This window comes from Chlorocebus sabaeus, chromosome 21 (genome assembly GCF_047675955.1).
Source record: "Chlorocebus sabaeus isolate Y175 chromosome 21, mChlSab1.0.hap1, whole genome shotgun sequence".
Classification (NCBI taxonomy): domain Eukaryota; kingdom Metazoa; phylum Chordata; class Mammalia; order Primates; family Cercopithecidae; genus Chlorocebus; species Chlorocebus sabaeus.
Window position 1 is genome coordinate 39,068,616 of NC_132924.1, and position 72,089 is coordinate 39,140,704.

The 72,089-nt window shown below is 39.2% G+C and overlaps 1 long non-coding RNA gene across 4 annotated transcripts; it reads left to right on the forward strand.

Annotated features, from left to right (window-relative positions):
- The first annotated feature begins 3,766 nt into the window (after nt 1-3,766).
- On the forward strand, nt 3,767-48,047 carry LOC119626267 (uncharacterized). 4 transcript variants are annotated; one of them, XR_012090346.1, is made up of 5 exons: nt 3,767-3,876; nt 26,308-26,411; nt 28,376-28,512; nt 30,025-30,145; nt 47,055-48,047. It is a non-coding gene; the product is annotated as an uncharacterized lncRNA (long non-coding RNA). The 4 variants fall into 4 exon arrangements; XR_012090347.1 differs by lacking the exon at nt 47,055-48,047 and adding an exon at nt 30,396-47,047 and having other exon boundaries at nt 26,308-26,430; XR_012090345.1 differs by lacking the exon at nt 47,055-48,047 and adding an exon at nt 30,396-47,047.
- Nucleotides 48,048-72,089: the final 24,042 nt, after the last annotated feature.

Here is a 72,089-nt window from a genome sequence, read left to right on the forward strand (position 1 = left end):
TGTCCCAAGACTTATTTTCCTTTCACACTTGCAAAACTGTGGTCAGCATCAGGATATTGACATTGATGAAGTCAAGAAAGAACATCTGTCACCACAAGGATCCCTTGTGTGGTGGGATATAGTCAACCTTTCTCCTCTTACCCTGCCCCTACCCCTAACCCCTGGCAACCAGGAAATCTGTTGACTACTTTTATAACTTTTTCATGTCAAGCAAGTTATATAAATGGAATCAGACAGCTTTTGGGTTTGGCTTTTTTCAGTCAGCATAATTCTCTGTAGATTTATCAAAATAGTTTCTTTTTATTGCTGAGTAGTATTCCACGGAATGGATGTACAAGGATGACATCTGGGCTCCCAATTTTTAGCTGTTAAGAGCAAAGCTGCTATGAGCATTCATGTACAGGTTTTTGTTTGATTAATCTGTGATTTAACAAATCACAGGTGCTTCTGATGCAAGTCAGGTTTGAGAACTTCCCCAGACTTGCAGAAGCCTTCTTGCTCTCACCTATGTATTACAGTGTGCTCTCAATGGAACATCCAGAGTGATCCTTTTAAAAATAAGATCACATCACATCCTGATCAAAGTTTTCCAGTGATTTCCCATATCACTGGGAATGAAATCCCAAGTACTTACTTTCCAAGACCCTATATCATCTGACCTTCTGCACCTTTGGTCTCTTTGTTGCCTATGATTCATCACCCACATTTGCTTGCACTCTTGCTGTTTTGTTCCTATCCAGAGAAAGGCCAAGTATAGTCTCACCTTGTAGTCTGTACTACCTATTCCCTGCTGGAACTCTCTCCTCCCAGATATCTATATGGTTAGCTTCCTCTATTCCAGTCTGCCTAAGTGTCATCTTGTTAGAGGGCTTCCCTGATCCTTTAAAATAGAAGACCCTAAACCTGTGTTGTGGATGCAGAATTTTTGTTCCTTAGCTAAATCCAGGTTCTTGTATCATGACCAGGAGAAATCAGGCACGCAGACACACTGAAGGGTGAGGAGAGCTGAATTTATTGGGTGAGAAGGAAAAAAGGAAAAAAAACTCTCAGCAAAGTGAGAGGGGTTCCTGCTAACAGAGGGAACCCCCTACCACCTCCCAGATTGAATAGCAGGCCACCACACACATTGGCTGAAGAGACCAGGCTCCTCCCCACTGCACAGGGTGAGAACTTCCCATGGCTCCACCCCGTTCCCCCAGTGTGCATGTGGGCATTATTCAGAAAGAGTCAGTTGGGAAAGGGCGGGCAAATGGGCAGTTGTCCCTGAGGGTGGAGGAATTCATCTGGGACCAGCAGTCCAGTCCCTCAGACTTCGGGCTGTTTTAGGCTTGACGGTGGGGTTTGCCAGGGACTGTTGACTGTCTCCTGTCTCTATCGTTCTCTTCTCTAAAGAAGTACATCTAATTGCCATTAGATAAGGATAAGGATGAGGACAAAGATAAATCTTAACTGCTTCCTTCTGGCAGGGGGCGCTGTTTTGGGAAGACAGCAGTCAGAACTGCAGAGGCCTATCTAAGGGTCTCTGGCAAAAGGGGCCATTGTCTGAGGCTCTGGTTGTATGACCATTTAAAGTTTGATGTCCTGAAGGCAAGAAGAGACAAACTAGGTTATTAGAACACATGTATCAAAACAAAACAAGGGGAGTATAAGGACTGCTCAAAAATCCTGAGGCCTTTTATCAGTTTGCATAGGGATAGGGAAGTCAAAATCTGGCTGGTTAAAAAGACAAACAAACAAAAAAACTTTACCCTTTTGCTGGCATGTGAGGCTTCTGGGTTCCCTTCCCCAAGCCCAATCCTAAGTCAACCAGTTTAAGGTTTGGGAAATTAACTCTTCACAGTTTAGAGGATGTATCTAAGGGAAGCATCCCATAGTATGGTGACAAAATTACGTATCTCTGAAGTAAGAAGAGAGGAGGAAAAAGGAAAAAAAGTGTTTTTTTCAAAGGAGTCCCAGGGGTTCAGTATGCATTTGAAAGGGGTACAGACTGAAGATGAATGGCTACTCATTTAGAAAGGAGGGACCGAGGCATCCCAGGTTCCCTTCTCTTCCTAGCAAATACCCATGGTACGTGAGGGAGAGAAAGTGAGGTGTTCCTCTCCTCTTCCTTTCCTCCAACCTTGTATCCCCGAGTCCCGGTGACTGTGACAGTGTGTTGCCCATGGGTGCTAAAATGGCTTTTACTCATGTTAACAGGGGGGCCTAGGGTCTGGGAATATTCACTCTTACCCATGTATGCCCTATCTCCTGTGCTGTCAGTAGCCTTTGAATTCCTTAGACGTCATTTATGCCATGGATACTAGCATGAACTTTATCCATGAAATGGGAAGCTTGGCTTAATTGGCAGGAATCAGTCACGCTAACCTGCATTGTGTCTTTTAACTTTTGTTGTCTGCCTCTGGATCCCTCAGATCCAGTTTTCTTTCTTAGGACATTGACCTGAAGCTTGGAATTATATTTGGGATAAAAATGTGTCTTAGGGGCATTGCATGGACTCCTTATCATAAGCTAAATACTAAGGTGAAGCTGTGGAATTGAGTCCTCCTCTAATGAGGGAGAGAAAAGGATGTATTGTGACATACCCAGATAACTGGTGGCTGTAGTTATGCTTGCTAAGATTTGGGTGCATGTGGCTTGTCTTTGGTTAGCTCCCTTGGTCTTTCTCCAAAAGGAAACCTCCGGGTGATGGGCACCCTATTTATTCCCGTCACCTGGCAGGGTCTGCAGGATAATTGCTCAGTGTTAAAATATTGATCCAGATTTTTACATTATCCATCCCATTTTGTTCCTTCTGAGCTATAGTTGGAGATCGCTGGATGATTCACAGGAATTAGCAGGGTCAGTCTAAAATGTAGGCAAAAACTTAAAAACAACTAATGAATCTAGAACTTAATGACAAATGTATGATAAGTTTTGAAACATAATTTCTCTCTTTCCCATACTCATTTCTGTTAAAAAAAAAAACCATGATAAGACTGAGTTGTTTGCAGAATAGACTAGTCTTATACTTGGCTTGATTGTTTGCATAAAGTACAGCAAGAATAGTTATTTTTACATAGGCCTTGTAGATTGCCTTTGATGGAACTCTGATCCACAGTAAATCTCAGGACTTTCTAAAACCGAGCCTAGCCATTAGTTTGTACCATCAAATACCTGTAAGTTGGGTGATCCTCTCCTCTTAAGGTCCTGAGATAAAGTTGGAGCCCTTGGGCCTGTCAGAAAGTGACATTCTTTACTTATCACAGGTTAGGAACTCTGTACAGGGACTGTGTAGACAAGGTGTGAGGCCAGTTTTCCCAAGGCGCTTTTATTGGCTCTACAAGTTGAGCTTGACTCCTTAAAGGGAAGCACACCCTTCCAGTCAAAACCTTGGTAAGACAACCAGTTTCTACAATTGTGTCATGTTGCAAAAGAAAATGGATTCTTACTGCACTGATGCAAATAACTATATTGCCATTTCAAGTTAAGAATACACACAACTAGTTTCCAAATTCTGGAGAAGCCAGGCAGAAAGAGAGAGAAATATGCTCCAAATTTTGTTCACAGGAGTTTACCTTACTCAATTATTAAAGGCTGTAAATAGTTCAAAATAAGCTTCCTTGAGTCTGAAAAACAAAACAAGAATCAGCAGTGTTCCAAGCAAAAGTAAAAAGGATTACTTCAGTTTTCTATTAGTTCAGTCCTTTCCATTAATTCTTGTTTTGCTTGATATTCATGAATATGTCAGCTCTTCATGAGTCCTGTATGTTTTTCCTTTATTCCAGTGTCACAATCTTCAAAGGTATCAGAAACCTGCATTTGAGAGCACCTGTTAAAGTTCTATAGCTGATTAAACACCATCTTCTGAAGAAGATCAAAACAAGACAACAATTGTCTGTAAGTAACAAAATGTTCAGGGTAGTTACAGTCAGAAACATGATTGGCAAAGAAATTTGGTTTATTTCTGTGGTTTACAATAACTTAACCACCTTAATTGTGATTGATAGCATATACTCAGGCATTAGAATTTTAGAAATCCCATATAATTTTGGAACATATATTAATATTCACTAAACCCATATTAATATAGGTAATTAATATTAAGAAGCTATTAATTACCTATATTAATATAGGCAATACAGGTTAGTGAATATTAAAATTAATGTTAATAAATATAAATATTAATCAATATTGATATCAATAATATTGATATCAGTAATATAATATCAACATTAACATATAACATCATAATATCAACATTAACATTAACATTGTAATATCAACATTAATATATTAATATATCATTAATATATTAACATAATATGAACATTAATATATTAACATAATATCAACATTAATATATTAATATTAATAATATCAACAATATATTAATAGTAATATCAACATTAATATATAATATTAATACTATCAACATTAATATATCAATATTCACTAACCGAAAGAAGATTAAACAACATTTTGGCAATCCCGTGTACCTAGACATGTCTGGTAATTCTGTTTACCTCTCTTCTGGATGTTCCAGGGGCCCTCTATAGCATCCAAAAGCCAGGTGTCAGGAAAGACAATTTTGAAATAGAAGTTTGATTTTGGGAAGCCTGTTAAATGTTAGAGGTTTAAAACACTCGATGCTATGAAATAGAATTCCAGATTACCATAAGTTATTTATTTTGCCAAAATGATGACTCAGAAATGTAAAAGCAGGGAAGACATGGTGGCTGAAGCCTGTAATTTCAGCATTTTGGGAGGCCAAGGCAGGTGGATCCCTTGAGGTCAGGAGATCGAGACCAGCCTGGCCAACATGATGAGACCCCTGTCTCTACTAAAAATACAAAATTAGCCAGGCGTGGTGGTGGGTGCCTATAATCCCAGCTACTCAGGAGGCTGAGGCAGGAGAATTGCTTGAACGCAGGAGGCAGAGGCTGCAGTGAGCCGAGATTGTGCCACTGTACTCCAGCCTGAGTGACAGAGTGAGACTCCATCTCAAAAAGAAAAAAAAAAGCAAGGAATTTGAAAGCAGAAACCTTTTGTAACTTTTTACAAATTTTGCTAAAGAGCAGATTGGTGCTGAGTACCTTGTGCTTTTATTTCAGTGTTTAATTTACAGAAAAGCCATATTTGAATTTAGCCAATATGTTCACACACAGAATTTCTTTTGCAAGATTAATTTTTACATTCCTTTCACAACTTATTTGAACTTTTAGCTTTATTTTATCTAATTCAAAACAATCCTTTAACCTTAGGCAAGAATTTTACATTTCCACACCTTCCTATAATCTTTTATTAAAAACACATTTTACTGTTCTTGTGCAACTCACATGTATTTCTCACAAATCTGTTTCCAGTAGTCTCAATTACATGTTACAATGGTAACTCCTAGCATTTTTTAACTTTAATGTAAAACCTGGTAAGTTGTTGTTGTTGTTTTGAGACAGAGTCTTACTCTGTCGCCCAGGCTGGAGTGCAGTGGCATGATCTCGGCTCACTGCAAGCCCTGCAGTGAGCTTCTGTCTCAGCCTCCCGAGTAGCTGGGACTACAGGCGCCGGCCACCACACCCAGCTAATTTTTTGTATTTTTAGTAGAGTTGGGGTTTCACCATGTTAGCCAGGATGGTCTCGATCTCCTGACCTCGTGATCCGCCCATCTTGGCCTCCCAAAGTGCTGGGATTACAGGCGTGAGCCACTGTGCCTGGCAAGTTGTTTTAATTATGTACTAGGAACAGCCAAGTTTTGACTTCTGGCATAATTAAGGGTGTGGTTAATTCCACATGTCCCCAGACCTTACCAGTTTTGAAGCAGGCAAGTCAAACAGTTCTCAAAAACCACAAAGCAGTTTGTAGCCTTAAAGCATTTTGTAAACCTAGTATCTGATCTGGATGATTTTGTCCACCTATTTACATTTTGATGGCATTTGCATTTTACCAATAATCTTTAAGGCTATTTTTATTTCTCAGAGACTAAAGTCATGTGAACTAAAAGTTACCACAGCTTTTATCTTCCCTTTAAAAAATATTTGATCTAAGCACTAATCCTTCTTTCAGTCAATTAATTAGAGCTCTTTTTAATAGACATCACACACAACATATATAACTACATAGACAGGCAAAGAAAACCCAGTGCCCGTAAGACTTTTCATTTGCAACCTCCTAATTGGATTATTTGCCTCTGGGTGGAGCCCTTCAAGAGCAAGGCTGGGAAAACATGCAGTTTTTAGGATCTAATAAACAGGTACAGCTGGAAGGCAAAAACAGGTTTTGAGAGGGATCCATGAGGAAAACAGAGGTCTCTCTCTTCGTGTGTATTAAGAGTGGCAAGGCAAAATAGAAATAATTCAGTCGGCTGAGATAAAACCCTAAAACCCCTTTTGAGCAAAACAAGAACCAAGAAGAGAAAAATATAAAGGCCTTTTTAATATACCTATAACTTGGATATCCACTTTTAATTAAGCTGAATGCTCTTTAAGAAAATCCTTTTAAATCCCTTGTTACCCAATTTTAGCTGGGCCAAGTGGCCAATATTTCTGGCTTTCAAACTTTACTAAAGGTGACCTCCCAGGTGCTCAGAGAAAGGAAAATCCAAGGTGATTCATGGAGAGAAAGAGAATCAACAAATGATAAAGGTAATGCAGATATCAAACTAGAAAAGACTCATTCCCTCAGCCAGGATTGAACCTGGGCCACCACTGTAAAATGGCAAAAGCTAAAACAAAGCAATGCCATGTGGTTACAGGTCACACTTCCAAGGATGTAAAACAAGATGGAGGTCTGCAGCAAAGTTTGCTACTGACCATATAGAAAGACATGCAAAGCACACCAGATTGGATACAGCTTAAGACCAACCTCACAAATCCTTTTTCATAATTAAAACTTTACAGATAATATAAACTGTTAGTTAGGGGCTTGGCCTAGTAAAATGTCTTCTAAAAAGAAGAAAAGCCTCTTGCATTAAAGTTAACTCCTGACCTCATGGAGAAAAGAAAAAAAAAAAACAGCTTAAATGCAGAGCTGTGTTAACTGCTGACAGGGTGGAGAAAAGAAAAAAGAAGTATGGAGAAGAACCTCTTATGCAAATAGGTTCCTCCAACAGGGAGATTACCTTAATTGCTGTCTGACAGAGCTGGACCCCCTGGTCAGAGGAGGGGAAGACACTGTGGATGTGTGATGACGAATGCTGGCCAGTCTGCCTCCTGGCACCCTTGGGCCATGTGCCTCAGCCCCAGCCTGTCTCCTGGTACCCTTGGGCCATGTGCCTCAGCCCCAGCGGGGAGGAGGAGAAGGGGGCTGGGGAGCTGCCATTTGCCCATCCATCTCATGCATGCCTGTGGCTATTGAAGGGCGGGTGGAATGCAGTTTCCTCTACCCTCAGAGGTCCTAGGATGAAAAGGCTTAGAAGCGAAAGGGAAAAATATTTTTTTGTTCACATCTTACTCTCCCTTCCTTGATCCCCAGATGGGCCACCAGAATGATGCAGAAGTTTTGCTCCTTAGTTTAGCTAAATCCAGGTTTTTGTGTCACGACTAGGAGAAATTAGGCACATGAACACATTGAAGGGAGAGGAGGGCTGGATTCATTGGTGAAAAGGAAAAAAGAAAAAAAAAAAAAAGCTCAGCAAAGTGACAGGGCATCCTGCTAATAGGCCCCTACCTCCCAGGTTGAATACCAGGCCACCACACACAGAAGCCGAAAAGACCAGCCTCCTCCCCTGGCATAAGGCGTGAACTTCCCATGGCCCCGCCCCATTTTCCCAGTGTGCATGTAGGCATTATTCCGAAAGAACCAGTCAGGAAAGGGCAGGCAAACGAGCAGTTTTCCCTTAGGTTCGTGAGTTTCATCTGGGACCCTCAGTCCGATCCCTCAGCCTTCAGGCTGTTTTAGACTTGAAGGTGCGGTTTTGCCGGGGACCCTTGACTGTCTCCTGTCTCTATCATTGCCTCCCCATCATTCTCTCCTTTAATCTCATTTTTTCTTCAAAGAAGTTTTACTCACCTGATATATACATGTAAAGTTATAATTTAACATATGTATATGTGTGTATATGTATATATACATATATATATATTTCTTGTCTCCTGCCTGTAGAATGTAAGCACCATAAATACAGGACAGTGTCTTCTGCTGTAATTTTGGAGCCTAGCACAGGTCCTGGCACATGGTAGGTGTTCAATGAAAATGAACGAATGGATTATAGAATTATACATATTAAGTATAAAATGCTTTGTGAACTGGATACTGGCATAATGTGCATCATAAAGGGCCAATATTTTTCACTATGTTAGTCATAATGGGTAATTGCAGTCCTGGCCAAGGACTTGACATCAAAGGATGCTGGGAGGAGGTGACATGGGAGAGAGAATGTTTACTGTGACTTGGCAGTTTGTTCATTTAGTCCCCACAACAACCCTGGGCATTATCTCTGTTTTGCAAATGAAACAGCCATGGGTAATTTTCTCCAAAGCACAGGAAAAACGGATTTGGACCCAGTCTCCTAACCAGATGCTTATGGTCCTATTACTGGTATGTGCTACTTTTCAAAATAATTTATACAATGGATGAAGTCTGGGTGCAGTGGCTTGGGCCTGTAATCCCAGCACTTTAGGAGGGCAAGGCGGGTGGATCACTTGAGCCCAGGAGTTTGAGACCAGCCTGGCCAACATGGTGAAACCCTGTCTCTAAAAAATACAAAAATTAGCTGTGTGTGGTGGCAGTCGCCTTTAATCCCAGCTACTCAGGAGGCTGAGGCAGAAGAATTGCTTGAACCTGGCAGGCAGAGGTTGCAGTGAACTGAGATTACCTGCACTCCAGCCTGGGTGACAGAGCAACACTCTGGCTCAAAAAAAAAAAAAAAAAAAAAAAAAAAAAAAAAAAAAACTTATACAATGGATTAAATGGTATACAGACAATTACAAAAACTAAATTTCAAGTTTCATAGAGAGGGCCCATGTACCTTACCCAATAGTCAGTGCCTTACATTATACACATAGAATAGTCAAATTTGTATCATAAATTTAACTTCTTTCTCTCTCTCTTTTTTTTGAGACAGGGTCTTACTCTGTCACCTAGGCTGGAGTGTGGTGGCATGAACATGGCTCAGTGCAGCCTCGACCTTCTGGGCTCAGGTGATCTGTCCACCTAAGCATCCCGGGTATGCTACCCATGCCTAGCTAATTTTTTGTATTTTTTGTAGAGACCGAGTTTCACCATGTTGCCCAGGCTGATCTTGAACTCCTGAACTAAGTGATCTACCCGCCTCAGCCTCCCAACATTTTGGGATTTCTGGTGTGAGCCACTGTGCCTGGCTGTAAATTTAACTTCTTTGATATTAATGTGTTAATAGTAAACACTAAACATTTATTTTTCTGATCTTTCCTTAAATAACCTACATTTTTATTGTGTCTATTACATGCAAAACAATGAACAGATCTTTTTTTGTTTTTTGAGATGGAGTCTCACTCTGTCGTCCAGGTTGGAGTGCAATGGAGTGATCTCAGCTCACTGCAACCTCCACCTCCCGGGTTCAAGTGTTTCTCTTGCCTCAGCCTCCTGAGTAGCTGGGATTACAGGTGTCCACCATCACGCCCAGCTAATTTTTGTATTTTTAGTAGAGACAGGGTTTCACCATGTTGCTCAGGCTGGTCTCAAACTCCTGACCTCAGATGATCCACCCACCTTAGCCTCCCAAAGTGCTGAGATTATAGGCATGAGCCACCGTACTCAGCCACAATGAACAGATCTTAAATGCACATGCAATTTATTGAGTGTTGCCAATTGAGTATATCCTGTAACCACCACACCAAGATGGGGACCAGGATCTTCTTGAACCTTGTATCCTTAGTGTACCATACATGGTAGATGCTCAATAAATGTGTGATTTTGGTTTTTCTCTGCTGAACAGTCCAGGGGGATTTTTAAATTAAATATTAAAAATGTTGATGTTGACATAGATAAACTAATATGGGAAATTTTAGCTGATGCTCTCCTTTTCTGTCAGAAGCAAAGTTATAAGGATATTAAAAGGTGAATAATAATCTTAGAGTTTTACTCAAAACTGAATTAAAAAAAAGCGCACAGCAGCACTTTCTCTTCTTTTTCCTCCTGCCTCAAAGATAGCCCAGATGAGAAAATAAGGAAAGGGGCATGGAAACAGGGTGAGAAAAAACACTTTTCTTCTCAAGAAAACTTAGACTTGCACCATTAATATGGTTTGTCTGTGTCCCCACCCAAATCCTATCTTTAATTGTAACTCCTACAATTCCCGTGTGTCATGGGAGGAACTCAGTGGGAGGTGGTTGAATTATGGGAGTGGCTCTTTTATGCACTCTTCTCATGATAGTGAATGAGTCTCATGAGTACTGATGGTTTTAAAAACGGGAGATTCTCTACACAAATTCTCTCTCTCTCTCTCTTTTTTTTTTTTTTTTTTTGAGATGGAGTTTCAGTCTGTTGCCTAGGCTGGAGTGCAGTGGCACCATCTTGGCTCACTGCAACCTCTACCTCCTGAGTTCACGCGATTCTCCTGTCTCAGCCTCCAAGTAGCTGGGATTACAGGCATGCATCATCATGCCCAGCTAATATTTTGTATTTTTAGTAGAGATGGGGTTTCACCATGTTGGCCAGGCCGATTTCAAACTACTAACCACTTTGGCCTCCCAAAGTGCTGGAGTTACAGGCATGAGACACCGTGCCGGTCCACAAGCTCTCTTTTTGCCTGCTGCCATCTATGTAAGACATGACTTGCTGCTCCTTGCCTTCCACCATGATTTTGAGGCTTCCCCAGCCATGTGGAACTGTAATTCCAATTAAACTTCTATCTTTTGTAAATTGCCCAGTCTCAGGTATGTCTTCATCAGTAGCGTAAAAACAGACACATACAGTAAATTGGTACCAGTGGAGTAGGGCACTGCTGAAAAAATACCCCAAAATGTGGACGTGACTCTAGAACTGGTTAACAGGCAGAGGCTGGAACAATTTGGAGGGTTCAGAAGAAGACAGGAAGATGTGGGAAAGTTTGGAAGTTCCTAGAGACTTGTTGAATGTCTTTGACCAAAACGCAGATAATGATATGGACAATAACGTCCAGACTGAGGTGGTCTCAGAGGGAAATGAGAAACTTGTTGGGAACTAGAGCAAAGGTGACTCTTGTTATGTTTTAGCAAAGAGACTGGTGGTATTCTGCCCCTGCCCTAGAGATTTGTGGAACTTTGAACTTGAGAGAGATGATTTAGCATATCTGGCAGAAGAAATCTCTAAGCAGCAAAGCATTCAAGATGTGACTTGGGTGCTGTTAAAGGCATTCAGTTTTAAAAGGGAAACAGCGTAAAAATTCAAAAAATTTGTAGCCTGACAAGGCAATAGAAAGAAAATCCCGTTTTCTGAGAACAAATTCAAGCTGGCTGCAGAAATTTGCATAAGCAGCGAGGAGCCAAATATTAATCACCAAGACAATGGGGAAAATGTCTCCAGGGCATGTCAGAGACCTTTGCTGCAGCCCCTCCCATCATAGGCCCAGAGGCCTAGGAGAAAAAAGTGGTTTCATGGGCTGGGCCCAGGGTCCCCGTGCTGTGTGCAGCCTAGGGACTTGGTGCCCTGTATTCCATCTGCTCCAGCCATGGCTGAAATGGGCCAACATAGAGCTCAGGCCATGGCTTGAGAGGGTGGAAGCCTCAAGCCTTGGCAGCTTTCATGTGGCGTTGATCCTGTGAGCGCACGTAAGTTAAGAACTGAGGTTTAAGAACCTCTGCCTAGATTTCAGAAGATCTATGGAAATGCCTGGATGCCCAGGCAGAAGTTTGTTGTATGGGTGGGATCCTCATGGAGAACCCCTGCTAGGGCAGTGCAGAAGGGAAATGTGGGGTGGGAGCCCCCACACAGAGTCCCTACTGGGGCACCATCCTCCACACCCCAGAATGATAGATCCACTGGCAGCTTGTACCACGTACCTGGAAAAGCCACAGACACTCAATGCCAGTACATGAAAGCAGTCGGGAGGGAGGCTGTATCCTGCAAAGCCACAGAGGCGGAGCTACCCAAGACCATGGGAACCCACCTCTTGCATCAGCATAACCTGGATGTGAGACATGGAGTCAAAGGAGATCATTTTGGACCTTTAAGATTTGACTGCCCTGCTGGATTTCAGACTTGTGTGGGGCCTGTAGCCCGTTTGTTTCAGCCAATCTCTCCCACTTGGAATGACTATATTTACCCAATGCCTGTACCCCTATTATATCTAGGAAGTAACTAACTTGCTTGTGATTTTACAGGCTCATAGGCGAAAGGGACTTGCCTTGTCTCGGATGAGACTTTGGACTGTGGACTTTTGAGTTAATGCTGAAATGGGTTAAGACTTTCAGGGACTATTGGAAAGGCATGATTGGTTTTCAAATGTGAGGACATGAGATTTGTGACAGGCCAGGGGTGGAATGACATGGTTTGGCTCTGTCCCCACCCAAATCTCATCTTGAATTGTAACTCCCACAATTCCCATGTGTTGTGGGAGGAACCCGGTGAGAGGTGATTGAATTATGGGGTCAGGTCTATCATGCGCTGTTCTCATAATAGTGAATGAGTCTCATGAGATTGATGGTTTTAAAAATGGGAGTTTCCCTATACAAGTTCTCTTTCTGCCTTCTGCCATTCATGTAAGACATGACTTGCTCCTCCTTGCCTTCTACCATGATTATGAGGCCTCCCCAGTCATGTCTCACTGTAAGTCCAGTTAAACCTCTTTCTTTTGTAAATTGCCCAGTCTCAGGTATGTCTTTATCAGCAGTGTGAAAACCAACGAATACAACCACTAATAAAGAGTGAGCTATGGAAGGTCAGCAGCTCCCTGGCACTCCCTAATGCCTATTTAAGATGAGGCCGCATAAGATAGTGGACAAGAAACAACCTCAGAGAGCAAAAGTAGAAGCCTCCAAAGGAGTTTCCCAGAGAGCACAACTGAAGTCCCCAGGTACTGCCTGGGAAGGAAGTCACTCTTCCTGCCCTATAAGATTTAATATTGCTGCAGATCAGTGACTATAGCAGGCTTTCCTTTCTCCCCTTTCCTGGTGGGCAGTTTCAATGTTTTACTTTTTTTTTTTTTTTTTTTTTCCTGAGACAGAGTTTTGCTCTTGTTGCCCAGGCTGGAGTGCAATGGCTCGATCTCGGCTCACTGCAGCCTCTGCCTCCCAGGTTTAAGTGATTCTCCTGCCTCAGCCTCCCGAGTAGCTGGGATTACAGGCATGTGCTACTGCACTCAGCTAATTTTGTATTTTTAGTAGAGACGAGGTTTCTCCATGTTGGTCAGGCTGGTCTGGAACTCCTGACCTCAGCTGATCCACCTGTCTTGGCCTCCCAAAATGCTGGGATTACAGGCGTGAGCCACCGTGCCTGGCCTCAATGTTTTAATCTTGCTCCTACTCCACCTTTGTATGTTGGGTAATTTGGGAGCAGTTAACTCATTTTTAAGTTTTTTGATTGCTGGACCATGAGGTGCTGTCTGTACCACATGGAAGGTACACATTTCCCAGAGTTCCTGAACTTTGACCTAGATGCAGTATCTGGATGAAATTTGAGAACTGTATCCCTGGGAGAGATTCATTGTGTTCTGTATATGAGAAAGTGTGTATCAATATTTGGCAATCAAAGAAGTAGATATGGCAGAGAGTGTTAATTGCTAAATCCATTTCTGTTGCTCTCTTGCAAAGTGTCACTTTTAGCTGGTTATGTGGCAACCAAGCTACAAGGTTCCCAGGCTTGCTGTTAGATATAGCTCTATGACTAATATTTGATAATTGAGATGTAAGCAGTTTTGTGGTACTTCGGGTAAGTCTTCCTGAAAGGGAAGTATGTTTATTGAAATGGATGTGAAATGACTAGGTGATAGCTGTCTTGGATCAGGAGGAGAAAGGGCAGACTCTAGGAATGGCAGAGTGATGTATGTTTGCGAGTGTAGATCTCTGAAAACTCTAGTGAGAGCCCCTTTTATCCATACCTTTGCAGACTCATGTGTTATCAAACTTAATGGTCATTCCAAACTGATGAAATATGGTGTTTTATAGATTTAGTTGCTATTTTTCTTTGAGTGAGATGGATAATCTTTTCATATATTTGAGAACCATTGTGTTTCCTTTATTGCATTTTCTGTTGGCATGTTGGCCTTTTTCATATTGATGTATAGGTCCTTTTATTTATTTATTTTTTAAATAATAGAGATAGGGTCTTACCATGTTGCTCAGGCTGATCTTGAACTGCTGGACTCTGGCAATCCTCCCACCTCAGCCTCCCAAAGTTCTGGGATTACAGGTGTGAGCCACCACACCCAGCATGTAGATCCTTTTATATTTTACAGAAATTATACCTGATATGAGTGGTCGGTATTTTTCCAGTTTGTCTTTTGACTTTGATTAGAGAAAATTTTTTTCCCAAGGTTCTCTTGGTATATTTTGTTTTAAATTTTTATTTTATTTTATTTTTAAGACAGAGTCTTACTCTATTGCCCAGGCTAGAATGCCCAGGCTCAAGGAATCCTCTCATTTCAGCCTCCTGAGTAACTAGGATTACAGGCACATGCCACTTCACACAACTAAATTTTTGTGTTTTTTGTAGAGATGAAGTTTCCCTATGTTGCCCAGGCTGGTCTTGAATTCCTGGGCTCAAGGGATTCTCCCACCTTGGCCTTCCAAAGTATTAGGATTACAGGTGTGAGCAACTGTGCCCAACCAAGTTTTTTTTTTTTTTTCCCCAAACAGAGTTTCGGTTTTGTTGCCCAGGCTGGAGTGCAATGGCGTGATCTTAGCTCACTACAACCTCCACCTCCCATGTTCAAGTGATTCTCCTGCCTCAGCCTCCCAAGTAGCTGGGATAACAGGCATGTGCCACCATGCCCAGCTAATTTTTTTGTATTTTTAGTAGAGATGGAGTTTCTCCATGTTGGTCAGGCTGGTCTCGAACTCCTGACCTCAGGTGATCTGCCCACCTTGGCCTCCCAAAGTGCTGGGATTACAGGCATGAGCCACCATGCCCGGCCATAGCCAAGTATTATTTTACATCCCACTCCTACCTACTTTTTCTTATTAGAAAAAATAAGTTGCCTGGGAGAAAGGAGAATAAAAAGAGAAGTGAATGAGGGGAGTATCTCCCAAATAATATATTTAAGGTGACTGTTATTTTTTCTCTCTGTGTTTTATTTTGGATATATTCCTTTGACCTGTCTTCAAATTAATTAATCTTGTTTTCTTTTGTACTGTGAATCCAGCTGATCAATTCTTAATTTCTGATATTGTATTTTACAAGTATTGAATGTCTACTTAATTCTCTTAAAAAAGATTCTAATTCTCTGATTTTATACTTCATCTTTTCATTTTCATTGTCAATCTTTACTCCTCTTTAACATATTAATTATAGTTATTTTGAAGTCTTTCTAGCTAACTTCAATATCTGGATCATTTCTACCTGCTTCCATCTCTTGGCTACTAGTCACTTAAAAAAATAAAATTAAATTTTTTTTTTTTTTTTTAGAGATAGGGTCTTGCTCTGTGATCCAGGCTGGAGTACAGTGGCACAATCATAGCTCACTGCAGCCTTGAACTCCCAGCTCAAGTGATCCTCCTGCCTCAGCCTCCTGGGTAGCTGGGACTACAGGTGTGTGCCACCATGCCGGCTAATTTTTTTATTTTTGTTTTTTGTAAAGGTAGGGACTTGCTATGTTGCCCAGGCTGCTCTGAAACTCTTGTCCCCAAGCAATGCTCCATCTCAGCCTCCCAAAGCACTGGGATTACATGTATGAGCCACTGTGCCTGGCTGGCTATTAGTAACTTTAACCAATTTCTTGCCTGGTAAACTTTTCATGCTAGATATTATGAATGATATTTTATAGAAACTCTGGATTATGTTAACTTCCTCCAAAGAATGTTGAATTTTGTTCTGGCTGGCAATTAAGTTATTGACAGATAATTTTGATTCTGATGAAAATTGGATTTAGGCTTTGTTATGGTGGATTTACTTCAGTTTTGACCTTACTCCTCAGGTGTAATCTTTACTCTTAGAGGGTAATTTATATTCTTAGGACATGACCTTTTTCACTTTGTGACTCATCTGGAAGTCTGGGAATTCACCAATATCTCTTTACCCTGGCTGGATTAGAACTCCACTACATTCCCAGCAGACTTCTGAGCTATGTTTAGCTCTCCAACTTCCTAGCAGCAGCTATTCTCTGCTGGACCCTATGTGTCTTACCCTACAGTCAGGTCATATGGTCTGGGCTCAAGGACCTGAGAAGAATATCTATAAACTTTCAGGGTTTGATCTCTGAAGTCCTCTTCTGTGTGATTCCCTGCTCTGCAGCACCTGGCTTCCAAATCCCAGCCACTGTGGCAGGCACAAATTCTGGTTTCTCTTTCCTCTGCCCTATACAAATGCAACTTTCCACTTGGACTCAACTTCTCAAGCAGGGGAGGACGTGAAGCTCACTTCGTTTGGTTTCTTTCAAACATCATAACTGTTTTAACTGGTGTCCAATCCCTGAAAATTGTTTTTTCTATTTTGGCCAGTTTATGGTAGGAAAGCTAAGTCTAATACCACTTACTCTGTCATGGCTGGAATGGGAAGTCGGAGACAAATTCATTCTTTTCTTTTCTTTTCTTCTTTTGTTTTCTTTTATTTCCTTCCCTCCCTCCCTCCCTCCCTCCCTCCCTCTCTCCCTTCCTTCCTTCCTTCCTTCCTTCCTTCCTTCCTTCCTTCCTTCCTTCCTTCCTTCCTTCCTTCCTTCTTTCCCCTCTCTCTTTTCTTTCTTTTCTTTTCTTTTTTCTTTCTTTTCTTTTTTCTTTCTCCTTCCTTCCTTCTTCCTTTCTTTTTCCCTTCCCTTCCCTTCCCCTCCCCCTCCCCTCCCTTCCCCCTCCCTCTCCTCCCCCTCCTCTCCCCTCCCCCTCCTCTCCCCTCCCCCTCCCCTCCCTTCTCCCTCCCTCTTCCTGTCCCCCTCTCCCTCCCCCTCCCCCTTCCCTTCTCTCTCGCTCTGTTGCCCACGCTGGACTGTAGTGGTGTGATCTTGGCTCATTGCAACGGCTGCCTTCTGGATTCAACCAATTCTTTTGCCTCAGCTTTCTGAGTAGCTGGGATTACAGGCACGTGCCATCACGCCTGGCTAATTTTTATATTTTTAGTAGAGATAAGGTTTCACCATGTTGGTCAGGCTGGTCTTGAACTCCTGTCCTTGTGATCTGCCTGCCTCGGCCTCCCAAAGTGCTGGGATTACAGGCGTGAGCTATCACGCCTGGCCCAAATCAATGCATTTCTTAAATGTACTTGATTGCTGTTTCATGCCTCCCTAAAATATATAAAACCAAGCTGTACCTGAACCACCTTGGGCACATGTTCTCAGGACCTCCTGAGGACTGCGTCACTGGCTATGGTCACTCATACTTGGCTCAGAATAAATCTCTTACAATATTTTACAGTGTTTGACTCTTTTCATCAGCACTGCTACAACAAAATACTACAGACTGGGTGGCTTAAATAAGAAATGTATTTTCTCACAGTTCTGGAGGCTAGAGGTCCAAGATCAAACCAGTCCAAACAGACCTGTTGACAGTTTTAGTTTCTCTTGAAGTATCTTTCCATGGCTTGTAGGTGGCCATCTTCTCACAGTGTCCTTACCTGGCTTCTCCACTGGCACATGCATCCTTGGTATCCTTTTCTATTTTTCTTTTTTTTGAGACAGGGTCTTGCTCTGTTGCCTAGGCTGGAGTGCAGTGGCATGATCTTGGCTCACTGCAGCCTCAACCTCCCAGGCTCAAGCTATCATCCCACCTCAGTCTCCCAAAGTGGGATTACAGGTATGAGCCACTGCACCCAGCCCCTTCCTCTTCTTATAAGGACACCAGTCATATTGGAATTAGGCACACCTATGTACCTTCATTAGCCCTATTACCCTTTTTAAGACCTTATCTTCAATTATAGTCACATTCTAAGGTACTGGGGGTTAGAACTTCAACACATAAGTTTTAGGACGATTCTGTTCAGTTTGTAACAATGATCTTGTGTAATCCCCTCGAGTGTGGGATGGATCTAGTCACTTGCTTTTAACGAATCAAATATAGCAAAAGTGATGCTATACCACTTTTGATATTTGGTTACAAAAACTGTGACTTCTGTCTGATTCAATCTTTCTCCCTGGCTCTTCTTACTTGCTTGTTCTGATGCCAGCAAGCTGCCATGTGGTGAATTGTCCTAAGGAGAGAGCCACATAGCAAGGAACAGAGGGTGTCCTTTAGCCAACTGGCAGCAAGGAACTGAGGCCCTCATTCTGATAGCCTACTAGGAATCCTGCCAACAGCCACGTTCATGAGCTTGGCATCAGATTCTTCTGCAGTTAAACCTTAAGATGACTATAGCCTTGGCTGACATCTTGGTTGCAGTCTGGTGAGAGACTTTGAGCCAGAGGATCCAGCTAAACTGCACTGGCATTTCTGACCCACAGAAACCATGAAATAATAAATGTTGTTGTTTTAAGCCACTGAGTTTTGGGGTAATTTGTTACACAGCAATAGATAGCTATTATTATTGTTTATTGTTATTATTTATATTATTTTACTGTTATTATTGTTGAGAACAAATAATAGTTACCACTTATGACTAAAGTTGGTCCTTTGTATCCATGGGTTCCACATCCATGGATTCAACCAACCATGCATTGAAAACTACAACAAAAACCACCCTCAACAATAAAAAAAAAATACAATGATGAAAAATAATACAAAATTTTCTAGGCTCTCAGGCCTCCTTGGTAAAATAAAAAAAAAACCCAACAAATTAAAAAATACAGTATAACAAATATTACATAGCATTTACATTGTATTTGGTATTATAAGTAATCCAGAGATGATTTCAAGTACATGGGAGAATAGTACATAGGTTATGTATAAATATTTTATATAAGGGACTTGAGTGTCCATGGATTTTGGCACTTGAGAGGGTCCTAGGACTAATCCCCCGTGGATACTGAGGAATGACTGTATTTATGTATAGTACAATGCTATATTTTTCCACATATTATTTCCTTAATCTTCACAACAGTCTTTTAATAATCCTGTTTACAGACAAGGAAACAAGTCTAAAAGGTATCAGCTGTTATGCCCTAGTTCATACATCTGAAAATGATAGATCAGGGATTTGAACCCATAGACTGACTCCAGACCTGGCACCAGGAGAGTCTACATAATTTATGGGGCTCTGTGAAAAAAATATGGGGCTCCTTGTTTGGATGTTAAGAATTTCAAGATGGTGACAGCAGAGCATTAAACCACAGTTAGGGTTATTTTGAGTACAGGGCTCTCTGTGTCTGCACAAGTTGGTTGCCCACTGAACTTGCCCTGCCAGCACTCTTGCTTGCTATGCAATATTGCCTCCCATCTATAAATAGGAAAATACTTCAGATGAGGACCCTAAAGTCAGTTGGACAAAATGACAGGCTCAGGTGTCCTTATTCTAAGCCTACAATTCATTTATCTGCATCACACTGCCACTCTAGGGCAGTAAACTCACAATCTACCTAACACCTTACCTGGGCTTGAACCTCCTGCAAGATCTTCTCACTGATGGACTCTTCAGCCACGTTGCTAGGAACACTGATACCCTTCCTGCTTGAATGGCCATATTCTAGCACATGTTCTACTGAGGGCATATTGCCTGCATAGGGAAGGGGCACACAGCACCAGGGAGCACTGCACCCAGTTCCAATATCATTTGGTGAGCTCTTTGCTATCTAGGCAACTATTTCCTTGATGACTTCCTGTCAGTAAAGGCAGGCAGGATGGCAGATGGCAGTAAAGAGTTAATGCAGCAGGCCTGGGTTGTCCAAACACCACACATTCCAAATGTCTTTAGGACTGGACCTTGACCACCTGCTGATAAGCTCTAAGCCCTTGCAAAATCCCACCATAAGAGTTTATTTGTATACCTGAGGCCATGGGCCATTCTGGATATTATATATTAACAATGTAATTTAAGATGAACACCTGTTTTTGTTGTTGCTTTTTGCCTGAGGGCCTAGGCCATTGCCTTATCAATTTGACCTCTGAGGGCAACTAGAGACTTACTTGTTAAGGTTAGTCATGTGGTAGCTCCATAAAAGCCCTGGATACCAACCTTTGGGTGAGCTTTTCTAGTAGGCGACACTTCACATCTATTGTCACACATCATTGCTGGGAGAATTTAGCACTGTCTGTGCAACTCTGTTGGGAGAGGACAACTGGAATCTTATACCTGGTCTGTGCCCTTTGTCAATAATGACTGAGATTTTTTTTCAGGATTAATGAAAGACATCAAACCTCAGGTTTAGGGAATTCCTTTGCTGATTTTAAACTCTATCCTTGCCATGTAGGCCTCTGCATAGGATAATTCACAGCGTGGCAGCTTGCTTGCATCAGAACAAGCCAGCAAAAAGAACCAGCGAGAAAGAGAGGGAGAGATTTAGCAAGACAGAAGTCAGTTACAGTCTTTTGTAACCTAATATCAAAAGTGGTATATCACTTTTGCCCTATTTGATTCATTAGAAGCAAATGACTAGATCCATCCCACACTCAGAAACAGGGAATTACACAAGGTCATTTTCTCATGAAGATGAGAACAATGACTTCCAAGCTCTTTAAATGTTGGACTGGAAACTGGAAGTCCCCATTACACCACTAAATTAATACACATTAGCTTCTTTATCTTGTTAAAGAAATATGGATTCTGAGTGGACTCTTCTAGCTTTCAACAATGGGAGAAATATTTGTTATGAGCAAAACAAAACACAAGAATGCAACGTATTTATATTTGTAATTTTATTTTTTTTAGCCCTGAATTCAGAGCTTCAAATGTAATCGAATCTTTTTTTTTTTTTTTTTTTTTTTTTTTTTTTTTTTTTTTTGAGACGGAGTCTCACTCTGTCGCCCGGGCTGGAGTGCAGTGGCCGGATCTCAGCTCACTGCAAGCTCCGCCTCCCGGGTTTACGCCATTCTGTAATCGAATCTTAACATGTTTCTTTAAAAAGCACAGAAATAAAACTAGAAGGAAGTATTCTCAAAGATTAACAATGAGTAAATATTGATCTTAATCTTGGTATACTGGAGGATATTAGCTCTTCTTTCTTTTTTTAAATTTTTTTTACAAATAATAAAACATACAAAGGATGCTGTTATTTTTGGTTTTGTTTTCTACATTGAGAATATATGACTTAAAACTTCCAAAAAATGGAAAAATATGTTTTCCCCTGAAGTTGTCATGGAATAAGGAACCAGGCATCTTAATTTGGGAGCATATGCTTAATGAAATGGCTTATTTTATTTTATTTATTTGTTTTTAGAGGCAGGGTCTCACTGTGTCACCCAGGCTGGAGTGCAGTTGTGTAATCATAGCTCACAGGCTATGATTCTGGACTCCAGTGATCCTCTGGCCTCAGCCTCCAGAGTAGCTGGGACTATGGGTACATGCCACCACACCCAGCTATTTGTTTTTATTTATTTATTTATTTATTTAGTAGACATGGAGTCTCACTATGTTGCCAAGGCTGTTCTTGGACACCTGGTCTCAAGCAATCCTCCTGCCTTGGCCTCCCAAAATGTTGGAATTATAGGCATGAGCCACTGTGCCCAGACTGGCTTATTTTAATATGTGGTAATTATTGCTAACAAGTTAGGAAGTATGCTGAAGAAACATGAGCCTCGTCCTTGTTGTTATAAATTGACCATTCCCTATTGTGTTTGTCTTTGTTATCTCTAATCAGTGGAGTGAATAGCGTGATGATGTGAAAAGGTTTGATCTGTACTGGCTGTTTCCCAATCTCCCTGGAAATACCAGCAAGATAAATTCCCCATTGTGCTGGATGATTGTGAGTGAGCTACAAGCAGAACTTGATATGCTGAAACATAACACAATTTGTAAGACATTATTGAACTTCTTAGTCAAAAGCAGATATCAAATTATATGTTGATTAAACACATATTGCTGAGATATTTTCCCCTGAAATTTACCTACCCAGATGATAAGTAATTGCACCACATCTCCTACTAGTGCCCTGTTAATTCTAGAAGTCTGTAAGAGACGTGCTTTGTGTTACTTCATCTCACTGCTTCTATCTTTTTGTAAATTACTAAAGATCATTGTTAATTTGAGCTTATGACATCTTTCTGATATTTTCCTTTGGTACATGTGGAACTGAGTGATAAATGTAGTTCTTTGTCATGAGCACTATGGTTGTAATACCTTCCATTTATATTTGTCCCTTCCTTTGATCTCTTCTTTCCCCTGTGCATGCTGAATCACTTCAGGCCCCCATTTCTCTTTGGCAATCATGATTCCTTCCTGTATTTGCCTCTGTTCTCCCCATCTCATGCCAGCCTTCACATTGTCTTTGGTAAACTTCCTCAGACATGCTATTCACAAAGCTAGATGGCTCCACACTGCCTGGCTGTCACGTTCAATCCCACAGAACGCTATGGTGTCCCAACCTGTCATCATAACCCCATTCTCCACTGTGGCACCTCATTGCAGGCTGTGGTCAAGCTGGAGTTCTTCATATCCCCAGAACCATCATTCCTCTGCATCATGGCCCTCACTCTTTCCTGAGTCTGGGAGGCCCTCTCCTCATCTCTCTTACTGAAATCTTACTTGTCTTTATGACCTGCTGCAGCATGACACACTCATGAGGTCATCTGTGATTCTTGCTCGACCCTCCACCTCAGGCAAATCAAATTTTCTTTTCTCTTCATTCCTCTTATTCTTCTTATTTATTACCAATATGCCAGCCAGTCTCCTATTTGAAGTACAGTTATTCTCATGCATGCTTATTTCATCCACAAATTTCCAAATCTCCACAAAGATCAAAACTACCATTGTCATCTCTGTCTCTTCAAAGTGCCAGACAGGTGTTGTTGTCATTGATGAATTTAATTAGCATAGCATTTAATGATTTCAGAGTGCTTTGACAAACATCTATTCTCTCATCTGCCCCCGCCAACTCTCACAGGTAGGCTGGGCGGGTATTATTGGAATTACATAGATGAAGCCACTGGGGTGCCGAGAACTTAGGTGCCAATCAGTGGGGACAATAACAACTGGATGCCTGAAATTTATCTCATTTAATCTTCATATCAACCATATGGGGTGGGTATTGTCATCCGTGTTTTACAGTTGGGGAAACTAAGGCCCAGGGACACTCAGAATAACTTTCCTAATACCTTAACTAGAATATGACAGAATGGGGGCTCAGAGCCAGTCTGCCTAACAGGTGGCACCTACCTTTTTCCATTGAGGGGTACTCTATTTCTCTAATTTGGCACTGAAGATGATTAAATATGATTAGCAAGTGTGGCTTCTCTTTAATGTTTAGTCTATACCTCTTGGGGCAAACATGGGTGTCTGATCATCTCAGGACTGTGGACTTTGGAAGCATCTCCCCAGGACCTCGGTGTCCAGCAGGGGGAGCGGGAGCTCAGCATCTGTCTGGTAAGAGGTCTGAGCTCCTGTCCTGGTGCTGGTGGCTTTGCTGTCTTAATATCTCACCTGGCTTCTGGCTGGTAGTTCAACATCAGTGGTTTGCCGTTGTTTTCCCTTAGCTACGAGGATGGCCTCTGCCGTTACTGTTGACCTGTCTTAGATGGTGCAGGAATTGATGTCACAGAGAAACGTTGTCTTTGGTTCCCTGTGCTTCACAGGGCAAATAGAATAAGAAGCCACATGGCTTAAGAAGCCCACCTGAGAAAACATGGTAGGACTATAGTATGTGTTGTCTTGTCTTTTCTGGAACAAGGGCAAGCATAAATAAAAACAGAACATGGGGGACGGTATAAACTAGTGGGGAGACTGGGCCCCTGACAGGCAGAGCGTAGAAGGCAGATGGTGGAGGTGGGCCAGGGGAGGGGCACGGAAGGCTAAGGAGGCAAGTGGTGAGGCCTTGAGGGTCCAGGCAGGTAGCGATGGGCTGAGTGACTAAACAAGTGGTACTGCATGCCTTGGGAGCTGGTGGGTTATGTTTGGCCTGCAGAGATGACATTGAAGCAGAGATGGCAGGGATACAGTTGTGACTGAAAGCTAAGACTAGCTGGGTGAGGATGCAACGATGTACAAAGCTCAGAACTGTGGCTGCAATTGGCCTTTGCGGCAGGAGCTGGAAGTCTGGAAAGCTGAAGTGGGGCCTGGCATTGAGCTTGTCAGCATGGGGTTAGGGGAGTGCTTATGGCATGGAGGAGGGGATGTACTCATAACCCTGAGAAGTCAGGCTGATGCTGGCAAGCAGGTAGTGGTGAACGCCTAAGGAGGATGGCACTAGAGATGGCACTGCCATGGCTTGGCAGAACTTGCTGCAGGAGTCCTGCACCTCTCTTTTCAAGGTACCCATCTGTAGTGCTTTTCTGAATCCAGTGGGGGTGGGGGCAGTAAATTTTAGAATTAAAAATTCTTCCAGAACCAAGGAAATACAGCTTTTTTGGCCAGTGCCTGGATGGAAGGAACAGACACAAGTGCACAACAGTGTCATGTACATTACCTCACAGAGGAGGTATTTTGAGATAGGAGCCATGCTTTACGCCCCCTCAAGTATGCCTTGCTAAACATCCTGATTACTCAGAAGATTGTCATCTGAAGTCGAGGGGTCCAAGATTCCTGGTGGCCACCTTGACTTGTCTCCCAGCAAAACCTTTCTTTTTAATTTCCCAGTCTTCAGCACAAATGCATTCTCTTGATTTGTGACAGTAGGAGGAGAAATCATTAGGTTTCTGTTCCTTCTATTGTTGACTGGGATTCAGATAGGCATAGGTTTGAGCTTCTCTGATGACCTAGGGAATAGTTCTAATTATTTAGTGGAAATGAAGCAACTGTTTCAACATGAGATCCACAGAACTTAAGAAGACATAGTGCCAAGAATTCATTTCCAAGTGGTTAGGGAAACTATTAAGCACTTTTGGTTACTGATGCCAAATTAAGAAACTCACTTAAGCCAAGGCTCATTGTTGGCTTATCAAAATCATAGTTTTGAAAACTCAAAGTATTGAAAAAATGTTCTTTATTAAAACCAAGGAGAAGAAATATGTCTAAATGAATTTTTGTGATGCAAAATCATGATGTGTGTTTAAAAATAACATCCACCCCCCAATTTTGAAAGTGTTGAATGCTCATGGTAGAAAAAGTTGAGAAATATGAAACTAAAGAATTAAGAATATAACATCTGTAATCTTCTACTTAGAAATGACCACTCAAGATTTTAGTGAATTCATTCTGGGCTTTAGTTTTCAGTTGTGTGAACTGGCTTTTTTTTTTTTTCCTCCCGATAATGCTATGTAGTGAGCATTTTCCAATGTCATTCAGATTAATTACAAACCTTTTAAATGGCTGCATAATCACTGTGTGAATGTGCCATTATTTAATTTTTTAACTTTAGGAATTTTCATCTTGAAATAATTTGTCTCACCCAAAGTTGCAAAAATAGCACAAAGATTTTTAGTATACTTTTCAGCCAGCTTTTGCAAATGTTAGTATCTTGTATAATCATATACAATGATCAAAACTAGAAATTAACTATGATACAATATTTTAATCTCCAGACCTTACCCACATTTCATGAATTGTTCCACTAATATCTAGGACCATGTCATGCATTCAGTTGTAGTGTCTCCTTAGTTTTCTCTATTTGGGGATAGTTCCTTCATTTTTATCTTTTATTACCTCAGTTTATTTTGTAGAATGTTCTTCAATTTGAGTTTGTTTGACATTTTCTCGTGATTCAATTCAGGTTATGCATTTTTGGTAAGGATATCACAGAGATGACGTGCCCTTCTCTGAATCTCAGTGCATCAGTTCAGAAGGTGATGTACTATAATTTATTAAGACATTTTTCTGGACTTAAACATTTAGGTAGTTTCTGGTTTTTTTGTGTAACTCTGCATCTTTATATCTGATTCTTTTCTTTTCTTTCTTTTTCTTTTTTTTTTGACAGAGTCTTGCTCTGTCACCCAGGCTGGAGTGTGGTGGTACAATCTTAGCTCACTGCAACCTCCACCTCCTGGATTCCAGTGATTCTTGTGGCTCGCAGCCCCCTGAGTAGTTGGGATTACAAATGTACACCACCACACCCGGCTAATTTTTATATTTTTAGTAGAGATGGGTTTCGCCACGTTCCCTAGGCTGGTCTTGAACTCCTGACCTCAAGTGATCCAACTGCCTTGACCTCCCAAAGTGCTGGGATTACAGGAGTGAGTCACCACACCCGGCCTATATTTGATTATTTTCTAAGAAGTGATTCTTAAAAATGGAGTGAGTCAAAGAATGTAACTTTTTTTTTTTTTTTTTTTTTTTAAGAAACAAGATCTGGCTGTGTCACCCAGACAGGAGTGCATGTAACCTCAACCTCCTAGGCTCAAGCAATTCTCCTGCCCCAGCCTCCTGAGTAGCTGAGATTATAGGTACAAGCCACTGCATCTGGTATAAACATTTTTAAGGCTTTTGCCAGCATATTTCAAAATTTTTTTCCTGAAAAGTTTTATCCATTTACTCTGATGAATAGAATGCCTCTCTCTCTGACCTTGCCATCACTGAATGTTATTAGCAACAAAATAAAAACTCTGTTAATTTGATTACTATGGAGGCCAATCAGCTTTACATGTATTTCTTAACCATTTTTCATTCTGGTTTTATGACATCTAATAACTCTCAAACTCTTTTGCACAGTGCTAAGTGCTTTGCATATACTGTCTCATTTAATCCTAACTACTCCCTGAGGATAATATGATTATTATTTATATTTCACAGATTAGAAAAACATGGGGGGTCAGAATATTTAAATAATGTTTAATTTTAATGTTTAAATTCAGATAGCTATTAACTGATGGAGACAGAATTAGAACTCAGAACTTCTGATTTAAAAGCATATACACATAACATTTATGCTATCATCTCTTTTTGTGTTACAAAGTATTTTCTTTAACAATGACAGCTTTTATGTTTAATACTTCCAACATCTTCAAAATGGTAACAGAAAAATCTGTGCTGAGTGGTTTAATTCTTAAAATGTGAAAAGCTCTCAGAAAATGAGAACTCAGGAGGGTTTATTCTTTTCATTTAAAACCTGTGAGTTGCTGAATTTCTTAAAATTGATACTGAGCTCTTTAAAAATAATTGCAGTAAAATGGCTCCTTTAAAACTTTTTTGGTGTGTGTAAAACTGTTTTAAAAGTGTAAAACTCTGTTTTAAAAGTGTAAAACTCTTCTAATCTTGCCTCCTTCTGTTTTAGGAATGATATCCTCATGAAAGCACAGAAAATAAATAGCTTGTTTTTTTTTTTTTAATTTAAAAGAGACAATAGTAACTCCAGACATTAGTTTCCCCCTTTCATTTTCATTTTCAAAATGCTCATAGTTGAATTACCTATCCTGTGAATAAGTGAGGGCAAGTTTTTCTATCTCCTATGGAAACAGAAGCTGAGAAAGGTTCAGTGATCTCTCTAGTCATACAGCTAGTTTGTAGCAGATCTGGTACCAAAATATAGGCTATGTATATATCAGCTCTTTCCACCATATAAAAGTAACTTAGGAATGAGGTATGAAATACTGAGATTCTAAATACTCCTCAAACTTTTATGTCTTTTCTAAGTAAGAAAATAATATCCATTCTGGATATCTTAATTTTGGTATCTCACAAATTATCTTAAGAAACATGTCACAAATGAAACTTATTTTTCTCCCTAAATCTATTTTCTCAAAATGTCAGTGAATGCCCCACCATCTTTCCATTTGCTTAAGCCAGAAACTTGGGAGTCATCCTTAGCTCCTTTGCTCTTTCATTCAACTCTCAAGCTCTGTGGTTTTATCTCCTGAGAAAACTCTTATTCCTTTCCTTAGTTTAGACTATTACAGTATGGAGGTGACCCTGCAACAAAGTGAGGGCTAGGGGTGCACAGTCTAAAATCCCTCATAAAACTTTTTACTTCCCCCAAACTTAACTACTAATAGTCTACTATTAACCAGAAGCCTTACTAATAACATAGACAGTAGATTAACACATCTTTTGTATGTTATGTATATATTGTATACTGTTTTCTTACAATAAAGTAAGCTAGAGAAGAGATAATATTAAGAAAATCATAAGAGAAAATATATTTACTATTTATTAAGTGGAAGTGGATCATCCTAAAGGCCTTCATCCTCATTGTCTTCATGCTGAGTAGGCTGAGGAGGAAATGGAGGGGTTGGTCTTGCTGTCTTGGGGGTGCTAGAGGCAGAAGAGGTAGAGGGAGCAGGAGAGGCAGGCACCTTCGGGGTGACTTTATGGAAATATATCATAATTTCTGTTAGACTTTTGTGCTTTACATTTATTTAAAAATGTTTCTATATAGTACCGATCCTTCTTCCACTGTTTCCTTTTGTTTTAGTGCCTGTAACATAGAAGAGTCCATGTCTTAAAAGAAGTCCAAAGCAGTCTTGAATGATCAGAACCCTTCTGCCAGATTGTCTAATGTCAGTTTGTTTCCCGGCACTGCTTCTACATCTTCCTCATCTTCTGGCACAGGTTTGGAAGCACTCGTCTCCATCAAACTGTCTTCTGTTAATTTCTCTAGTGTGGTGTCTATTTGCTGTTAAATATTTCCATAGTCTCTATCTTGAAGCTCTTCACCGCCCACCCCCTCCACCCCACTGTTTTTGCCATATCCAGTTTCTTTCATGATTTCCTTGATTGGCCGTGTTGTTAATCCTGTGAAGTCATGTACAACTTCTGGATGGTTTTCTCCAGTAGGAAGGTATTGTTTTGGGCTTGATGGCTTTCATGGCTTTTTCTATAACAATGATGGCATCTTCAATGGTGTAGTCCTTCCAAGCTTTCATAATGTTCTATTAGGGTTCACTTTCATAATGTTGACAATTTTTTCTAGAGAGTATACTGTGCAATGAGCTTCAAGGTCTTTATGATCCCCTGATCTAGAGGCTGAATTAGAGACCTTGTGTTTAGGGGCAAGTAGACCATCTCAATGCCTTCAATGTTGAACTCCTGGGGTTCTGGGTGGCCAGGGGCATTGTCCAATATCAAAAGAACTTTAAAAGGCAACCCTTTGGCCGGGCGCGGTGGCTCAAGCCTGTAATCCCAGCACTTTGGGAGGCCGAGACGGGCGGATCACGAGGTCAAGAGATCGAGGCCATCCTGGCTAACACGGTGAAACCCCGTCTCTACTAAAAATACAAAAAACTAGCCGGGCGAGGCGGCGGGCGCCTGTAGTCCCAGCTACTCGGGAGGCTGAGACAGGAGAATGGCGGGAACCCGGGAGGCGGAGCTTGCAGTGAGCTGAGATCCGCCCACTGTACTCCAGCCTGGGCGGCAGACCGAGACTCCGTCTCAAAAAAAAAAAAATAAATAAATAAAATAAAATAAAATAAAATAAAATAAAAGGCAACCCTTTATTGGCAAGGTACTTCCTGACTTCAGAGACAAAACATCAATAGAACAAATCCAGAAAAAGTGTTCTTGTTGTTCAGGCCATTTTGTTGTATAACCAAAATACTTATAGTTGGTATTTATATTTTCTCATCAAGGCTCAGGGGTTAGCAGCTTTTTAGATAAGAGCAATCCTGATCATAAACCTGACTACATTTGCACAAAATGGTAGCTAGTCTCTCTCTTTCTGTCTTAAATCCTGGAACTCGCTTCTCTTCTTTACTAATAAATATCCTTTGTGGCATTTCTTTTTTTTCCCTAGAACAGGGCACTTTTATCTACATTAAAAATCTGTTCAGATGGATAACCTTCCTCCTCCATGATTTTCTTAATGGCATCAGGGAACTCACCTCTTGGTCAGCAGAAGTTGCTTCTCCTGTTATCTTGACATTTTTAAAGCAAAACCTCTTTCTAAAATTATCAAACCATCCTTTGCTGACATTAAATTCTCCAGTTTTATATCCTTCACCTACCTTTTGTTTTAAGTTGTTATTTAATGACTTTACTTTTTCTCTAATTATATTCAAGCCCATAGATATGCCTTTCTTATAGCAATCTGCTCTGCATAAAAGCTGCATTTTCTTTATTTTAAAGACAGAGTCTCATTCTGTTGCCAGACTGGAGTGCAGTGGTGCGATCTCAGCTCACTGCAACTGCTGCCTCCTGGGTTCAAGCAATTCTTCTGCCTCAGCCTCCTGAGTAGCTGGGACTACAGGTGCGTACCACCACACCCAGCTAATGTTTTGTATTTTTAGTAGAGACAGGGTTTCACTATATTGTCCAGGATGGTCTCACCTGACTCAGCCTCCTGAAGTGCTGGGATTACAGGTGTGGGCCACCGTGCCTGGTAAAAGTTGCATTTTCAATATGAGACAGAAAGGTGTTTTGGAAAAAGTGCAAAATTTTTGCACCTACTGGCATAGACGAATTGACAGCTTCCTGAATTTTTTTTTCTTATTTTACAGTGGTCCTTACACTGGATTTATTTATCTTGAATAGGCAGACAACTGGAGATGCAGATCTCAATCTATGGTGCATATCAAGCAATTAAACTTTTTCTTGTAATGTTATGATTTATTCTGCTTTCTGGGAACATTTCCAGCATTACTTACTAGTGGCACTTTGTATGGTTCCCATGGTGTTATTTAAGGTTAATGGTGTTACACTTAAGCATGATGAACCAAAAGAGGTCACTTTTTACTGTGACACACAATTTACTGGAATGATGAAATGTTCACTTGGAGATAATTAGTGCTACATGGTGTGAAGTACATACTTGTGACACTTGAGCTCACTGCAGTAGCAGCAGGAGGTGTCTACAAAATTATTATAATAGTATAGTATTACTACAGTTAATTTTATATGGTTATGATTTAATACTGCATCCTTATATTTGGTTACATTTGTCTTGACTGTGAATAAGTGTTTGCATGTGTTTTGATGAATTTTAACTTTTTGTGATAGATTTGTGTATATTTTATGGTAGTAAATGGTAAAATAGACTAATAACTACATATTTTATGCCTTCATGACGTACGTTTTTCTTAATTTTTTAAGTATTTCTCAGCTGTGGGTTTGTTTTTTTCAAATTATTGTAAATCTCCAAAAACTTTTCTAATATATTTGTTGAAAAAAATCCACATGTAAGCAGAACTTTGTAGTTCAAACCTGTGTTATTTGAGTCAACTATGGTCTCTTCTGTGAGTTTACAGCAGTTACCTAACTGGAATCTACCCCTCCAATCTTGTCCCCTGACCTATCCCATTCTTCCTTATGTGGCATCCAGAATGACCTGGCTCCAGGCCAATAGCACTTGTCCACCCAGCTGGGACATGGGTAGAAGAGCTGCTCTCAATTGGCCATCCAAGGTAGATATTGTATGGACAGTTATAGGGGGCTTGGGTGTAATTGATTTCCCAAACCCATTGTAATATTATTTTAAATTATAATAAACTATACCATCATGTCTTCTCATATCAAGTACATACTAAGGAGGTTACAAATGGATGGACACATGACAGCTTGGGTCTGACCATCTCAATCAGGTTTAACTAGGTTCTAGCAAGGCAATCATTCAGAGCCTTGTTATTTTAACAGCTTTGATCTTCCTGGAAGCTGAATTTGAATAGAAGGAAAACTGCTGATTGTGATTAATGTTATACCCAAGGTTTTTTGTGGAAAAACATGTGTGTGTGTGTGTGTGTGTGTGTCTTAATGCTTAGTCTGTCTAATGATAATATCTGAATTCTATCAATTTTGTGTTCTGCTGTCATGTAGAAATTATTCACTTGGGACTAAAATTGTCCAAATGGATGAATTCTTTGGAGAACTGAGGATTTACTTCTTTAAACTCGAAAACTGTGTATTTGGCATTTTGAATCAGAAATGTGTTATAAGCCTCCCCATCAATGTAACCAGTATAAATTGTTGTTTTATTGATTACTCAGGACTTTAAATGTAAGTGGGTACAGTGATGTTTCTAGGGTCTATTGAGAAATAGCAAGGTATTTGCCCCATCACTAAATAGCCCCAGATAGCCATTTTCAACTTTTTGTAGTTTTTCTGTCTCTCCTCTAGTTGATATTTCATACTGTTGCCAGTGAGTTTACCTGTAGCAACTCTTGTTCCCAATTTTGTTGTTTCCAATTTTGTTGAATACTGGAGAAACCAAACCAAGCCTTAGAGAGTTGTATGTAAAAGAGTATGTACAAGAGTAAATAGGTCCAGAATAAGAGTGTAGGGGCTTATCTAGGATCAAAGTGTATACATGTCAGAACAGAGGCTTTGTTACATCCACTATTTGAAACAGGTCTTTAAAGACTAATAGTAAAATAAATATCCATATATTACATCTGCCATTTGAAGGTCAAAATGGTAGATTATTGGCAGTTTCATCTGGTTAAACCTAATATATATATACCATGCATGAGTGAGCTAGATTAGTGTTTTGCAATTTACTGTGGTCAGCTTTTTTTGTGTGTGTGTGGTAATTTCCACTCCATCACAGTCAAATTCTTTTGCAAAAGACAATAAAAACAGATTGCTAGAAAAATTAGATGAAAACATACAAAATAAAAGCCCATTTATTTTATTAGATTAGTATAGACACAAAATTATATTTTAATACAAATAATCAGAACAACCTCATATAGGAAAAAAGAGATATAAAACTGCACATACTCAATATGTATACATACATTTGATTAATATGGAAATTACTGTACATGCAAATTCTGTTCTTTGCCATCATAACTAAACACAGTTATAAGGGAAATAATGATTCGTGGTTTTGAACTTGTTTTTTTAATTCAAACACCACTTAGGTTTCAGCGTTTAGGTGGTTCCATTACTTCCTTAGCCTCTACAAATAACACCCAGGGTTTAGCACTTGACCATAACTTACATCTACAAAATCAGACAAACCCAGCATTTGAGGGATCATATTTTGAGAAAAACAGGTACAAACTCTTTTAACCTTTTTCTCTTTGGAATCATTCCCATTGTCATCATTTAGTCAACTACTATCACTACATTCAGAAAAAGTGTGTCTTCTTTGAGCAAAAATATCCAGTGAAGCTTATTTTGCCATCTGTTTTTTAAAAGGGCTTGACCAATATTTAAATGGGTGTGAGGGGGTGGAATGGGGGTTTTAATGTACACAAGTCTCTTAATCCCTAGTCAGTGAAGACTGGAGACTCCAGGGCTTGGAGAATGCGTTTCTTAGATCAAGACATCTAAACTTCTCAAATGCTGAATTACTAAGGATTACTCTGCCAACTGTTGACTTATTATTTAGTTATGGTTAATTTGTGAGTCATGTGAATATATCAATACATCTTAACATCTGAAAACTGATTATTCATCTAGTTATACTGTACACTATTGTAAATTATAAAGTGGAATTAATCTATTCCACTCATATAATGAAAACAAAATATTCATAGTAAAGATAAAATATATAAAAACAAGCAAATTGGATTGAGTGGTTCACCAAGTCTCGGAATATTTTCACTGTGTAACTAAGGACACTTGTCTAGAAGGTGTGATTTTCTCTTAGGTTGGGGCCCCACAGTCTGTGTTTAAACACACCTTCCAGTGATTCTGATGCATGCTAATTATTGAGAAATATTGGGTGAAAGCATACATTCTACTTATCCTCAGTTTTTCTAGGTTGTAGGGCATGAAGAGGAAGGCAGGAGCGCAGTTAACCAGCCTATGGTCAAGTTAGGCTGAGTATAGATTACAAGATAAGCTGGCTCATCTGGGCGTTCTGTCCTCTGTTTCAAAGACACTAGGTGTCCAAGGGATAATAGCTCCCCAGCACAGCTGCCTTTTGGTCACGCTGCTTCAGTCTGGACTGTTGTCCTCTAAACCTGATACACTGGTATTAACCAGAAACCCCTCTCATTGTTCCACCTTGAGATTACCTTCAAATCTCTCCTCTTTCCTCTACTCCACGTCTTCCTTTTCCTCGGCTTATTCTCTTGTTTCGGTGAAGCCCATATGCAGTACTTATTCCAAAAGAATGCATGAGATGTACATTTTTGGAGTCCTGGAATATGTAAAAATGTGTTCATTGTATCTTCACACTTGATTAATTGTTTGGATGAATTGAGAATTGTTGACGCCATTGCTCCATTCCTTCAAGATTTTTCCTCATTTTTTCTATTGTGATAAAATACATCACATAAATTTAGTATCTTAATGATTTTAAGTGTATAGTTCAGTGTGGTATTACCTACATTCATAATGCTCAACTATCACCACCGTCCATCTCCATAACTCTTTTAATCTTGTAAAACTGAAACTCTGTACACATTAAACAACTACCCCTCATTCTCTTTTCTCCCCAGCCCCTGGCAACCATCATTCTACTTTTCCTTTCCATTTTCCTTTCCTTTCCTTTTCTTCTTCCTGATGGGATCTTGCTCTGTTGCCCAGGCAGGAGTGCAGTGGTGTGATCACAGCTCACTGTAGCCTCAACCTCTCAGGCTCAAGCAATTCTCTCACCTCAGCCTCTCAAGTAGCTAGGAATACAGGTGCATGCCACCACACCTGTCTAATTTATTTTTATTTTTATTTTTTGTAGAGATGGAATCTCTATGTTGCCCAGGCTGGTCTCCAACTCCTGGAGTCAAGCAATGCTGCTCCTGCCTTGGCCTCCCAAAGTGCCAGGGTTACAGGTGTGAGCCACTGCTCCCACCCCCACCATTCTACTTTCTGTTGCTATCATTTTCACTACTCTACCTCATAGAATTGCAATCATAGGCTGGGTGCGGTAGCTCACGCCTGTAATCCCAGCACTTTGGGAGGCCAAGGCGGGCGGATCATGAGGTCAGGAGTTCGAGACCAGCCTGGCCAATATGGTGAAATCCTGTCTCTACTAAAAATACAAAAATTAGCAGGGCGTGGTGGTGTGCACCTGTAATTCCAGCTACTCGGAAGGCTGAGGCAGGAGAAACGCTTGAACTCAGTAGGTGGAGGTTGCAGTGAGCCAAGATCATGCCACTGCACTCCAACCTGGGCAAGAGAGAGTGAGACTACATCTTAAAAAAAAAAAGAATTGCAATCATGTAATATTTGTCTTTTTTTTTGTTTGTTTGTTTATATGTCAATATTTGACTTATTTCACTTAGCATAATGTCATCAAGTTTTATCCATGTTAGAGCATAGGTCAGAATTTCCTTCCTTTTAAGGATGAATAATATTCCATTGTATGTGTATGCTGCATTTTGCTTATTCATCCTTCAGTGGACACTTCGGTTGCTTCCATGTTTTAGCTATTGTGAATAAAGCTACTATGAACATCTGTGTACAAATGTTCAAGACTCTGTTTTCATCCTTAAAAAACTAAAAACAGAACTGCCATATGATCTAACAATCCCAGTTCTGGGATATATTCAAAGGAATTGAAATCAATATGTTGGAGGGATATCTTCATACACAGAAAGACAAATACCACATGATCTCACTTACATGTGAAATCTAAAAAAGTTGAATTCATAGATGTAGAGAGTAGAAATGATGATTACCAGAGGCTTGGGACAGCACTGGGGAGCAATGGAATGGGGAGTTTTGTCAAGAAGTACAAAGTTTTGGTTGCACAGGAAGAATAAGTTTTGAGATCTGTTGCACAGCAGGGTGACTGTAGTCAATAATAACGTATATTTCAAAATAACTAAAAGAGTAAGTTTCAATTGTATCACCACAAAAAATGTTAAGTAAATGAGGTGATGGATGTGTTAATTAGCTTGATGTAATCATTCCCCATTGTATATATATGTCAAAGCATCACATTATACTCCATAAATATAATACAATTATGGTTTGTCAATTAAAATAATATTACTTAAACAATTTAAAAAATAAAATTGCAACCACTTCTCCACCTCCTCAAAGACCCTGTTTCAGTTTTTATTTTTGTAATAAAGTTTTCTTTCTTTCAAATAAACTTTATTGTGTATATTTGAGGTTGACAACTTGATGTTATGGGGTACATATAGATAGTAAAATGGTTATTATAGAGAGACAAATTAACATATCTAATGTCACACAGTTACTTTTTTGGAGCAAGCACAGCTGAAGTCTACTTATTAAACAAAAATTCCTAATATGATTTTATTAGAGTCCTCATGTTGTACATTAGATCTCTACACTTCTTCATCTGTGATTGCCACTTTGTAGCCTTTGACTTACTGCTCCCCATTCCCCACACACCCCCTGCTCCAGTAGCTACTATTTTCTGTTTTATTCTCTTTCTCTGTACGTTTGACCTTTTTTTTAAAAAAAATTTAAGATTCTACACATAAGTGAGATGAAGCAATATTTTTCTTTCTGTGACTGGCTAATTTTGCTTAGCATAATGTCCTCTAGGTCCACCTCCTATTGTGGCAAATGATGGGATCTCATGTTTCAAGGCTGAATAATATCCCATTGTAAATATATCTATATAGCTCTCACATTTTCTTTACTTTCATTCATTGATGAACACTAAGTTTGATTCCATATCTTTGCTATTGTGAATAGTGCTGCAATGAACATGGGAGTGCAGAAATCTTCAGGAGGTGGTGACTTCACCTCCTTTGGGTACATACCCAGAAGAGGGATTGCTGGGCCATATGGTAGCTCTATTTTTAATTTTTAAGGACTCTCCATACTGTTTTCCATAATGGCTACACCAGTCTACATTTCCACCAGAGTATTAGGGTTTCCTTTTCTATACACCCTTGCCAGCATTTATTATTTCTTGTCTTTTTTATAATCTTGTTTTTCATCCTGTATTGTTCTGTTTTCACACTGCTGTAAATATACTACCTAAGATCGGGTAATTTATAAATAAAAGAGGTTTAGTTGACTCAGAGTTCCACATGGCTGGGAAGGCCTCAGGAAACACAGTTATTGGCAGAAGGTGAAGGGGAGGCAAAGTATGTCTTACATAGCAGCAGGAGACAGAGAGGGAGCTCAGGAAAAACTGTCACTTTTAAAACTATCAGATCTCGTGAGAATTCACTATCATGAGAAAGATGTGATCTTGGGAAACTGCCCCCATGATCCAATCACCTCCCACCAGGTCCCTCCCTCGAGGGGATTACAATTCCAGATGAGATTTGGGTGGGGACACAGGGCCAAACCATATCATATTTTTTTGACTATATACTGTGAAGTGAAATTGTTGGATCAAGGTAATTCTGCTTTTAATTTTGAGGAACTACCATAGTGTCTTCCACAGCAGCTGTACCATTTTACAGTCTTGCCAATGGCACACAGGGGTTCCAATTTCTCTACATTTTTACCAACACTTGTTTTTGTTTGTTTGTTTTTTGGTTTTTTTGAGATGAAGTCTCTCTCTCTCTTGCCCAGGCTGGAGTACAGTGGCACCATCTTGGCTCACTGCAACCTCCGCCGCCTGGGTTCAAGTGATTCTCATGCCTCAGCCTCTGCAGTAGCTGGCACTACAGGCATGCACCACCATGTCCTGCTAATTTTTGTATTTTTAGTAGAGATGGGGTTTCACCATGTTGGCCAGGCTGATCTTGAACTCCTGACCTCAAGTGATTTGCCTGCCTTGGCCTCCCAAAGTGCTGGGATTTCAGGCATGAGCCACCATGCCTGGCCTATTTTTATTTTTTATTTAATAGTAGCCATTCTAATGGGCGTGAGGTGGAATCTCATTGTAATTATGATTTGCATTTCCCTAGTGATTGGTGATGTTGAGCACCTTTTCATGTACTTACTAGCCATTCGTATGTCTTATTTGGAGAAATGTCTGTTCAAATCCTTTGCCCATTTTTGAATCTGCTTGTTTTTTGTTATTGAGTTTGAGGGGTTCTCAATGTATTCTGAATATGAAGCCTTTATCAGATATATAATTTGCAAATGTTTCCTCCTATTCCGTAGATTGCCATTTTTCTTTCTTGGTAGTATCTTTTTATGCATAAAATCTTTAAATTTTCATGAAGTTCACTTTTTCTGTTTTTTTTTTTTTTTTTTTGCTGCCTATGTCTTTGGTATTATATTTAAGAAATCACTGTCTGCTCCATTGTTTCTCATTCTTCTAGTATTCTTGCTTCTAATGTTGTTTTGAGAAGTCTAAGGCCATTTGATTCCTGCTCTTTTCTTTCCATGTGACCTGTTTGTTTTTTCCTCTTTGAAGCATGCAGAATCTTCTATTTGTCCCCAGAGTTCTGAGATTTTACAAGAATATGCTTGGTGTGGGGAGTCTTTTTATTAATTGTGCTGTGCATTCAATAGCCATTTCACTCTGGAAACTCATATATTTCTATCCTGGAAAATTTTCTTGAATTGTTTTGTTGATTTCCATCCTTCCATTTTCTCTGTTCTATCTTTCTGTAATTCTGGTTTGTTTCTTTTAGATGTTGCACCATCTTGACCTGTCACCTTGAAAAGTTTTTAATGTTTAACTTGCTTTTTGTTCTTGAAATATTCCTTTTTTAATAGCCTTCTGTTCTTGTTTTATGGCTACAATGTCTTCTCTTATCTCTCTGAGAATATTTGAATCTAAATGACTTTGGGTTTGGTGATGATATTTTAGATACAACATCAAAGGCACAATCCATGAAAGAAAGAATTGATAGGTCAGATTTCATCAAAATTAAAAATTTCTGCTCTGTTAAGGACAATGTCAAGAGAATGAAAACACAAACCACAGACTGGGAGAAAATATTTGCAAAAGACTATCAGGTAAAGGACTTTATCCAAAATATACAAAGAACTCTTAAAACTTAACAATAAGAAAACAAACAACCCAATTTAAAAATGGGCCAAAGACCTTAACAAACACCTCACCAAAGAAGATACACAAATGGCAAATAAACATATGAAAAAATGTTTCACAGCCTATGTCATCAGGGAAATGCAAATTAAAACAACAATAAGATACCACTACACTGTTAGAATGGGCAAAACCCAGAACACTGACAACATCAAATGCTGGCAAGGATGTGGAGCAACAAGAACTCTCCTTCATTGTTGGTGGAAATGCAAAATGGTACAGTCACTTTGGAGGACAGTTGGTGATTTCTTACCAAACTAAACATACTTTTACCATATGATTTAGCAGTTGTGCTCCTTGGTGTTTACTCAGAGGAGCTGAAAACTTACATCTACACCAAAACTTGCACATGAATGTTTATATCAACTTTATTAATAATTGCCAAAACTTGAAAGTGACCTTTAGTAGATGAACAGATAAACTGCAGTATATCCATACAATGGAATATTATGCAGTGCTAAAAAGAATGAGCTATCAAGCTGTGAAAAGACATGGAAAAAACTCAAATGCATATTATTAAGTAAAAGAAGCCAAACTGAAAAGGCTATATGCTCTATGATTCCAACTAAATGACATTCTGGAGAAGGCAAAACTATAGGGCAGTAAAAGATGAGGGGTTGTCAGGAGTTAGGGGAAGGAAAGGATCAACAGGCAGGCCACAGGATTTCTAGGGCAGCAAAACTACTCTGTATGATATTATAAGGGTGGAGACATGTCATTATACATTTGTCCAAACCCATAGACTGTAAACCACCAAGAGTGAACCCTAATGTAAACTATAGACTATAGGTGATAATGACCTATCAATGTAGGTTCATCAGCTGTAACAAATGTACCACTGTGGTGGGGGACATTGATAATAGAGGAGGTTGTGCATATGTGGGGCCAGAGGATATACATTCTGCTCAATTTTGCTGTGAACCTAAACTGCTCTAAAAAATAAGTCTATTTAAAACAAACCCCAGTAGCACAGTTAAATCTCCACATATATTTGTGTCCAGCATCATTCAGTAGGTCCTTTGCAGCCTTAAACTGAGGTGTAGGTCCTCAAGGGCATTTGCTTTTAACAAAGGTTGGTCTAAAAATGAGAGTGACCTGATCCAGGTGTTAAGTGTTTCTTCATTGATTTTTTTCAACATGGGGGAAATGCCTTTGCAGTTTTTCGTCTGTACTGTCACTTCCCTGCAATGGTTATGGTTGTAGAAAATGTAGGAGTTCTTGAAGTCACTAAACCAGCCAATACTTGTACTAAAGGATTTTCAGCCTCTTTTTTCCCCCTTCAGGATTTCACATATTGTTAAGATTTTCTTTTTAATTGTGAGAAATTTTGCCTCTGGTAGCATCAAAATGATGAAAAGGTCACCTAGGAGCCTACACAATTTCCCCATTATACTAGTATCATCTAATGACCAATTGTATTTGAATCCATTTTCATTAAAGGAACATGTGTTATGTCTGAACAGACAATGCGCCTCGCTTCTGTGGCCCATTCCTGCCCTCAGGACTAGATGCTCTAAAGATTCCCAGGTAGCCCTCAGAACATAGACAATTCCTGCGTTGTGCGGGAGCTTTGTTCCTCCTACACTTCTGGCCACACTCCCCAGGTTCTGGGCTGTGTGCTTGTGCACTGGTGCTGTGATTTGTTCCCGTTTCACTGATGATGATGTTGTGTTTCTTTTTTCCCTCAAATTTTAATCCTTATTGTTTTCAGAAAAATTTGAGAGAGGGCAGTGGAGTAAAATATCATTACCCACCATCTTTATCCAGAAGCCCCCAGGAACAGTAGTCCTTGAGGACGCTGAACTCCAGATTAGCTCACATTTTACAGGTTTGCTTTGGCCCCAGAGAGGAGTCAACACTGGAGACCTGGAGGAAAGAGAAACTGTGAGGAGTTGGAGGGAGGGAGAGCATGGAAGAAGCCTTTGTGGAAACAACAGAGGCTACGGTTATTGATCTAATTTAATTGAGCTTGATTTTGCGTTTTGTAGTACTCCCTTTATCTCTACCTTTGGGATCATCAGAATCTCCAGCTCCATCTATATTGCTTAAAAGGACATCATCTCATTTTTTTTTTTTGGCTGCATAGTATTCCTTGGCATGTATGTACCATATTTTCTGTAATCCAGTCTGCTGTTGATGGGTATTTAGGTTGACTCCATGTCTTTGCTGTTGGGAATGCTGCTGCAATAAACATACATGTGCATGAGTCTTTATGGTAAAATGATTTATCCTTTGGGTATATATCCAATAATGAGATTGCTGGGTCAAATGGCAATTCTGTCTTAAGTTCTTTGACAAACTGCCACACCGTTTTCCACAATGGCTGAACTAATTTACACTCCCACCAGTACATAAGCATTCTCTTTTCTCTGCGACTTCACCAGCATCTGCTATTTTTTTTTTTACTTTTTAATAATAGCTTTTCTGACTGGTGTGAGATGGTATCTCATTGTGGTGTTGACTTGCATTTCCCTGGTAATTAGTGGTATTAAGCATTTTTTTTCATTTGCTTGCTGGCTGCATATATGTCGTCTTTTGAAAAGTGTCTGTTCATGTCCTTTGCCCACTTTTTAAATGGAGTTGTTTGTTTTTTGCTTGTAAGTTTTTTTAAGTTACTTAAGATGCTGGATATTAGACCTTTAATGGATTCATACTTTAAAAATATTTTCTCCCATTATGTAGGTTGTTTACTCTGCTGATAGTTTCTTTTACTGTGTAGGAGCTCTTTAGTTTAATTAGATCCCATTTGTAAATTTTTGTTTTTGTTGCAGTTGCTTTTGGTGTCTTCATCATGAAATCTTTGCCAAGTCCTAAGTTCCAATGGTATTTCTTAGGTTACCTTTCAGAGTTTTTATAGTTTGAAGTTTTACCTTCAAGTCTTCAATCCATCTTGAGTTGATTTTTGTATATGGCATAAGATAGAGGTCCAGTTTCAATCTGCAGCATAGGGCTAGCCAGTTATCCCAGCTCCATTTATTGAATAGGGAATCCTTTCCCCATTGCTTGTTTTTGTCAGCTTTGTCAAAGATCAGATGGTTGTAGGTGGTGCAGCATTATTTCTGGACTGTCCATTCTGTTCCATTGGTCTATGTGTACCAGTACCATGTTGTTTTGGTTACTGTAGCCGTGTAGTGTAGTTTGAAGTTGAGTATGTGATGCCTCCAGCTTTGTTCTTTTGGCTTAGGTTTGCTTTGGTTCTTTTTTGGTTCTATGTGAATTTTAAAACAGATTTTTCTAATTCTGTGAAGAATGTCATTGGTAGTTTGATAGGAGTAGTACTGAATCTATAATTTGCTTTGGGCAGTATGGCCATTTTACTGACAATTATTCTTCCTGTCCATATACTGCTTTTGTTTTTCCAAACAATATTTGACTCTATGAAACACTCAATTTTCATTTTCCTTGTGCCTCTTTTTCAAAGGGTAGAGACCTCTAAAGCCTGAATTATCTACTGTGTTTTTTTGTTTTGTTTTGTGTTTTGAGATGGAGTCTTGCTCTGTTGCCCAGGCTGGAGTGTAGTGGCATGATCTTGGCTCACTCCAAGCTCTGCTTCCCAGGTTCATGCCATTCTCCTGCCTCAGCCTCCCGAGCAGCTGGGACTACAGGCGCTTGCCACCACGCCTGGCTAATTTTTTGTATTTTTAGTAGAGACAGGGTTTCACTGTGTTAGCCAGGATGGTCTCGATCTCCTGACCTTGTGATCCACCTGCCTCAGCCTCCCAAAGTGCTGGGATTACAGGTATAAGCCACCGTGCTCGGCCTATCTACTGTGTATAGAACTACCTATTATAGCTGTTAGTCATTGTGGCATTTCATTGTTAATTATTACTGCACTAGAATAGAACCTCATTAAGAATTTAAATGTTTGTGGATATGTTAAACAAAAGTTCAATGAATTTATTTCTCAATACATACTTAGTCTACCAATTCTACTTCAAAACCAAGATCCCTTATTTGAATAATTCTGGTCACTTGCCAACGTTTATTTCATTATTTCTGTAGTAGGCATGAATCTTACACTTTCATCACAGGTATGTAAGACATATATATTTTTAAAATGGAATATAATTTGTATATTAAACCCCTGTTTCATAGAAGCTAAATGGGGTTTCCCGTGTCAATTCACACTCCAGCTTCTGGCATGGCCCTCACACCTTCAGGAATGAGCGTCAGTCCCAGGAGTGCTGAAATTTCCCAGGGTGGGGGTGAGAGCAAGCGCACTTGGGATCTGTCCTCACATGGTTGTCATTTGTCCCCAAGCTATGGAATGTAAATCAGGCTTCCACTCATCAGACACAACATGACTGGCTCTTGTGTCTGCCTTGTCCTGTTCTAAGACCTCTCCGGGCTGTTCTTACTTGGATCCTCACACGTACAAAACACGTGGCTGCCATTCAGAGAGATACTTATCAACAAGTAACACTCCTGTTTTTCTATTTTATGACTCCTTATCTCCCACAGCTAAGATAATCTGTATTTCCTCTGGGAGAGCAAAATTTGAATTTTATATAATTATGCAATCTCTCCAATCATTTGATAATATATACGTTTTGCCATATATTCACAATATTAGGCTGTTATAACTGAGAAAACAATCTGCTGTCTTGTGGAAGCATCTCTCCCTGGAGGGAGACTTAGAGTAAAGTTTGAATGGAGGAAGAATCACAGGGCAAAAAAGAAATGACTAGAAATAAAAAGAATATCTGTTTAACCATTTGCCTTGAGAATACTCGCCAGTGGCACTTGAGGCTGCAGTGTTTACCCCAAAATATCTTTGTCACTAAATATCTCGCTTTTATTATTATTTTTGCATCACTCTAGTATATTGACTTTGGAAACAAAAGACATCATTCAATTTATAGCTCTCTATTTTTAGTAGTGGTATTTCCATTTACAAAATATAGTAATTCACGATTGTGTAGATGTCAAATACTAGAAAACACAGCATTCCCATGCGTGTTATTAACATTGTTCTCGAACAGTTGTTGGCCGAAGATTCATTCGATGAATCCAATTTTTTTGGAAATAGATGATTCTCATGATTCAGATGATTCTGATGTTAGTTCTGTTTAGAAATAAACCCAAGAACAGTTTTTATCTTTCATTTTCACATTGAAAATCAATCACATTTGCTTCAGCCTCAAAGAGTGTGCTTATGTAAAACTAAATGGGAGCTGGCAGTAAGCTGCACTTTGTTTTTTCTAAATGGGAGAAAGGTTAATGTATGAAAATATTACCCACGGAAAATTATAATGGAACTTGAAATATATGATTGGTATCTATTGTGACTTATGGAATTTTTTTTTTTTGTTGTTGTTGTTGAGACAGAGTCTCACTCTATCACCCAGGCTGGAGTACAGTGGCGCAGTGGTAATCTCGGCTCACTGCAACCTCTGCCTCCTGGGCTCAAGTGATTCCCCTGCCTCACCCTCCCAAGTAGCTGGGATTACAGGCGCCTGCCACCACACCCAGCTAATTTTTTTGTATTTTTAGTAGAGACAGGGTTTCACCGTATTAGCCAGGATGGTCTTGATCTTCTGACCTTGTGATCCGCCCACCTCAGCCTCTCAAAGTGCTGGGATTACAGGCGTGAGCCATGGTACCTGGCCGTGGATTCTTAATTTTAGTTTGATGCTCTGTTTTTCCTATGTGAATATTATTTCCATCTGTCCCTATGGGGAAATGGAAAGCCAGTGGTGGTGAGAGATGGATCACTGGCATGGACTCCCTGTGACGACGATGTGACCTTGCAAATCTGATTTGGGGTTAAAAATTGGGAGTACCTGATTTCGTACACTTTGTCTTAAAAGGAAGCATGTCTTCTTCCAGGAAGATGGAATATTCACATATCCCCCTATTTTCCCCGCTAAGAACAACTACAATCCTGGACATGATAAATAAAACAAACCTAAAAAGACTGAAAAGTGAAGAGGCACACCAGCTGGAGACCTCAGAACCTGTGGAATGACACAGTCATGAGTTCCCAGGCTTTTCTTTTTGTTTCATATATTTCAGACTTGATACTAGAGGTGACAGTATCCAAATAGTTTCTGGAGAATCCAGAAACACAAATGGATGCAAACAAATAAAATGTCCTAAGAAAAGCTAGCTTTCTTTAGCCAAAGGACCAGAGAAGGGATAGCCTGGAAAAATAGAAAACTTTGAGATAATAACCACCAGACTCCAGCCAAATATACAGAAAAAAAACTATGGCCCCATTACTTCCCCCCACATTGGAGGCCAAGTGAGCAGCCCAGCCTTCCATCCCCATGAGGCTATAAGGAGGCACCCAATACCCCGCTGGGGAAGTGTCAGGCAATGCTTAGTGAAGAGCTGGGACTTTTATCTCTGCCAGGAAGCAACGAGTCCCCTTCCTTCTTTGCCACTGTGGTGCTAGGAGAGACCATGTGGAGAGCCTGGGCTTCCACTCCTTCCATCCTTAAGGAGGTGGTCTTTCCCCTCCCCAGTAGGATGTCAGTTATGGCCTAGTGGAGAGTCAGTACCTTCACCAACATGCAGCAGCAACAAGGCCACCACCTACCACCTCCCAGCTGTGTCAGATGTATCCAGATGGGGAGCAGGCATTGCTCTCCAGGCAAGGTAGTATCAGTGGAGACCCAGTGGGGAATCTGAACTCCCACCCCTGCCTAGTAGTGACTAGAGGCCCCTCTCACCCTGGGTGTCAACAGGGCAAGTAGAGAATCTAGACTTTCTTTTCTACCTGAAGACTAAAGACAAAGAAAAACTCTTAAAAGCAGCTAGAGAGAAATAACACATTACCTATTACCCATAGAAATAAAAAGTTTGAATGACAAGCAGATTTCTCATCAGAAACCATGCAGGCCAGAGGGAGTGACACAACACTCTTCAACTGCTGAGAGAAAAAAACAGTCAGCCCAGAATTCTATGTCCAGTGAAAATATCCTTCAAGAATGAAGGGGAAATAAAGACATTCTCAGATGATGGAAAACTAAAAGAAAAAAAAATTGTTGCCAGCAGACCTATTCTTTTTTTTTTGAGACGGAGTTCCACTCTTTTTGCCCAGGCTGGAGTGCAATGGCGTGATCTAGGCTCACGGCAACCTCTGCCTCCCGGGTTCAAGCCATTCTCCTACCTCAGCCTCCAAAGTAGCTGGGATTACAGGCATGCGCCACCATGCCCGGCTAATTTTGTATTTTTAGTAGAGATGGAGTTTCTCCATGTTGGTCAGGCTGGTCTCGAACTCCAGACCTCAGGTGATCCGCCCGCCTCGGCCTCCCAAAATGCTGGGATTACAGTTGTGAGCCACTGCGCCCAGCCACCAGCAGACCTATTCTAAAAGAATGGCTAAAGGAAGTTCTCTAGACAAAAAAGAAATGGTAAAATAAGAAGTCTTGGAACAGTAGGAAGGAAGAAAGAATGTGGGATGAGCAAAACAATTAGTAAAAACAAGACTTTCCTTTTCTTGAGTTTTAAAATTCTGTTTGATTATTGAAGCAAAAAGTGTAACTGTCTAATGTGGCTCTCAGTGCATGGAGAGGAAATAAAACAATTATATTCTAAAAAGAGGGAGTGAAATGATGTAAAGAGGCATAAGGTCTCTATACTTCATTCTAACTGGTAAAATGTTGACACAAGTGGACTCAGATAAATTAAATGTCTGTAATATAATACTTAGAGAAATCACTAAAAGAGATCACAAAGAAAATCACTCAAAAGCACTATAGACATATCAAAATGGCATTTAAAAAAATGTTTGAGTAATCTACTAGAAGGCAGAAAAATAAAAGTAGAGAAACAAAAATACAAAGAGATCAAAGATAAAGTAAAAAATAAAATGGCATATTTAAGCCTTAACAGATCAGCGATTACATTAAACGTAAATAGTTTAAACATAACAATTAAAAGACAAATTAGCATAGTGGACTTAAAAAATCAAAACCACAATGAGATACCATCTCACACCAGTTAGAATGGCAATCATTAAAAAGTCAGGAAACAACAGGTGCTGGAGAGGATGTGGAGAAATAGGGAACACTTTTACACTGTTGGTGGGATTGTAAACTAGTTCAACCATTATGGAAAACAGTATGGTGATTCCTCAAGGATCTAGAACTAGAAGTACCATATGACCCAGCCATCCCATTACTGGGTATATACTCAAAGGATTGTAAATCATGCTGCTATAAAGACACATGCACACATATGTTCATTGTGGCACTATTCACAACAGCAAAGACTTGGAATCAACCCAAATGTCCATCAGTGACAGACTGGATTAAGAAAATGTGGCACATATACACCATGGAATACTATGCAGCCATAAAAAAGGATGAGTTTGTGTCTTTTGTAGGGACATGGATGCAGCTGGAAACCATCATTCTCAGCAAACTATCGCAAGAACAGAAAACCAAACACCGCATGTTCTCACTCATAGGTGGAACTGAACAATGAGATCACTTGGACTCGGGAAGGGGAACATCACACACTGGGGCCTATTATGAGGAGGGGAGAGGGGGGAGGGATTGCACTGGGAGTTATACCTGATGTGAATGACGAGTTGATGGGTGCTGACGAGTTGATGGGTGCAGCACACCAACATGGCACAAGTATACATATGTAACAAACCTGCACGTTGTGCACATCTACCCTAGAACTTAAAAGTATAATGATTAAAAAAAGAAAAAAAATTATTAAAGGGAGATTCTCAGGGAAACGTTTTCTTCAGGAGGAATCCAAGTTTCAGTAACAGCAAGAAAGTTATGACTGAATTTAAAATTCTTAAGTCCCATTGAAAAGTTATTACTAGTGGTGTAGTTGGGAAGAGATGAGATTTGGTGTAATTCTTACAAATTTTCACTTTGTAATTGTGACTTATCAAAGTGTGTGTGTGTGTATTAGTGTGTGCTTGTTTAAATGATTCTGTATAATTGAATATTTGTTGTATGAAGAAATCTAATGAAAACACATGTAAATAAATGAAACTGTGGGAAAACAGAAAAAATAAAAATAAAGGATGGAAAATATACAAACTTTAATAAAAAGAAAGCAGATGTGGCTCTGTTATTATCAGATAAAGTAGAATTTAGAAAAAAGAAAAATATCAAAAAGAGAGAAGGACATTACACAATGATAAAAGGGTCAATTCACCAAGAAAACATAGCAATCCCTAGTGTGTGTTCACCAAACAACAGAACTGCAAAATATATGAAGCAAAAACTGATAGAACGAAAAAGAGTTATGGATGAATCCACAGTTCTAGTTGGTGACTTCAACTCTCTTCTCTCAACTAGAACTAGTTGTTGATAGAACAACTAGAGAGAAACAGCATCAAGGATGTAGAGAACTCAACATGACCATCAACCAACAGGATCTAATTGACGATAAAACACTTCATTTAACAATAGTAGAATACACGTTTTTTTCAAGTACCCTTGGAATACACACCAACATCAACCATATCCTGGGTCATAAAACAAATGTCAACAAAGTTAAAAATATTGAAATCATATATAGATTATGCTGTCTGACCACAGTGGAATGAAACTAGAAATGAATATCAGAAAGAAAATTTAAAAATCTTCAAACACTGAGAAACTATAAGCAGCACATGTCTAATACATGTGTCAAAGGGGAAGTCTCAAGAGAATAACAAAAAATGCATCAAACTAAATGAAAATGTAGCATACAAACTTTGCAGGACAAAGCTAAAGCAGTAATGAGAGGGATATTTATGGCATTAAATATCTCAATCAAAAGGAAGCATATAGATTGTTTAAAGTTCTTTCTGAATAATGATGCAAGCTCTTAGTATAAAAAGGGCAGTATTGGTGGAAGAATTCAGCTTTTCAGATTCTGGGAGACCGTATGTCATGTGGATACTGTTACCAATAGGCTTGTGCCCTGATTAAAAAGACCTGGGCATCAAGGGAAGCGGTGCACAGACATGCTGTCTGCTCCTGTCCTGCATGATTATTGTACTTTCTGCATGTTTCTTATTAAGAATAAATTATAAGCTGTGTTAGTTAAAGTATAGGCTAAGGTGCTGTAACAAAGGCATCCTCAAATACAGTTGTTTAAATAAGATATAAATATATTTATCATCTAACAGTCCAGTGATTGTTAGTGCTCTAGGCTGGTAAGTCTATTCAGCTCCATGAGATCATTTAGTGACCAAGGTTCCATTCATCTTTTTGCTCCACTAGCCTCTAGGGCAGGGCCATCCAATAGAAATTTCTGCAGTGATGGAAGTATATTGGATCTTCACTGTTCAATATGATAGCCACTAGCAACATGTGAAATTGGGGTTCTTAATTTTAACCTTTATTTAATTTTAACCAATTTAAATTTTAAATTAAATAATACACGAAGCTACTGTGTGCCATGTGGACATTGCAACTATGGGTGTTGCTTTCTTCCATGTGATTGTAGCTGGTTTGCTGCTTCAATCATGTTCTAATCTATAGTAACGTAAAAGACTCATAATGGAGGGTAAGCAATTTCTTTTTAGGCCAGTGAAAGTAAATTTGCATCACTTCCACTCACATTTCATTGGTGAAAACTTAGGCACTGTGTAAGGGGTTCCCAAGACCCTCAGAATTGGGGATTTACTGGGAGGGCTCACATGACTCAGCATATAGTTATACTCATGGCTATGATTTACTGCAGCAAAATGATAAAAAAGAAACTCAGCAAAAGCACACGTGGGTGAATTCAGGAGGAAACCAGGCACAGGCATCCAAGAGTCCTCTTCCAGTGGAATGACACAGGATGCATTTAAATCCTCCAGCAATGGATTGTGAAAACATGTGTCCACCAGGGAAGTTATTAGCAACTCAGTGCCCAAGACTTTTATTGGGACACCCTCTACTTTGCATGTATTAAAATTTCAGAGTCCCAAGAGCAATGCAGGTGGTTAGTATAGATTGTTTGTACAAATCATTTAGGTGCTTTTATCATTTGGGGAAAGTTTTATTTTGACGTAGGGAACCGTTTATTATTCAAATTCCCAGATACCTGGCAAGGGCCAAGCTTATAAGCAGGTCTTCCTAAGAATTGCAATGTTAAGCCTTCTGTGTTCTCTTTTTAGCATAGCCACACCTAATTGCAAAGGAGTACGAGAAATGTAGCCTGTAGATGGGCAGCCACATGTCTATTATTACCATAGAAGTGGTGAGGAATAAAGCTGAAAGGATAGCTAGCAGTCTGCTATGGAATTTTCAAACTTTGTGACTTTGCACAAGTTGCTTAGCCTCTCTGCTCCTTTCATTAATACATGTGCCTCTGAAACAACATACACTGAACTGTGCCTGGCACACAGTCAGTGCTCAGTAACAGCTATATCATCGTTATCATTATTATTAATATTTTATTACAGCACATGGACATATTTGGACTTTGGTTTATCTCTTTCTTCCCATCCTTAACCCACCAGAAACTCTGCAGTTGTTATCATAAAGGAAGTCTGTAATGCTGCCTCCCTACTGGCTTTCTCAGTTGCAAATTTTTGGGTCGTATTCATAGTGTAACTTAAGTGTTGTCAAGCCTCTTGCATCCAAATAGAGCATTCAATGTCTCTATCTGAAGCTGACTACAAGAATTTCACACTTCCTGGTTGTTGCCTGTCCCTTCTCACCTTGAACTCTTACCTTTGGCTTATCCTTGATCACTTTTTGAAGTCTTTGAATCTTTCTGTGATTTTAACCATCCCTCGTCAATTTTACCTCCAAACATTGACATGAACATCCTTTTATTTTTCAGAGGTGGGTTAGCACCTGGCTGACAGATACTTGCTTTGTGCTGGTGAACAAAGCTTTTGCAAGTTCTGTGAGTAAGGGGGAAGAGAAATTAAAATTGGCTACTAGACTTCACAGTATCTGAAGTTACTAGGGAACATCTGCTACAAGGAGCTCCTTATTGTCATCTCCTTCACGCGCGTGTGTGTGTGTGTGTGTGAGTGTGTGTGTGTCTCGCCTTCTTGGTGCTGTGTGCCCTGTTGCTGGAACATGCTGCAGAAAGCTGGACCTCTTCTAGATCTTCTCCTCCCTACCTCTGGAGCCCAATCTCCTGACCCTATTCTACCAGAAGAAACTGAAAAATCCCTTAACATTAAAAATGAAAGCAGGACTGGGTGCAGTGACTCAAGCCTACAATCCTAGCACTTTGGAAGGCCAAGGCAGCATGTGTCCCTGTAGTCCTAGCTATGGAAGACTGAGTCAGAAGGATCGCTTAAGCCTAGGAGTTGGAGGCTGCAGTGAGCTACTGTCGTGCCACTACATTCTAGTATGGGTGACAGAGGAAGAAAGATCCTGTCTTAAATAAAATATAAAATAAAATTTAAAAATAATAAAAGCAATGGCCAGGCGTGGTGGCTCATGCCTGTAATCCCAACACTTTGGGAGACCAAAGTGGGTGGATCATTTGAGCTCAGGAGTTGAGACTAACCTGGGCAACATGACAAAACCCCATCTCTACAAAACAAACAAACAAACAAAAACCCCAAAATTGGCAGGGCTTGAAGTAGGTCCCAGCTACCCGGGAGGCTGAGATGGGAGAATTGCTTGAGCCCAGGAAGTCAAGGCTGCAGTGATCAGAGATGGCACCATTGCACTGCAGCCTGGGTGTCAGAGTGAGACCCAGTCTCAAAAAAATAAAATAAGAAGAAATAAAAGTGAAAGCAGGTGAATAATTTTTTTTAAAAATACCCCAATTAAAAGCTCTTTCCAAGAAAGTTGCTCTTTGTCTTTCTGTTATATGAACAATTTTATTTAATCTGTTCACTGTGCTCTTTCATGGCTACTTCAGCTTCATTTATAATACTTCCATTTTTGTAATTTAGCCATTTAGGATTTCTTCAATTCCTCCAATGTGTTCTCTCTTGCCTTGAGCCTTCGGACCTGCTGAGCTACCCAAGTGGAGCACCTCTCCTGCCTCCAATGGCTACATCCTACACATTCTTTTGCTATAAGTTTAAATGTCATTTCTGCTGGGAATCCTTTGTCAACCCTCTGCTTTATATTCAACTCTCCTGTTCACCACCATAGTAGCTGTATTAGTTTCCTAGGACTGCTGTGACTAATGACCACAATCAGGATGGCTTAAAACAGCAGGAATTTAATCTTGCACAGTTCTGGAGTCTGGAAGTTTGGAATCAAAGTGTCAGCAAGGCCATGCTCCCTCTGAAACCTATAAGGGGGGATCCTTCTTTGCCTCTTCCTACCTTCCAGTAGTTGTTAGCAACCCTTGGTATTCCTTGGCTTATAGATGCTTCTCTCCAATGTTGGCCAGGCTTCGTAGAAAAATCTCTCCTGTGTCTTTCTGAGCCTTCTCTTTTCTTGCAAAGCCCACCCTAATGACCTCATCTTATCTTGATTACATTGGCAAAGACCCTATTTCCAAATAAGCTCACATTCGCTGACGATTAGGATTTCAACAAAGCTTTTTGGGAGACACAATTCAACTCATAACAGTAGCATGCATACTTGCATATGGCATAGAAGTCATTTCTTTACATTTATTTCCCTAGACTGTGAGTTCCTTGAGAGCAGAAATCTTGTCTGTCTTATTCACTGTTGTATCCTCAGGGCCAAATAGAGAAGATTGTACATGGTAGAGACCTACAAAGAGACTTAGACTCCCACATAATAATAGTGGGAGACTTTAACACCCCACTGTCAATATTAGATCAATGAGACAGAAAATTAACAAGGATATTCAGGACTTGAACTTAGCTCTGGACCAAGTGGATCTAATAGACATCTACAGAACTCTCCACCACAAATCAACAGAATATACATTCTTCTCAGCACCACATCACACTTATTCTAAAATTGACCACATAATTGGAAGTAAAACACTCCTCAGCAAATGCAAAAGAATTAAAGTCATAACAAACAGTCTCTCAGACCACAGTGCAATCAAATTAGAACTCAGGATTAAAAAACTAACTCAAAACCACACAACTACATGGAAACTGAACAACCTGCTCCTGAATGACTATTGGGTAATCAACAAAATTAAGGCAGAAATAAATAAGTTATTTGAAACCAATGAGAACAAAGACACAATGTACCAGAATCTCTGGGACACAGCTAATGCAGTGTTTAGAGGGAAATTTATAGCACTAAATGCCCACAAGAGAAAGCAAGAAAGATCTAAAATTGACAGCCTAACATCACAATTTAAAAAACTAGAGAAGCAAGAGCAAACAAATTCAAAAACTAGTAGAAGACAAGAAATAACTAAGATCAGAGCAGAACTGAAGGAGTTAGAGACATGAAAAACCCTTCAAAAATCAATGAATCCAGGAGCTGGTTTTTTGAAAAGATTAACAAAATAGATAGACCACTAGCCATACTAATAAAGAAGAAAAGAGAGAAGAATCAAATAGACACAATAAAAAATGATAAAGGGGATATCACCACTGATCCCACAGAAATAAAAACTACCATCAGAGAATACTATACACACTTCTATGCAAGTAAACTAGAAAACCTAGAAGAAATGGACAAATTCCTGAACACATACACCTTCCCAAGACTAAACCAGGAAGAAGTCAAATCCCTAAATAGACCAATAACAAGTTCTGAAATTGAGGCAGTAATTAATAGCCTACCAACCAAAAAAAGCCCAGGACAAGACAGATTCACAGCCGAATTCTACCAGAGGTACAAAGAGGAGCTGGTACCATTCCTTCTGAAACTATTCCAAACAATAGAAAAAGAGGGACTCCTCCCTAACTTGTTTTATGAGACCAGCAGCATCCTGATACCAAAACCTGGCAGAGACACACATACACAAAAAAGAGAAAATTTCAGACCAATATCCCTGATGAACATCAATGCAAAAATCCTCAATAAAATACTGGCAAACCAAATCCAGCAGCACATCAAAAAGGTTATCCACCATGATCAAGTCAGCTTCATTCCTGGGATGCAATGCTGGTTCAACATATGCAAATCAATAAACGTAATCCATAAACATATCCATAATGTAATCCATAAAAGTAAAACATAAACAGAACCAATGACAAAAACCACATGATTATCTCAATAGATGCAGAAAAGGCCTTTGATAAAATTCAACACCCCTTCATACTAAAAACTCGCCATAAATTAGGTGTTGATGGAACGTATCTCAAAATAATAAGACTTATTTATGACAAACCCACACCCGATATCATACTGAATGGGCAAAAGCTGGAAGCATTCTCTTTGAAAACCGGCACAAGACAAAGATGCCCTCTCTCACCACTCCTATTCAACATGGTATTGGAAGTTCTGGCCAGGGCAATCAGGCAAGAGAAAGAAATGAAGGGTATTCAAATAGGAAGAGAGGAAGTCCAATTGTCTCTCTTTGCAGATAACATGATTATAGTTTTAGAAAACCCCATTGTCTCAGCCCCAGATCTCCTTAAACTGATAAGCAACTTCAGCCAAGTCTCAGGATACAAAATAAATGTGCAAAAATCACAAGCTTTTCTATATATCAATAATAGATAAACAGAGAGCCAAATCATGAGTGAACTCCCATTCACAATTGCTACTAAGAGAATAAAATACCTAGAAATACAACTTACAAGGGATGTGAAGGACCTCTTCAAGGAAAACTACAAACCACTGCTCAAGGAAATAAGAGAGGACGTAAATAAATGGAAACACATTCCATGCTCATGGATAGGAAGAATCAATGTTGTGAAAATGGCCATACTACCAGAAGTAATTTATAGATTCAGTGCTATCCCCATCAAGCTACCATTGATTTCCTTCACAGAATTAGAAAAAACTACTTTAAATTTCATATGGAACCCAAAAAGAGCCCGTATAGCCAAGACAATCCTAAGCAAAAAGAACAAAGCTGGAGGCATCACGCTACCTGACTTCAAGCTATACTACAAGGCTACAGTAACCAAAACAGCATGGTACTGGTACCAAAATAGATATATAGACCAATGGAACAGAACAGAGGCCTAAGAAATAACAACACACATCTACAATCATCTGATCTTTGATAAACCTGACAAAAACAAACAATGGGGAAAGCATCCCCTATTTAATAAATGGTGTTGGGAAAAATGGCTAGCCATATGCAGAAAACCGAAACTGGATCCCTTCCTTACACCTTATACAAAAATTAATTCAAGATGGATTAAAGACTTACACATGAGATGTAAAACTATAAAAACCCTAGAAGAAAACCTATGCAATAACATTCAGGACACAGGCATGGGCAAAGACTTCACGACTAAAGCACAAAAGCAATGGTAACAAAAGCCAAAATTGACAAATAGGGTCTAATTAAACTAAGGAGCACCTGCACAGGAAAAGAAACTATCATCAGAGTGAACAGGCAACCTACGGAATGGGAGAAAATTGTTGCAATCCATCTGACAAAGGGCTAATACACAGAATCTACAAAGAACTTAAACAAATTCACAAGAAAAACAACCCCATTAAAAAGGGAGTGAAGGATATGAACACTTCTCAAAAGAAGACATTTATGCAGCCAACAAACATGAAAAAAGCTCATCATCACTAGTTATTAGATAAATGCAAATCAAAACCATAATGGGTTACCATCTCATTCCAGTTAGAATGGCAATCATTTAAAAAAGTCAGGAAATAACAGATGCTGTTGCCCCAAATTTTGGTCCACAGCCTTCATTGGGTTACTGGGGGCAAATGCAATTTAGCCGTGTAGACAGGCCCCAATTTTGTCAGAAATAATTTAGATCCGGCTATCTTTTATAGGCTGATGAGTTTGTGATGCTGTCTCATGGCTAGAGTTCTGAGGTAAAGCGAATAAATCCTTACTTTTGTATGTGTGTATACTTGTTTAAATGTGTTTCTATATATGTGTATATATACGTTATGTATTGTGTCTCGCATGCTACCAAATTTGCTCATATATAAACAAGTACTCATAGATTAAGCAAGTCCAGAAGTTTTCAAGTTCACATGACAAATATTTAATAAATAAGCTAGCCTTAAAATTATTGTTTAGCCAGGCATGGTGGTGCATGCCTGTGGTCCCAGCTACTCAAGTGGCTGAGGCAGGAGGATCACTTGAGCCCACAAGGTCAAAGCTGCGGTCAGCTGTGTTCATGACACTGCATTTCAATCTGGGTGATGATTTTGAAAACCTTGTTTTTGTCTTCAAAATTGTCATTTTTGTATTGTATACATTTTTGTCTAGATTTATTAGTCAAGTGGCTTCATATTTTTCTCTGCTATGAAGTATAAGGTGTCAAGGTTTGGCACAAAAGTTATGAAACTACAAACCCAGCCCCAATCTTTGTTCATGTAAGTTTTGATAAATAAAACATTTAATATTGTTGGCTTAATAAGAACAGCTAAACCCTAAGTTAATGGCCAAAAAAAAAAAAAAAGAAAGAAAGAAAATTACCCATTTATTTAACCTTAAGATTCTGACTTGGGTAAATCTATGATATTCATAGGCTATTAAAATGGTTAACAGGGGAATAACCTTAAATAATGACTAGCTTTGTCTAATATCCCAGTTTTCATAAATAACCTATGTAAACTATGAAAAATAAAATAAATAGAATAAAATGCATATAAATAAATGTGTCATATAATTTAACATCTTAAAGTTATATTAAATTACATAATGCATATTCATTAAATGTCTTGGTCATTTCCAATTAAAATTATAGAAAAACTTTTTCTATAAAAATTAATTATAAAATGATTCTTATCTATAAAATGCTAATGTAACAGACAATTCACTATTTCTTACTTCCTAGGTATTCACAAAGATTTAACATTACTAAAAATAAAAATTCTAGTTAATGCACAATTCTGTATATAAAATGTGCCAAAATGAAATGCGTTTTAAATTAAAAAATTATAAGAAAGACATAAAAATGTGTTCTTATTAAAAGGGAAATAATTTTTGTCTAATTCAAAAGTTAAAGATTTTTTATGAAACCAGTAAGTAAAGGAACCAGTGAGAGAGATGTGAAGAAAGTTATAGATATAAGATATATTTTTAATAAAGAAAATTAAAAGGAAAATAATTTTATATGAGAAAAAGTCTTAGGCTGGGCGTGGTGGCTCACACCTATAATCCCAGCACTTTGAGAGGCCAAGTCAGGAGGATCACTTGAGCTCAGGAGTTCAAGGCCAGACTGGCCAACTTGGTGAAACCCCATGTCTACTAAAAATATAAAAATTAGCTGGGTGTGGTGGCACATGCCTGTAATTCCAGCTAGTTGGGAGGCTAAGGCAGGTGAATCACTTGAACCCGGCAGCCAGAGCTTACAGTGAGCCGAGTTTGTGCCATTGCACTCCAGCCTGGCAACAGAGTGAGACTCCATCTCTCTCTCTCTCTCTCTCTCTCACACACACACACACACACACACACAGAAAAAATCTTATATGGTAAAGTTTTGTCCTCAAGTAAAATGACTGATTATTTAAGAAAGGGGCATGTTTAGGACAAAACGCAAAGTCCAAGCATGTCATAAATGGTCTGTGTAAATTGTCATAAAGTTTATAAAAAGAGAATGTATAAAATAAATTTTATATGTGATTAAGGTGGCTTTAATTAAAAGAAAATGTGTCTTTCTAGAGATTGGGTTTTGATATTAAAAATATACTAGTACAAAACCAAAGAACTGATGAAAACAATAAGATTTTCTTAAAGTATTTATCTTCTTAATGAAATTGCAAGAAGTTTCCTTTCTGTTACCTGTTTCTTTTCAAATTTCTCAAATTGATATCTCAGAAGTTCAACTTCTGCTGTACCCTGCTGTTTTAAGCCTCCCTCCCTTTGAAAAGGCCTGGGATGTTAACTCTCTCCTTCAACTTTTATTGGCTCCTGTTACATTTCTTCCCCCACTCTAGTTCTAAATCTGTTGTTATGGCTTGATGCTGAAATGTTTTGTCTTGAAGGTTTTAAAAAGGCAATGTTTTACTCCAATATAACTTAAATCTATGTTCTTGGTTTTCTTAATATGTTTTAGGGACCAGAGGCCCTCTGAAGTTTTGCCAAAAAAATAAAATCACAAAAGATAGATTGATGGAGAAAAAGATATACAAATTTTTTTAGGGTATGTATGTGGGAGTTTTCAGAATAAAAGCCTTAGATACAGAGGAAATTATTCATTTTTATGCTTAGGTTCAGCAAGATATGGACAGCCATATAAAAGTATAATTAAACAAAAGGGTATAATTTAATGCTAGTAGACTACCCAGCAAGGCCTGTCTGTCTAAACTCTTCCTAACTTCCCTGTTCATGCATTTCCTTCCTTCTGGGTATGTGATCTTATGACCTACAGTCCAACTAGCAAAGTTAGATTATTTCTTTATGGCCACATTCTTACACAGAAAGGCAAAGAAAAGTTAGAGTAATAGTTTTTAGGTTTTATGGCTGGTTTTGAGGAAAATGAGTTCTGGTTTCTAGGACCCACTTTATAGAAGAGAGATTCTAGTTGCTATGACCAGCCTTGAGGGAAAATGGGACTGAGAGATGGAATGGCAAGAGAAAGCCAAAGAAAAACTTACTGCTGAGGCTGCTCCTGAGACTTTCATTTTGGGGTATTATTTTTCAGAGCACCAATATATGTCTAAAGTGTTCAGTACAATCAGGCAATTTCCCCTACTGTTGCTGAGTCACATGTTTTCCCTGTTCAGGGTATTTATAATATAATGTCCACTCAACCCTATTTCTGATTAATTCCTTCTGTATGCCTGTTTACACACACTTTCCTTAAACATATTCTTGATTAACTCTACAATCCCCCAACCATGAAAAATCATGAAAAATCATCATTGTATTTCAATTGTAAGAACCCAACATCTGACAAACCCCTTAATAAAAATCATTAACCACTCATTCATTGATGGCACCATCAAATATTTCCACATGGTGAAATTTTGGCTCAGTTCTAGGTGTTTGCCTGGCCTAACAAATCATAACAGGACTATTCCTAGCCACACATTACATATCAGACACAATAACTGCCGTCTCCTCCATCACACACATCTGTTGGGATGTGAATTCTGGCTGAATTATTCGGTATCTATATGCCAATGGAGCCTCAATATTCTTTTTTTAAATTATTATACTTTAAGTTCTAGGGTACATGTGCACAACGTGCAGGTTTGTTACATATGTATACATGAGCCATGTTGGTGTGCTGCACCCCTTAACTCGTCATTTACATTAGGTATATCTCCTGATGCTATCCCTCCCCCCTCCCCCCTCCCCACAATAGGACCCGGTGTGTGATGTTCCCCTTCCTGTGTCCAAGTGATCTCACTGTTCAATTCCTACCTATGAGTGAGAACATGTGGTATTTGGTTTTCTGTTCTTGTGATAGTTTGCTGAGAATGATGGTTTCCAGCTACATCCATGTCCCTACAAAGGACACAAGCTCATCCTTTTTTATGGCTGCATAGTATTCCATGGTGTACATGTGCCACATTTTCTTAATCCAGTCTGTCACTGATGGACATTTGGGTTGATTCCAAGTCTTTGCTATTGTGAATAGTGCCGCAATAAACATATGTGTGCATGTGTCTTTATAGCATCATGACTTATAATACTTTGGGTATATCCCCAGTAATGGGATGGCTGGGTCAAATGGTATTTCTAGTCTCGATCCTTGAGGAATTGCCACACTGTTTTCCACAATGGTTGAACTAGTTTACAGTCCCACCAACAGTGTAAAAGTGTTCTTATTTCTCCACATTCTCTCCAGCACCTGTTGTTTCCTGATTTTTTAATGATTGCCATTCTAACTGGTGTGAGATGGTATCTCATTGTTGTTTTGATTTGCATTTCTCTGATGGCGAGTGATGATGAGCATTTTTTCACGTGTCTGTTGGCTGTCTGTCTTCTTTAGAGAAGTGTCTGTTCATATCCTTTGACCACTTTTTCATGGGGTTGTTTGTTTTTTTTTCTTGTAAACTTGATTGAGTTCTTTGTAGGTTCTGGATATTAGCCCTTTGTCAGATGAGTAGATTGCAAAAATTTTCTCCCATTCTGTAGGTTGCCTGTTCACTCTGATGGTAATTTCTTTTGCTGTGCAGAAGCTCTTTAGTTTAATTAGATTCCATTTGTCAATTTTGGCTTCTGTTGTCATTGCTTTTGGTGTTTTAGACATGAAGTCCTTGCCCATGCCTATGTCCTGAATGGTATTACCTAGGTTTTCTTCTAGGGTTTTTATGGTTTTAGGTCTAACATTTAAGTCTCTAATCCATGTTGAATTAATTTTCGTATAAGGAGTAAGGAAAGGATCCAGTTTCAGCTTTCTACTTATGGCTAGTCAATTTTCCCAGCACCATTTATTAAATAGGGAATCCTTTCCCCATTTCTTCTTTTTGTCAGGTTTATCAAAGATCAGATGGCTGTAGATGTGTGGTATTATTTCTGAGAACTCTGTTCTGTTCCATTGGTCTGTATCTCTGTTTTGGTACCAGTACCATGCTGTTTTGGTTACTGTAGCCTTGTAGTATAGTTTGAAGTCACGTAGTGTGATGCCTCCAGCTTTGTTCTTTTTGCTTAGGATTGTCTTGGCAATGCAGGGTCTTTCTTGGTTCCGTATGAACTTTAAAGCATTTTTTTCCAGTTCTGTGAAGAAAGCCATTGGTAGCTTGATGGGGATGGCATTGAATCTATAAATTACCTTGGGCAGTATGGCCATTTTCACAATATTGATTCTTCCTATCCATGAGCATGGTATGTTCTTCCATTTGTTTGTGTCCTCTTTTATGTCACTGAGCAGTGGTTTGTAGTTCTCCTTGAAGAGGTCCTTTACATCCCTTGTAAGTTGGATTCCTAGGTATTTTATTCTCTTTGAAGCTATTGTGAATGGGAGTTCATTCATGATTTGGCTCTCTGTTTGTCTGTTACTGGTGTATAAGAATGCTTGTGATTTTTGCACATTGATTTTGTATCCTGAGACTTTGCTGAAGTTGCTTATCAGCTTAAGGAGATTTTGGGCTGAGATGATGGGGTTTTCTAAATCTACAATCATGTCATCTGCAAACAGGGACAATTTGGCTTCTTCTTTTCCTAACTGAATACCGTTTATTTCTTTCTCTTGCCTGATTGCCCTAGCCAGAACTTCCAACACTATGTTGAATAGGAGTGGTGAGAGAGGGCATCTTTGTCTTGTGCCAGTTTTCAAAGGGAATGCTTCCAGTTTTTACCCATTCAGTATGATATTGGCTGTGGGTTTGTCATAAATAGCTCTTACTATTTTGAGATATGTTCTATCAATACCTAGTTTATTGAGAGTTTTTAGCATGAAGGGCTGTTGAATTTTGTCAAAGACCTTTTCTGCATCTATTGAGATAATCATGTGGTTTTTGTCTTTAGTTCTGCTTATATGCTGGATTACGTTTATTGATTTTTGTATGTTGAACCAGCCTTGCATCCCAGGGATGAAGCCCACTTGATCATGGTGGATAAGCTTTTTGATGTGCTGCTGGATTCAGTTTGCCAGTATTTTATTGAGGGTTTTTTCATTGATGTTCATCAGGGATATTGGTCTAAAATTCTCTTTTTTTGTTGTATCTCTGTCAGGCTTTCGTATCTGGATGACGTTAGCCTCGTAAAATGAGTTAGGGAGGATTCCCTCTTTTTCTATTGATTGGAATAGTTTCAAAAGGAATGGTACCAACTCTTCCTTGTACCTCTGGTAGAATTCGGCTGTGAGTCCGTCTGGTCCTGGACTTTTTTTCTTTGGTAGGCTATTAATTATTGCCTCAATTTCAGAGCCTACTATTGGTCTATTCAGGGATTCAACTTCTTCCTGGTTTAGTCTTGGGAGAGTGTAAGTGTCCAGGAAATTATCCATTTCTTCTAGATTTTCTAGTTTATTTGCGTAGAGATGTTTATAGTATTCTCTGATGGTAGTTTGTATTTCTGTGGGGTCAGTGGTGATATCCCCTTTATCTTTTTTTATCGTGTCTATTTGATTCTACTCTCTTTTCTTCTTTATTAGTCTTGCTAGTGGCCTATCAATTTTGTGAATCTTTTCAAAAAGCCAGCTCCTGGATTCATTGATTTTTTGGAGGGTTTTTTGTGTCTCTATCTCCTTCAGTTCTGCTCTGATCTTAGTTATTTCTTGCCTTCTGCTAGCTTTTGAATGTGTTTGCTCTTGCTTCTCTAGTTCTTTTAATTGTGATGTTAGAGTGTCAATTTTAGATCTTTCCAGCTTTCTCTTGTGGGCATTTAGTGCTATAAATCTCCCTCTACACAGTGCTTTAAATGTGTCCCAGAGATTCTGGTATGTTGTATCTTTGTTCTCATTGGTTTCAAAGAACATCTTTATTTCTGCCTTCATTTCGTTATGTACCCAGTAGTCACTCAGGAGCAGGTTGTTCAGTTTCCATGTAGTTGAGCAGTTTTGATTGAGTTTCTTAGTCCTGAGTGCTAGTTTGATTGCACTGTGGTCTGAGAGACAGTTTGTTATAATTTCTGTTCTTTTACATTTACTGAGGAGTGCTTTACTTCCAACGATGTGGTCAATTTTGGAATAAATGTGATGTGGTGCTGAGAAGAATGTATATTCTGTTGCTTTGGGGTGGAGAGTTCTGTAGATGTCTATTAGGTCTGCTTGGTGCAGAGTTGAGTTCAATTCCTGGATATCCTTGTTGACTTTCTGTCTTGTTGATCTGTCTAATGTTGACAGTGGGGTGTTAAAGTCTCCCATTATTATTGTATGGGAGTCTAAGTCTCTTTGTAAGTCTCTAAGGACTTGCTTTATGAATCTGGGTGCTCCTGTATTGTGTGCATATATATTTAGGATAGTTAGCTCTTCCTGATGAATTGATCCCTTTACCATTATATAATGACCTTCTTTGTCTCTTTTGATCTTTGATGGTTTAAAGTCTGTTTTATCAGAGACTAGGATTGCAACCCATGCTTTTTTTTGTTTTCCATTTGCTTGGTAAATCTTCCTCCATCCCTTTATTTTGAGCCTATGTGTGTCTCTGCATGTGAGAAGGGTCTCCTGAATATAGCAAACTGATGGGTCTTGACTCTTTATGCAATTTGCCAGTTTGTGTCTTTTAATTGGACCATTTAGTCCATTTACATTTAAGGTTAATATTGTTATGTGTGAACTTGATCCTGTCATTATGATCTTAGCTGGTTATTTTGCTCACTAGTTGATGCAGTTTCTTCCTAGCATCGATGGACTTTACATTTTGACATGTTTTTGCAATGACTGGTACCTGTTGTTCCTTTCCATGTTTAGTGCTTCCTTCAGGATCTCTTGTAGGGCAGGCCTGGTGGTGACAAAAATCTCTAAGCATTTGCTTGTCTGTAAAGGATTTTATATCTCCTTCACTTATGAAACTTAGTTTGACTGGATATGAAATTCTGGGTTGAAAATTCTTTTCTTTAAGAATGTTGAATATTGGCTCCCACTCTCTTCTGGCTTGGAGAGTTTCTGCTGAGAGATCTGTTGTTAGTCTGATGGGCTTCCCTTTGTGGGTAACCCAATCTTTCTCTCTGACTGCCCTTAACATTTTTTCCTTCATTTCAACTTTGGTGAATCTGACAATTATGTGTCTTAGAGTTGCTCTTCTCGAGGAGTATCTTTGTGGCATTCTCTGTATTTCCTGAATTTGAATGTTGGCCTGCCTTACTAGGTTGGGGAAGTTCTCCTGGATGATATCCTGCAGAGCATTTTCCAACTTGGTTCCATTTTCCCCGTCACTTTCAGGCACACCAATCAGACATAGATTTGGTCTTTTCACATAATCCCACATTTCTTGGAGGCTTTGTTCATTTCTTTTTACTCTTTTTTCTCCACACTTCTCTTCTCGCTTCATTTCATTCATTTGATCTTCAGTCGCTGACACTCTTTCTTCCAGTTGATCGAGTCAGTTACTGAAGCTTGTGCATTTGTCACGTAGTTCTCATGTCATGGTTTTCATCTCTATCAGTTCTTTTAAGGACTTCTCTACATTGGTTATTCTAGCCAGCCATTTGTCCAATCTTTTTTCAAGGTTTTTAGTTTCTTGCTCAGGTTACGTAGTTCCTCCTTTAGCTCTGAGAAGTTTGATTGACTGAAGCCTTCTTCTCTCAACTTTTGACTGAAGCCTTCTTCTCTCAACTTGTCAAAGTCATTCTCCATCCAGCTTTGATCTATTGCTGGCGATAAGCTCTGTTCCTTTGGAAGGGGAGATGCGCTCTGATTTTGTGAATTTCCACCTTTTCTGCCCTGCTTTTTCCCCATCTTTGTGGTTTTATCTGCTTTGGTCTTTGATGATGGTGATGTACTGATGGGGTTTTGGTGTGGATGTCCTTTCTGTTTGTTAGTTTTCCTTCTAACAGTCAGGACCCTCAGCTGCAGGTCTGTTGGAGTTTGGGCTTGAGGTCCACTCCAGACCCTATTTGCCTGGGTATCAGCAGCAGAGGCTGCAGAAGATAGAATATTGCTGAACAGCGAGTGTTGCTGTCTGATTCTTGCTCTGGAAGCTTCGTCTCAGGGGTGTACCCAGCCGTGTGAGGTGTGAGGTGTCAGTCTGCACCTAGTGGGGGGTGTCTCCCAGTTAGGCTACTCAGGGATCAGGAACCCACTTGAGCACGCAGTCTGTCTGTTCTCAGATCTCAACCTCCGTGCTGGGAGAACCACTGCTCTCTTCAAAGCTGTCAGACAGGGACATTTACATCTGCAGAGGTTTCTGCTGCTTTTTGTTTAGCTATGCTCTGTCCCCAGAGGTGGAGTCTACAGAGGCAGGCAGGCCGCCTTGAGCTGAGGTGGGCTTCACCCAATTCGAGCTTCGTGGTGGCTTTGTTTACCTACTTAAGCTTGAGCAATGGCGGGCGCCCCTCCCCCAGCCTCGCTGCTGCCTTGCAGTTAGATCTCAGACTGCTGTGCTAGCAATGAGGGAGGCTCCATGAGTGTGGGACCCTCCAGGCCAGGTGTGGGATACAATCTTCTGGTGTGCCGTTTGCTAAGACCCTTGGTAAAGTGCAGTATTAGGGTGGGAGTTACCCGATTTTCCAGGTGTTGTGTGTCTCAGTTTCCCTTGGCTAGGAAAAGGAATTCCCTTCCCCCTTGTGCTTCCCAGGTGAGGTGATGCCTTGCCCTGCTTCAGCTCTCAGTGTTTGGGCTGCACCTGCTGACCAGCACCGACTGTCTGACCTGCCCCAGTGAGACGAACCAGGTACCTCAGTTGAAAATGCAGAAATCACCCTCTTCTGTGTTGCTCAGGCTGGGAGCTGGAGGCTGGAGCTGTTCTTATTTGGCCATCTTGGGCGCCACCCCCAATATTCTTTATCTGTTTATTCTGACATGTACGATGAGGCCTATACTATGGATCTTATACTCTTCTAGAAACCTGACATATTTGTATTTTCCTATTATTTGTGCTAATAGCAACAGCATTTATAGGTTACATCTTGTCATGAGGACAAATATCTTTTGAGTTGCAACAGTAATCACCAATCTGCTATCAGCTATTTCATACATTGACACTGACCTAGTAAATGAATCTGAGGTGCATTTTCTGTTGATAAAACTACCCTCAGATGGTTCTTTGCCTTCTACTTCATTTTACCCTTAATCATTGCAGCCCTAGAAGCCATCCACCTTTGATTTCTTCGTGTAACAGTGTCTAATAACCCCTTGATAATTTCATCAGATTCTGATAAAATCCCTTTTCATTCTTATTTTACAATCGTAGACATCTTAGCCCTAATTCTACTACTGCTATTAATTATATTAGTTCTATTTTCACCTGACCTGTTAGGTGATCCGGATAACAATACCTCAGCAAAGCCCCTCAACATACCGCCCCATATTAAACCAGAGTGATTCTTTTCTTTTTTGCCTGTACAATCTTATGCTCTATTCCCAACAAACTATGGGCCTACTAGCCCTCGTTCTCTCCATTCTTATCCTAGCCATTGTCCCAATACTTCACATGTCCAAACAACAAAGTATAATATTTTGACCATTAAGTCAATGCCTATTTTGAATCCTGCTAGTAGATCTTCTCACACTCACATGAATCAGAGGCCTACGCATTGAACACCCCTTCATAATCATTGGTCAAACAGCATGCACTGCATTCTTCTCCCTCATCCTTTTTTTTTTTTTTTTTTTTTTTTTAATACCACTTACTAGTCTAACTGAAAACAAGTTACTTAAATGAAGAAGTCCTTGTTGTACATTATACATTTGGGTCTTGTAAACCCAAAATGGAGGGCCTCTACCTTCCCAGGACAATTTCTGGAAAGAAGCTTCCCGCTCCACTGCCAGCACCCAAATCTGAAATTCTACTTAAATTATTCCCTGAATTCTTTACTTAAGGTGCAATAATTTTATTTTAACTGCTATGTCAGTATCAAAGAAACCCACCAAATTAATGCTGTGACAACGGTATTACTATGTACACCATGCATTCCTGCCTGACCACATAAATTTATGTAGCAGTACCATATATGCTGAACTGTATGTTATACATCTATGCATTAGCACACATTAAACTCCTGTCCCCATGAATATTAAGCAAGTATAACTTTATATGACAACTTTATGTCAACCTATCATCTATTCTATTAACCTCCCATGAAACAGAACTCATATGTGTATCTATTGTCCAGTTCAATAACTCCTTAATATTGCACAGTACATTTAGTCATGTATCATACATAGTGCATCCAAGTCAAGTAATTTCTTGTCAACATGCTTATCATCTCCAACCTAATTTCTTGACTACCAAACTTTGAGAAACCAGCAACCCACTCGGGAAGTACTACCCTTCTCGTTCTGGACCCATTCACACTTGGCGGTGACTGTACTGAAATGATACCTGGCATCTGGTTCTTACTTTAGGGCCATGTTCATTGAGAATGCCCACACGTTCTCCTTAAATAAGACATCTCCATGGATTAGTGACTAATCAACTCATGATAACTCATGGGAGCACTGCCATGCACTTGGTATTTTTTAAAATTTGGGGATGCTATGATCCAGCATGACAGAAATTGAACATCATAAGAGAGCATTTATAACCACAAGGTGCTAGTTCACTCATGCTTAATGGACATAATGATAATAAAAGACGTGTTTATGCATGTTTATACGTGCCTACACATGCTTCCCCCAAAAATATTCCTGATTAACTCCACAACCCCCCTCCTGATGGTTTTTCCCATGTTTGACTTTCAGGTTATCCAAATGGGCTTCCCATAAGGAAAAACAACCACTGGGGAAGGTTTTTTTATTCCTTTTTTTTTTTTTTTAAACCTTTTTGACAACTAGCCTAAGAAACAAAGATTTTACATTGTATGAAGATAAGTCCTGTGTTGTGTTTATTAGGAAAAATTACTTAAAAATAAAACTTTAAAAGGGTTAAGGTTTTTATATCCATATAACTTTCTATCTTGCTTTTAACATCTTTTAATTGTCACTCTGGTTAAATAAATATTCTTTTCTAATGACCTATAATTCTATTTTAATAAAATGTTTTGAGGCTTTCAACATCTTTTGACAAACCTTCTCAAGAAATTGAATCCTTAATTGTCTCTGACTTAGACTTACTGCTGGAGGATTATCAAAAATATAAATATTAATCACTCCAAGGTTGTAGAATCTTTCTACAGCTTCTAAGTCATAAACTCTAATATCATCACCTCCAGCCTAATGATTAGATATCAGTTGAGATAATTCCTCCAGCCCCATTAATAAAAAGGCCTTTATCAAATATTGTTAACTAACCCTTGCGCTGTTAAGTTGCAGGGCTTTGCCTCCTGGGAATCTCCATCTCCTCTAGGGAGCACCGGCTCCTACTGAATCTGAATCTTAAACATCAGTGCTAGTATCTGACACCAAAGTCAAGTTAACCAAAGTCTCATCTTTAGACCCAGGAAAAGGCACCGATCAAAATAAACTGCTTTCATATGACACTAGATCAAGACTGTATAGTAATACAAAGGCATAATATCCCTTTAATATTTTTGTCTCTATCTAAATTAATATATTTATTCTGTCTTCATACTAGATAATTTAAATATTTAGCTACCTGTGAGTTTCTCCTATCATTGTCAGAGCTAAGCAATACTTAAAAATTCTAAAATAAATAAAAAATAAAATACAGATCATTGGACTGACAAAACAAACCCTTTATAACAATAAAATACCAAGTTATAAACACGACCTAAGACCATGCCAGGCAAAGGTTAAGTCACATACTCCCACACTTTAAAAGTACACTATATTCTAATTGCCACAAGATTTTTCTTTTTCACCAGCAGCCAAACACACACTAGTCTCTACATAAGCTGACTGACTGACTCTCAGCTCCTGTTCCACCAGCCATAGCTACAACTTTAATTAGACAAGAGATTGATTTCAGTAAATTTCTCTTAATAAAAAAGACCACCAACTGTGGACTAGTTCTGGTCAGTTTACAGAAATTATACACGGTCATGGCTTTGTGACCTGAAAAGACCTTTTGATGTATATGGCCTAATTATATTACATTTAAATATTAAGTCTCCAACACAAAATAGACATGGACTATATGTTACATACATATTTGTTCAATATACTTGTGTCGGGACCACCTTCATAAATATGCATAGCTCCTCCTGTAGCCTATTAAATACGTGTATTTAGCTAACTTGTCATCTCCCGACAGAAGCTCTGGATACAATTGACAGTGAAAAACATGCACTATAATTAAGAATAAATGCTGTGTGTACATCCTGGGTAACTCCAAAAACATATCCTCAGCATATAAGACATACGCAAGAAAATTAATACTATGTCTTATCCCACAATGCCCTAAAATCAATGGCTTTCCTCATGATTTAGATCAGGCTTCTCCTGATAAAAAAAAATTACTCATAATTTTAGCCATGATTTTAGAGATAGGTTTAGTCCTCCATTGTGAACTATATTGCTATTACACACTCACCATAATGCTCCCGTAATCTCTTCTGTAAGCCTAAGGACTCACAAATACTTTCCACTCAGGGTTCAACTCCAGGTTCCATTTCATGCCCCCACAACTACACCACTTTTCAGCAAAAAGTAGCCAAAATAAATATATTACTCATTTTCCATAAAAATAAAATAAAACTTAGGTTGTGGGTGGTGGCTCACACCTGAAATCCCAGCACTTTGGGAGGCTGAGGTGGGTGGATCACTTAAAGCCAGGAGCTCAGAACTAGCCTGGCCAACATGGCAAAACCCTGTCTCTACTAAAAACACAAAAACTAGCCAGGTGTGGTGGTGGGTGCCTGGAATCCCAGTTGCTTGGGAGACTGAGGCATAAAAATTGCTTAAACCTGGGAAACAGAGTTGCAGTGGGCCGAGATTGTGCCACTGCACTCTATCCTGGGCAACAGAGTGAAACTCTGTCTCTAAATAAATAAATAAATAAATAAATAAATAAATCTTAACAGAGGGGAGTTTATAATCAGGTACTTCAGTTTTAAAAATATATTTTAATCACTGACTTTTATTTATTTATTTACTTATTTATTTATTATTTTTAACTTTTATGGGTTCCTAGTAGGTATATATATTTCTGGGGTATATGAGATGTTTTGATACAGGCATGCCGTGTGAAATTAGCACATCATGGAGAATGAGGTATCTCTCCCCTCAAACATTTATCCTTTGAGTTGCAAATGATTGAATTACACTTTTTAAGTTATTTTAAAATGTACAATTATGTTATTATTACTATAGTCACCCTGTTGTGCTACCAAATAGTAATTCTTATTCATTCTTTCTACTTTTTTGTATCTATTAACCATCCTTTTCTGCCCCCCATCCCCACAATACCCTTCCCAGCCTTCGATAAGCATTCTTCTATTCTCTATGTTTATGAGTTCCATTGTTTTCATTTTTAGATCCTTCAAATAGGTGGGAACATGTGATGTTTGTCTTTTTGTGCCTGGTTTATTTCACTTAACAATGATCTCCAGTTCCATCCATGTTGCTGCAAATGACTGGGTCTCATTCCTTTTTTATGGCTGAATAGTACTGCGTTGTGTATATGTTCCACATTTTCTTTATTCGTTCGTGTGTTGATGGACCAGGTTGCTTCTAAATCTTAGCTATTGTGGATAGTGCTGCAGCAAACATAGGAATGCAGGTATCCCTTCGATATACTGATTTCCTTTCTTTTGGGTATATACCCAACAGTGGGATTGTTGGATCCTATGGTAACTCTACTTTTAGTTGTTTGAGGAACTTCCAAACTGTTTGTTCTCCATAGTGGTTGTACTAATTTACATTCCCACCAACAGCATACAACAGTTCCCTTTTCTCTACATTTTCGCCAGCATTTGTTATTGCTTCTTTTGGATATAAGCAGTTTTGACTGGGGTAAGACAGTTTCTCTGATGATAAGTGATTTTGAGCACCTTTTCATATGCCTGTTTGCCATTTGTATGCCTTCTTTTGAGAAATGTCTATTCAAATCTTTTGCCCATATTTTGATCGATTTATTAGATTTTTTTTTTTTCCTACAGGGTTGTTTGAGCTCCTTGTATATTCTTGTTACTAATCCCTTGTCAGATGGGTGGTTTGCAAATATTTTCTCCCATTCTGTGGGTTGTCTCTTCACTTTGTTGATTGTATCCTTTGCCATGCAGAAGCTTTTTAACCTGATGTGATCCCATTTGTCCATTTTTGCTTTGATTACTTGTGCTTGTGGTGTATTGCTCAAGAAATCTTTGCCCAGACCAATATCCTGGAGTTTTCCTCCAATGTTTTCTTGTAGTAGTTTCACAGTTTGAGGTCTTAGATTTAAATCTTTAGTCCATTTTGATTTGATTTTTTTATATGGTGAGAGATAGGGTCTAGCTCCATTCTTCTGTGTATGGATGTCCAGTTTTCCAGACACCACTTATTGAAGAGACTATCTTTTCCCCCAGTGTATGTTCTTGACACCTTTGTCAAAACTGAGTTCACTGTAGGTGTGTGGGTTTGTTTCTGAGTTTTCTGTTCTGTTCTATGTGTCTGTTTTTATGCCAGTATCATGTTCTTTTGGTTACTATAGCTCTGTAGTATAATTTAAAGTCAGGTAATGTGATTCCTCCAGTTTTGTTCTTTTTACTTAGAATAACTTTGGCTATTCTAGGTCTTTCATGGTTCCATATAAATTTTAGGATTTTTTTTCTACTTCTGTGAAGAATGTCATTGGTATTTTGATAAGGATTGCATTGAATCTGTGGATTGCTTTGGGTATTATGGATATTTTAACAATATTAATTCTTCCAATCTATGAACATGGAATATTTTTCCATTTTTTGGTGTTCTCTTCAATTTCTTTCATCAGTATTTTATAGTTTTCATTATAGAGATCTTTCACTTCTTTGGTTAAGTTAATTTCTAGGTATTTAATTTTATGTGTGACTATCGTAAATGGGATTACTTTTTTAAATTTCTTTTTCACATTGTTCCCTGTTGGAATATAGAAATGCTGCTAATTTTTGTATGTTGATTTTGTATCCTGCAACTTTACTGAATTTGTTTATTAGTTCTAATAGTTTTTTGTGTGTAGAGTCTTTAAGTTTTACCATAGATAAGATCATATCTTCTGCAAACAAGGATAATCTGACTTCTTCCTTTCCAGGAATGCTCTTCATAACTTGGATGCCCTTCATAACTTTCTTTTGTCTGATTGCTCTAGCTAGAACTTTCAGTACTATGTTGAATAACAGTGGTGGCAGTGGGCATCCTTGTCATGTTCCAGATCTCAGAGGAAATGCATTCCGTTTCTCCCCATTCAGTATGATATTAGCTGTGGGTCTGTCATATATGGCTTTTATTATGCTCGAATATGTTTCTTCTATCCTCAGTTTTTAAAGAGTTTTTAACATGAAGGAATGTTGAATTTTATCAAATGCTTTTTTTAGCATTAAGTGAAATGATCCTGTGGTTTTTATCCTTCATTCTGTTGATATGATGTATCATGTTGATTGATTTACATATGTTGAACCACCCTTGCATCCCAGGGATAAATCCCCTTTGGTCATGAGGAATGACCTTTCTAATGTATTGTTGGATTAGAATGCTAGTATTTTTGCTAGTATTTTTTGAGGATTTTTGCATCAACATTCATCAGATATATTGGCCTGTAGTTTTCTTTTTTTGATGTGTCGTTGCCTGATTTTGGTATCAGGGTAATGCTGGCTTTGTAGGATGAATTTGAAAGTATTTCTTCCTCCTGTATTTTTTGGAATAGTATGAGTAGGATTGGTATTACTTCTTTTCTAAATGTTTCATAGAATTCAGCAGTGAAGCCATTAGATCTTGGGCTTTTCTTTACTGGGTGACTTTTTATTAGGACTTCAATCTCATTACTTGTATTTAATCTGTTCAGATTTTCAATTTATTACTGGTTCAATCTTGGTAGGTTGTATGTATCTCAGCATT